General features: G+C 41.1%; 1 protein-coding gene and 1 pseudogene across 3 annotated transcripts; both read right to left on the bottom strand.

Moving 5' to 3' along the window:
• Nucleotides 1-31,688: 31,688 nt before the first annotated feature.
• On the bottom strand, nucleotides 31,689-61,736 carry LOC134478907 (zinc finger protein 431-like). 3 transcript variants are annotated; one of them, XM_063268204.1, is made up of 5 exons: nucleotides 60,943-61,691; nucleotides 59,593-59,760; nucleotides 40,645-40,771; nucleotides 40,393-40,453; nucleotides 31,689-39,281 (listed from the first exon to the last, which is right to left on the bottom strand). In XM_063268204.1, the coding sequence occupies exons 1-5, from the start codon at nucleotides 60,943-60,945 to the stop codon at nucleotides 37,304-37,306; spliced, it is 2,337 nt and encodes a 778-aa protein (XP_063124274.1). In that variant the 5' UTR covers nucleotides 60,946-61,691; the 3' UTR covers nucleotides 31,689-37,303. The 3 variants fall into 3 exon arrangements, with proteins under 3 accessions (XP_063124274.1, XP_063124275.1, XP_063124276.1); XM_063268205.1 differs by having other exon boundaries at nucleotides 59,626-59,760; XM_063268206.1 differs by lacking the exon at nucleotides 31,689-39,281 and having other exon boundaries at nucleotides 40,246-40,453; nucleotides 60,943-61,736.
• A 736-nt stretch (nucleotides 61,737-62,472) lies between these two features.
• Nucleotides 62,473-71,284, bottom strand: LOC134480276 (zinc finger protein 844-like; annotated as a pseudogene).
• Between the last annotated feature and the right edge of the window lie 805 nt (nucleotides 71,285-72,089).

The raw sequence follows: 72,089 nt of genomic DNA, 5'->3' as shown, positions 1-72,089 counted from the left end.
CTGCTCCAAACGACCTGACTGGTTGTGTCAGGACACACAAAGGCAAAATTCCACTAGGCCCAGACACTTTCAGTTTTTAGCTGGATTCAAAATTTCGCTGAGCCCTGCCCGCAGTTCACTGCTCCCGAACCCCGGGGGAGACAGAGCTCATCGCCCAGACAGGTGGGCACTCCTGAGACTGCAGAGCGGGAGAGACCACCAATACTGCCCACCCGTGCTCACATTCCTGGCCCAAGAGGAAACTGTATACACCCTCTGGGAAACGGTAGAGAGGTGCACTGGAGCTGCAGACCCCTTGTACCCGGGACACTGCTGGAACCTAAAAGGACTAGATTAACAGCTCTCTGCACCCAAATCCCGTAGTAGGGAGAGCTAAACCTTCAGAGAGGCAGACAAGCCTGAGAAGCCAGAAGAGATTATACTCGGCCCACATTCCTGACTCACAGGAACACACAGGAACTCTTCAGGCCCACAGGAACAGCTGAAGACCTGTAGACAGGAAAAACTACACACCCGAAAGCAGAACACTCTGTTCCCATAACTGGCTGAAAGAAAACAGGAAAACAGGTCTACAACACTCCTGTCACACAGGCTTATAGGACAGTCTAGCCACTATCAGAAATAGCAGAACAAAGTAACACCACAGATAATCTGATGGCGAGGGGCAAGTGCAGGAACCCAAGCAACAGAATCCAAGACTACACGGCATCATCGGAGTCCAATTCTCCCACCAAAGCAAACACTGAATATCCAAACACACCAGAAAAGCAAGATCTAGATTTAAAATCATATTTGATCATGATGCTGGAGGACTTCAAGAAAGACATGAAGAACTCCCTTAGAGAAATGCAGGAAAACATAAATAAACAGGTAGAAGCCTATAGAGAAGAATCAAAAAAATCCCTGAAAGAATTCCAGGAAAACATAAAGAAACAAGTAGAAGCCTATAGAGAGGAATCACAAAAATCCCTGAAAGAATTCCAGGAAAACACAATCAAACAATTGAAGGAATTAAAAATGGAAATAGAAGCAATCAAGAAAGAACACAGAGAAACAACCCTGGATATAGAAAACCAAAGGAAGAGACAAGGAGCCTTAGATACAAGCATCACCAACAGAATACAAGAGATAGAAGAGAGAATCTCAGGAGCAGAACGTTCCATAGAAATCATCAACACAACTGTCAAAGATAATTTAAAACAGAAAAGGCTACTGGTATATATCAAAACATATACGAAATCCAGGACTCAATGAGAAGATCAAACCTAAGGATAATAGGTATAGAAGAGAGTGAAGACCCCCAGCTCAAAGGATCAGTAAATATCTTCAACAAAATCATAGAAGAAAACTTCTCTAACCTAAAGGAAGAGATGCCCATAAGCATACAAGAAGCCTACAGAACTCCGAATAGATTGGACCAGAAAAGAAACTCCTCCCATCACATAATAGTCAAAACACCAAATGCACAAAATAAAGAAAGAATATTAAAAGCAGTAAGGGAAAAAGGTCAAGTACCATATAAAGGCAGACCTATCAGAACCACACCAGGCTTCTCTCCAGAGACTATGAAAGCCAGAAGATCCTGGACAGATGTCATACAGACCCTAAGAGAACACAAATGCCAGCCCAGGTTATTGTATCCTGCAAAACTCTCAATTACCATAGATGGAGAAACCAAGATATTCCATGACAAAACCAAATTTACACAATATCTTTCTACAAATCCAGCGCTACAAAGGATAATAAATGGTAAAGCCCAACATAAGGAGGCAAGCTACACCCTAGAAAAAGCAAGAAACTAATTGTCTTGGCAACAAAACAAGGACAAGAAAAGCACACAAACAGCCTCACATCCAAATATGAATGTAACAGGAAGCAATAAACACTATTCCTTAATATCTCTCAACATCAATGGTCTCAACTCCCCAATAAAAAGACATAGATTAACAAACTGAATACGCAATGAGGACCCTGCATTCTGCTGTGTACAGGAAACACACCTCAGAGACAAAGACAGACACTACCTCAGAGTGAAAGGTTGGAATACAACTCTCCAAGCAAATGGTCGGAAGAAGCAAGCTGGAGTAGCCATTCTAATATCAAATAAAATCAATTTTCAACTAAAAGTCATGAAAAAAGATAAGGAAGGACACTTCATATTCATCAAAGGAAAAATCTACTAAGATGAACTCTCACTCCTAAATATCTATGCTCCAAATACAAGGGCACCTACATACGTAAAAGAAACCTTACTAAAGCTCAAAGCACACACTGCTCCTCACACAATAATAGTAGGAGATTTCAACACCCCACTCTCATCAATGGACAGGTCATGGAAACAGAAATTAAACAGAGACGTAGACAGACTAAGAGAAGTCATAAACCAAATGGACTTAACAGATACTTATAGAACATTCTATCCTAAAGCAAAACGATACACATTCTTCTCACCACCTCATGGTACTTTCTCCAAAATTGACTATATAATTGGTCAAAAAAAGGCCTCAACAGATATAGAAAGATAGAAATAATCCAATGCGTCCTATCACACCACCACGGCCTAAAACTGGTCTTCAATAACAATAAGGGAAGAACGCCCACATATACGTGGAAGCTGAACAATGCTCTAATCAACGATAACCTGGTCAAGGAAGAAATAAAGAAAGAAATTAAAGACTTCTTAGAATTTAATGAAAATGAAGGTACAACATACCCAAACATATGGCACACAATGAAAGCTGTGCTAAGAGGAAAACTCATAGCTCTGAGTACCTGCAGAAAGAAACAGGAGAGAGCATATGTCAACAGCTTGACAGCACACCTAAAAGCTCTAGAACAAAAAGAAGCAAATACACCCAGGAGGAGTAGAAGGCAAGAAATAATCAAACTCAGAGCTGAAATCAACCAAGTAGAAACAAAAAGGACTATAGAATGAATCAACAGAACCGAAAGTCGGTTCTTTGTGAAAATCAACAAGATAGACAAACCCTTAGCCAGACTAACGAGAGGACACAGAGAGTGTGTCCAAATTAACAAAATCAGAAATGAAAAGGGATACATAACTACAGATTCAGAGGAAATTCAAAAAATCATCAGATCCTATTACAAAAACCTATATTCAATAAAACTGGAAAATCTGCAGGAAATGGACAATTTCCTGGACAGATACCAGGTACCGAAGCTAAATCAGGAACAGATACACCATTTAAACAACCCCATAACTCCTAACGAAATAGAAGCAGTCATTAAAGGTGTCCCAACCAAAAAGAGCCCAGGTCCAGATGGGTTTAGTGCAGAATTCTATCAGACCTTCATAGAAGACCTCATACCAATACTATGCAAACTATTCCACAAAATTGAAACAGATGGAGCACTACCGAATTCCTTCTATGAAGCCACAATTACTCTTATACCTAAACCACACAAAGACCCAACAAAGAAAGAGAACTTCAGACCAATTTCCCTTATGAATATTGACGCAAAAATACTCAATAAAATTCTGGCAAACTGAATCCAAGAACACATGAAAACAATCATCCACCATGATCAAGTAGAATTCATCCCAGGCATGCAGGGATGGTTTAATAAAAGAAAAACCATCAACGTGATCCATTATATAAACAAACTGAAAGAACAAAACCACATGATCATTTCATTAGATGCTGAGAAAGCATTTGACAAAATTCAACACCCCTTCATGATAAAAGTCCTGGAAAGAATAGGAATTCACGGCCCATACCTAAACATAGCAAAAGCCATATATAGCAAACCAGTCGCTAACATTAAACTAAATGGAGAAAAACTTGAAGCAATCCCACTAAAATCAGGGACTAGACAAGGCTGCCCACTCTCCCCCTACTTATTCAATATAGTTCTTGAAGTTCTAGCCAGAACAATCAGACAACAAAAGGAGGTCAAGGGGATACAGATTAGAAAAGAAGAAGTCAAAATATCACTATTTGCAGATGATATGATAGTATATTTAAGTGATCCCAAAAGTTCCACCAGAGAACTACTAAAGCTGATAAACAACTTCAGCAAAGTGGCTGGGTATAAAATTAACTCATATAAATCAGTAGCCTTCCTTTACACAAAAGAGAAACAAGCCGAGAAAGAAATTAGGGAAACGACACCCTTCATAATAGTCCCAAATAATATAAAGTACCTCAGAGTGACTTTAACCAAGCAAGTAAAAGATCTCTACAATAAGAACTTCAAGCCTCTGAAGAAAGAAATTGAAGAAGACCTCAGAAGATGGAAAGATCTCCCATGCTCATGGATTGGCAGGATTAATACAGTAAAAATGTCCAGTTTACCAAAAGCGATCTACAGATTCAATGCAATCTCCATCAAAATACCAATCCAATTCTTCAAAGAGTTAGACAGAACAATTTACAAATTAACTGGAATAACAAAAAACCCAGGATAGCTAAAAGTATCCTCAACAATAAAAAGAATTCAGGGGGAATCACTATCCCTGAACTCAAGCGGTATTACACAGCAATAGTGATAAAAACTGCCTGGTATTGGTACAGAGGCAGACAGATAGACCAATGGAAAAGAACTGAACACCCAGAAATGAACCCACACACCTATGGTCACTTGTTTTTTGACAAAGGAGCCAAAACCATCCAATGGAAAAAAGATAACATTTTCAGCAAATTGTGCTGGTTCAACTGGAGGTCAACATGTAGGAGAATGCAGATCGATCCATGCTTATCACCCTGTACAAAGCTTAAGTCCAAGTGGATCAGGGACCTCCACATCAAACTAGATACAATCAAACTAATAGAAGAAAAAGTGGGGAAGCACCTCGAACACATGGGCACTGGAGAAAATTTCCTGAACAAAACACAATTGGTTTATGCTCTAAGATCAAGAATCGACAAGTGGGATCTCATAAAACTGCAAAGCTTCTGTAAGGCAAAGGACACTGTGGTTAGGACAAAACGGCAACCAACAGATTGGGAAAAGATCTTTATCAATCCTACAACAGATAGAGGGCTCATATCCAAAATTTTCAAAGAACTCAAGAAGTTAGACCACAGGGAATCAAATATCCCTATTAAAAAATGGGGTTCAGAGCTAAACAAAGAATTCACAGCTGAGGAATGTCGAATGGCTGAGAAACACCTAAAGAAATGTTCAACATCTTTAGTCATAAGGGAAATGCAAATCAGAACAACCCTGAGATTTCACCTCACACCAGTGAGAATGGCTAATATCAAAACCTCAGGTGACAGCAAATGCTGGCGAGGATGTGGAGAAAGAGGAACACTCCTCCATTGTTGGTGGGGTTGCAGACTGGTACAACCATTCTGGAAATCAGTCTGGAGGTTCCTCAGAAAATTGGACATTGAACTGTCTGAGGATCCAGCTATACCTCTCTTTGGCATATACCCAAAAGATGCCCCAACATATAAAAAAGACACGTGCTCCACTATGTTCATTGCAGCCTTATTTATAATAGCCCGAAGCTGGAAAGAACCCAGATGCCCTTTAACAGAGGAATGGATACAGAAAATGTGGTACATCTACACAATGGAATATTACTCAGCTATCAAAAACAATGACTTTATGAAATTCATAGGCGAATGGATGGATCTGGAAAATATCATCCTGAGTGACGTAACCCAATCACAGAAAAACACACATGGCATGCACTCGTTGATAAGTGGCTATTAGCCCAAATGCTTGAATTGCACTAGATGCACAGAACACATGAAACTCAAGACGGATGATCAAAATGCGAATGCTTCACTCCTTCTTTAGAAGGGGAACAAGAATACCCTTGGCAGAGAATAGGGAGGCAAAGATTAAAACAGTGGCAGAAGGAACACCCATTCAGGACCTGTCCCACATGTGGCCCATACATATACAGACACCCAATTAGACAAGATGGATGAAGCAAAGAAGTGCAGGCCAACAGGAACTGGATGTAGATCTCTCCTGAGAGACACAGCAAGAATACAGCAAATACAGAGGTGAATGCCAGCAGTAAACCACTGAACTGAGAACAGGACCACCATTGAAGGAATCAGAGAAAGGACTGAAAGAGTGTGAAGGGGTTCAAGACCCCATATGAACAACAATGCCAAGCAACCAGAGCTTCCAGGGACTAAGCCACTACCCAAAGCCTACATGGACTGACCCTGGGCTCCAACCTCATAGGTAGCAATGAATGACCTACTAAGATCACCAGTGGAGTGGGAAGCCTTTGGTCCTGCCAAGACTGAACCCCGAGTGAACGTAATTGTTGGGGGAGGGCAGTAATGGGGGGAGGATGGGGAGGGGAACACCCATATAGAAGTGGAGGAGGAGGGGTTAGGGGGATGTTTGCCCGGAATCCGGGAAAGGGAAAAACATTTGAAATGTAAATAAGAAATACTCAAGTTAATAAAAAAAAACCATAAATAAATAAAGTAATACCAGGGGCCTGGAGAGATGGCTCAGTGGTTAAGAGCATTGACTGCTCTCCAAGAGGTCCTGAGTTCAAATCAGCAACCACTTTGTGGCTTGCAAACATCTGTAATAAGATCTGATGCCCTCTTTTCATGTGTCTGAAGACAGCCACAGTGTGTGTGTGTGTGTGTGTGTATGTATATATATATGTATAATAAATAAATAAATAAATAAATACATCTTTTTAAAAAAAGTAATACCATCAACTGACTTTTTAGAAAGATAAACAAAATTGAAAAACACATAGGTATACTGACTTTGAAAAAGAGTACACCACTCCCTGGTAGAGGGGATGGTATTAATAAGATAGTGTTCGACCTTGTCCCTGTATGCAATGCTAGCTTCAAAGATCTGTAATCTGACAAACACAGCTATAGTCAATGGTTTGTGTCTCACATTTCTGAGCTGACTTAACTATGTCAACAAAGATTGCATATCTCTTCATAGGACAGTCTCCTCATTGGTAAGTCAATAGTCACTGACTTACCTAATCTACCCAAATTATACACCCATCCCTGAGTCTAGTCTGTTTTCCTTCACATACATGAATTAATACATGCTGGGAAATTACAAAATTACTTACCCTGCTTGAATCAAGTCTTTCTTCATAGTGGTGGTTCTGCAGCTGACTCCCTTACATTTAGTCTGTGGTCTAGTTATTGCCTATCCTGTTTCACTGTGCAGGCTACACATAAACTGTTCCTCCCGTTCTAGTCTGAAGGCAGAAACCATGCTTCACGTGCAAATCTTTTTTCTGTTACTGCAATGAACAGTTCACACACAAATGAGTAATTTTAAAACTCTGTTGTGATACAGTCTTTAACTAAAGAATTTAAGATGTTTAATCAGGAAGAAAGCAAGGTCACTGCCCTGGGGAACAACAGACTGGGGTCAAGGTGTCTGAGTAAACAGCTTTTCTCAGAAACATTTTTATAAAAGGCCAAAGATGCAGCTCTCCTAGAATGAATATGCCTTCCCAGGGAGAAAGCACTGCACACACAAAAGACTACTTGAGAAAATCTCTTTAATGACAGCATACATTCAACTCTGGCTAATGCTCAAAGAAGAGCTGGCTGAGAATACATTTTATTTTCCACCTATGCTGTCACCCTTAAGTCCCAGGTTAAGTTTTAAACAATTTAAATATGGACTGCAAGTATAGTGCAAGTCTATCCACTTAGACATTTATACAGCAAAGATATTCCCAGAATTATTTCTTAAGTACACCAGTGCCTTGAAACATCAGTGACAGGTTACTAAGTAGAAGGTCCCAGAGAATGAAAAAGACAGGAAAAGTAAAAGGTAGAAAGTATAAATGTTGGAGTGAGGAGGCCTTGCAGAAGCTGTGTCTTATGCTAAGTAAACCTCTTCAGAATATTAGTTACTGAGACCTCACCGCCTGGTCAGGTGGGCACTCCTGAGGCTGCAGAGCAGAGGAGACCACCAACACTGCCCACCCCGCCCACATCCCTGGCCCAAGAGGCAACTGTATAAGGCCTCTGGGTTCCCGTAGGGGAGGGCCCAGGAGCGGCAGGACCCCTGCGCCTTAGACACTGCCGGAACCTGAAGGAAACAGACCGGATAAACAGTTCTCTGCACCCAAATCCCGTGGGAGGGAGAGCTAAACCTTCAGAGAGGCGGACACGCCTGGGAAACCAGAAGAGACTGCACTCTGTGCACATCCAGATGCCAGAGGAAAACACCAAACGTCATCTGGAACCCTGGTGCACCGAGGCTCCCGGAAAGAGTGGCACAGATCTTCCCGGTTGCTGCCACAGCGGAGAGGACTTAGGCAGTACCCCACGAGCAAACTTGAGCCTTGGAACCACAGGTAGGACCAACTTTTCCCCTGCAAGAAACCTGCCTGGTGAACTCAAGACACAGGCCCACAGGAACAGCTGAAGACCTGTAGACAGGAAAAACTACACTCCCGAACACAGAACACTATGTCCCCATAACTGGCTGAAAGAAAACAGGAAAACAGGTCTACAGCACTCCTGACACACAGGCTTATAGGACAGTCTAGCCACGGTCAGAAATAGCAGAACAAAGTAACACTAGAGATAATCTGATGGCGAGAGGCAAGCGCAGGAACCCAAGCAACAGAAACCAAGACTACATGGCATCATCGGAGCCCAATTCTCCCACCAAAATAAACATGGAATATCCAAACACACCAGAAAAGGAAGATCTAGTTTCAAAATCGTATTTGACCATGATGCTGGAGGACTTCAAGAAAGACGTGGAGAACTCCCTTAGAGAACAAGTAGAAGCCTACAGAGAGGAATTGCAAAAATGCCTGAAAGAATTCCAGGAAAACATAAATAGACAAGTAGAAACCCATAGAGAGGAGACACAAAAATCCCTGAAAGAATTCCAGGAAAACACAATCAAACAGTTGAAGGAATTAAAAATGGAAATAGAAGCAATCATAAAGAACACATGGAAACAACCCTGGACATAGAAAATCAAAAGAAAAACAAGGAGCTATAGATACAAGCTTCACCAACAGAATACAAGAGATGGAAGAGAGAATCTCGGGAGCAGAAGATTCCATAGAAATCATTGACTCAACTGTCAAAGATAATGTAAAGCAGAAAAAGCTACTGGTCCAAAACATACAGGAAATCCAGGACTCAATGAGAAGATCAAACCTAAGGATAATAGGTATAGAAGAGAGTGAAGACTCCCAGCTCAAAGGACCAGTAAATCTTCAACAAAATCATAGAAGAAAACTTCCCTAACCTAAAAAAAGAGATACCCATAGGCATACAAGAAGCCTACAGAATTCCAAATAGATTGGACCAGAAAAGAAACACCTCCCGTCACATAATAGTCAAAACACCAAACGCACAAAATAAAGAAAGAATATTAAAAGCAGTAAGGGAAAAAGGTCAAGTAACATATAAAGGGAGACCTATCAGAATCACACCAGACTTTTCGCCAGAAACTATGAAGGCCAGAAGATCCTGGACAGATGTCATACAGACCCTAAGAGAACACAAATGCCAGCCCAGGTTACTGTATCCTGCAAAACTCTCAATTAACATAGATGGAGAAACCAAGATATTCCATGACAAAACCAAATTTACACAATATCTTTCTACAAATCCAGCACTACAAAGGATAATAAAGGGTAAAGCCCAACATAAGGAGGCAAGCTATACCCTAGAAGAAGCAAGAAACTAATCATCTTGGCAACAAAACAAAGAGAAGAAAAGCACACAAACATAACCTCACATCCAAATATGAATATAACAGGAAGCAATAATCACTATTCCTTAATATCTCTCAACATCAATGGTCTCAACTCCCCAATAAAAAGACATAGATTAACAAACTGGATACGCAATGAGGACCCTGCATTCTGCTGCCTACAGGAAACACACCTCAGAGACAAAGACAGACACTACCTCAGAGTGAAAGGCTGGAAAACAACTTTCCAAGCAAATGGTCAGAAGAAGCAAGCTGGAGTAGCCATTCTAATATCAAATAAAATCAATTTTCAATTAAAAGTCATCAAAAAAGATAAGGAAGGACACTTCATATTCATCAAAGGAAAAATCCACCAAGATGAACTCTCAATCCTCATCTTCGGTTGGTTTATATACAAGTGTGCAATTTCTAGGCTTGAAAGTAAAATGATGCTATCTGGTGCTGGATAGAGGAGCCTTATTTTTTATTATGGCAGCTTGCTATTTTTGTAACATGGTGATTTGTTTGAACACAATAAAGTACAGTAGTAACTGATCTCCGCTTCTTCCTGGATGAGTGAGGAGATGATTAAATGTTGATGTCAGCATCCTTGAGCATATTCAGATGAGCTTCTGCTTCTGTTGAAAAGGATGCTGTGTTTGATTGTGGTCCGAAGCTTTGAAGCACTACTTGGCATCTCCTTCCTTGGAGGTCTCACTGCTTAAACATAACAGATTTGATAGCTTGTTGGTAAGGTGAGGTCCAGCTTGTCTCCACTAGGTCATCTTCATGTGAATCCGGTGGTTATACGGTTTTGTTTTAGGGATATTTCATTTTTTTAATAACGGTTTTAGCTGACATTCATGGAGAGAATGAATCCTTAGAACTGTGCCACTAGTGAAAGGAAATCCTGTCTAGAGTATGTTTCTTTACAAAGCTGTGTCACACCATCCTTTGGGCCCTCTGCTGGAAAAGTAGAATCAAGTCTCAAATAATGCCTTTTAAATTGTATCCTCTAGTATTATAGATGTAGGACAGTACTGTATCATACCTCTGTGGATGTAAAATAGCTTGTACCTGCTTCATGATACGTAGTAGTGACCGTGCTTTATCAGAGCTGTTTTTAATGATGTTGCTCAGATTGTTTTCTTTCCAGATGATGATTGAGAAGCTAATTTAAAAAAAAAATGGTGCCAGGTACCACAAGAGTAACAGAACTGTGCTGTTTTCTCGGGGTTTTTTTTTTTTTTTTTTTTTTTTGGTTCTTTTTTTCGGAGCTGGGGACCGAACCCAGGGCCTTGCGCTTCCTAGGCAAGCGCTCTACCACTGAGCTAAATCCCCAACCCCGGGTTTTGTTTTTTTACTTTTTTTTTTAATGGAGTGTGCTGGATGTCTCTACAGTTTTGTTCAGATGACTGCAGAACCTGTAAAAGCTGTTGCTGCTGTTGATGCATAACACACTGCTATTATTGGTCTTTTTATATAAATATAAATATATATATACAGATATATAATTTGAATTTTTTGAAACTTTAGCTGTGCTGTCAACTTTGGAAAAAAGTATCCCCGTTTACTGTGTTGAGTTGGCACTGTACAGAAACTAACAGCCATATTGGTCTAGAAATGTTGAACTTAAGTTTTTTCCATTTGTACAGGGGTAACACACTGTATTAAATATGTAAGGTCTTATCTACGTGGGTTTGATTACAAAAACTAATAAAGTATTCTCTAAATTAAAAAAAAAGAAAAAAGAAAAAGAAAGAAAAAAAGAATATTAGTTACAAGGAGAAAATGGAAAGAAATGGGAGGCTTCTATGAAGTCATCAGAAACAGAAACTGACACTGACTCTGAACCTGACCCTGATCCTGACCCTACCCTAACCCTAACCTTTAAGCTTAACCCTAACCCCTAACCCTAACCCTTAACCCTAACCCTAATCCATAACCCCTATCGCTAAACCCTGACTCCGTCCCTGACCCCGACCACGACCCTGACCATAACCATAACCTTGACCCTATCCGTAAATCCCCCTAACCCTAACCATGACCCTGACACTGACCCTGACCCCTTCTAACCATATACTTCACCCTGAGCCTGAACCTGACCCTAACCCTCTACCCCTGACCCCCTAACCCTAAACCCTGACCCCCAAACCCTAACCCGCACCCTTTGACCCCCAACCGTCACCCCCAACACACACCCCCACACTGACCCTAAGGAATTTGAAATGATGACTTACATTCTGTAGTCCAGCTCTAAATGTTGGTCAGCTGTGAGTTGGAAATCCAAGAATCTTGTACTTGGTCAGTCCCAGGAGGCTTGTTGTTTCCGGGGTATTCAGTAGAAGGAGCGGATGTGCTGTTATACTGTCCAAGCAGGTGAAAAGGGAATCTTTCTTCTTCCAATGTCCCGTGTCTGTCTACAGGTGAAGGTATAACCTGATTAAAGGTGTGTTTTCAAGCCACAAGGTCTGGATCACAGGTGAGCCCTGCAAGTCTAGATTGTCGTTAATTCAGATATAGTCAAGTTGACATCCAGGAATAGCCATTACATACACTAACAGTAATTGCCCACCTCTTCCATGTCTTTCGGTTGAAATGTAGATTATGCATAGAAAAGAAAAATGCAATATTTGTATTTCTGAGTCTGACTTAATTTCATTTAACATGATCTCAATTTGGCACCATTTTCCTGCATAGATCTTTCACAATTTCGCTCTTTTTATGGCTGAATAAACTTCCATTACATATGAAGCATAGTTTCTTTATCTGTGCATCTGTCGAGCATCTGGGCTGATTCCACTTCCTGACTATTGTGGAAATAAACACAGATGTGCAAACGTCTCTGTGGTGCCCCGACTTAGCCTTTGGGTCTATAATAGACTCAGGGGTGGTGTAGCCACGGTACAGTTACGTGGTCGTTTCTTTGTGTGGGTCCCATGCTGATGTCCATGAGGCCCAATAATTTACATTCAGTGATTTGTAGTCAACCCTTTGTTAGTAGGAGAGGTCGGGCTGTCAGGGTTTTAGGTTTTTGACAAACTGAATGCAGTGCCCTGGAAGGCAGTGTATGAAAGTCTGTGAAATGTCCTTAGAAACAGAGAAAAGCAGGACCGGATCCGCCAGAGACAGTGCCTTCCTCCATCTGCAATCCTCCTACTTAACCTCAATGAGGAAAGTTCCAGGCCTGATGGGGAAGAGGAGCTGTAGTGGAGCCTGAGCCGCTGCACTGGAAACTGAGGGGACGCACTGGAGACTGAGCAGCTGTACTGGAGTCTGAAGGGCTGCACTGGAGCGAACACAGAGAGCTTCACTGCACCCGGACCACAGTGCGGGGAAGGAACAGGTAGGGTTTTTCAGTCTTTTCCACACTTTTTATTCCATCCTCTAACACTTGTAATGTGCGTTTACCAACCTTAAAACACCTTAGAGCCAAAAACACTTCCTCAGAGCTTTCGTATCCTCAGACCTTGGATGAAATTTAAACTGTACCCTTTCCTCCTATCTGGCTGTTCACCGTGAGACGCGGATGGTGGATAACCGGGGTCCGTTATGGGAAAGTGAGTGTCTTTAGGTAAAGGAATAGAAGAAAGTTGTTTCTTTCACTCATCTGTCCTTAAACCCTTCAGACCTGAGAAGAGTGGATTTTACCTGACTGAGCAAGAGGATAATTCACAGGCCTACGTATCAATTAATGGAAGAGAGTGACCGGTTACCCTGATGCCTGCCCGACTGGGATGCTGTGGTGTCGATGGCTTCACTGGAGACCAAGGTCCCACCACAAGGTCAGCGTTGACTGCCAGGCCTGGCAACCCTGCTCTTCCTGGAGAAACTCGGGAGAACGACCTGACTCTATCATAAGCAACAGAAGGCCTGTCCTCTGCCCCATTTGTCCACGGTTTGGGCAGGGTCCTGGCAGTGGATGAGGCATTGGGGCAGTAATGCCCAGTCATCAGTGCACCCCAGTTCAGGTGGAGTCCTTGGTCACGATGCCCACATCCTCTTGGAGGCCTTGAAGGGGTCACTGCTAGGATTAGGGAGCCTCTGTCATGGTGAGTTAAAGCATTTCAAATGCCATTCTCAGCAGGTTCTCCGACAGCTTTGAGGTCTGCTACCTACCACGCATGTCTGAGCTAAACAACCTTTGTCTGTTTTTAGTTACCTGCTCTAAATTGTCCCTGTATGTTAAAAATAAATACCTTTTAAAGAGTACAGACAGAGCATAACCATAATTTTAGGAAGACAAAAACTAAGTTTTAACAAGAGAAAACTATGTAACTCCTTCACAATACCAAGTGGGTAACTATTACAGGACAAGGTTTGGCTGTCAGGGCCACCAAGCGTTCCTTTCTTTTTTTCCGACCCAGAACAGGGATGGCTGCCAGCCATGTGGCTGCCTTAAGTCAGTGGTGAAGCTATGACTCCTCCTTCTTTACCCCATAGTCAAGATGGCAACCAGCCATGTGTTGTTTAAACCATACCTCCTACCAGCCTGGACGTAGCTGTCCATGCAAAGTCTGAGACAAACCCAATTGGATAAATGTAACCTGGCAATCGAGGTTTAGACCCAAAAGTGTCCATTTTCTAGTCTTAGCTGGAACCCGAAGGCTCAGCTGCATATAAGCCTAGGGCTGTACAGTTGGGAATGAGGGTAGCCTGGGGTCAAACATCTAACCATCTTGCCTCTGACTCATGAATTCTGGGATTACAGACATGAAAAACCACCATGCACAGCTCAAAACTGGATTCCTGAATTTACATTTGTGCCTTTCCATGTTTTCTTCTGTTTTTTGTTTTAAGCTTGTTTGTTTGTTTGTTGTTTGTTTGTTGAGACATGGTTTCTCTGTGTAGTCCTTGCTGTCCTGGAACTCTCTCTGTAGACCAGGCTTGCCTAGAATTCACAGAGATCCTCTTCCCGCTGCCTCCCAAGTGCTAGGATTAAAGGCATAAGCCACTACCACCTCGACTCTTTTCGAGGCTTTACTCCACCTCCTTAGAAACTCTCACATTCCATGCACATACTTTTTGCATTGCTATATACTCTCAGTAATTAGCCTTTTCCTCCCAAGCAACACCATTCTTCATAATTTTATCTTCTGAGTTCGACTTGGTCCAACATTAGTATAGCGACTTCAGAATTCTATTAGTTAAGGTATCCACCATAAACATTCTTGTAGACAGTACAGAGTTTAATATTGCTTTTTAACCAGTTGAATACTCACTGTCTTTTAATTGGTGTGTTTAAACAATTCATGATTAATGTATTTTTATGTGTTGAATGTTAAAATCTGTGGCATTTCTAGTTATAAATTGCACATTTTTATTATTCACTTCATCGTTATGGTTGAATTATTACTCATTCCTCATTATTCTCTTTGAAAAGCATTTTGGTAACATTTAATGAATTTCCCTGAATTAGACTTCAAGCATCCAAGAACCATTGTCTTAGGGTTTCATTGCTGTGAAGCGATCCATGACCAAGGAAATTCTTACAAAGGTGAACATTTAACTGGGGCTGCCTTCAGTCTCAGTTAATGTTAAGTCCATCATCATATTAGCAGAAAACATGGCAGCCGCAGACACGGTGCTGGAGAAAGAGCTGAGAGTCCTTGATCCGAAGGCAGCCAGGAAGGGACGTCTTCCACCCTGGGTGGAGCTTAAGCATAAGACGTCACAGCTCAGCTCTACAGTGATTCACGTCCTCCAACAAGTCCAGACCTTCATCCCAAGGCAGCTCTACTCTGACTTCCCAGGAGGCTCCAGTGCTGTCCCTGCAGTAAAGGACCTCATGGTTCTAAAATCTCAGGTCTTCCTTGATCTGGAGGGCATGTTGTATTCACATAAAAGAGCATCACAATTATGTGCAATATTGTAGTTATCCCAGTGTTTACAGGGTACGCTTTTAATGAATCAGAGCCTAGATTCAAATTATCTGCACTATGAAGAACTTATCATACTAAACTCTCAATTTTCCTTCCTAACTTTGTGGTGTTGTTATCAGCATTACCACATATTTTACCTCTGTGTGTTCTGTAAACAAATAGACTACTGATACTATTTTTACCACTGCCAATATTCTTTTAGAGAATGTTAAAATAGAAGTTATTTATTTGATTCTTAGTATGTTTTCTGTACAGTATAGGTCCCGGTTCCTCTCTGGTGTCATAGTCTTTCCTGCCTGAAAAACATTTTATCATGAAATTGATCCACTGATTGAATTGAGTACACAGAAGATGTGTACTCAACATTTGTTTGCCTGCACAAGTCTTTATTCTGTTTAGTTTACTGTTTATGTCCAATTATGGATTAGTAGTTTCTTTCTTCCCATAGGCCATGGTAAAGATACCTTCAAGCTACTACAAGTTCTGGTATGACAATGACTATAATTTTTATCTACACTTGATGCATTAATGTTGCTATTGTTTCTCTGGTTGCCTTCAAAATCTTTTCTTCTCAGAAATTCAAGTGTGACACAATAATGTGTATAGATTTTTGACAGGCTTATTGTTTTGGGTATAGATGTAGCTGGTTGGAGATATGATGTCTAAGGCTTTATATTTTTAATTTCCAGACCTATTTATATTTTTAATATTTTATGAATTTTTCAGTTATGTTGCTGGTATCAATCAATTTCTAAAATTTATTAGCAATTGCTTCTTCAAATACTTCTTTTTTTATATCAAAGACAGGTTATTGGGAAGATGCTTTCTTGTGGGCAAGTTTACTGGCCCCAAGGACCAAGGCCAGGGAAATTGCCATCGGAAAAGGGGGTCAGTAGGAGAGAGGAAGGGGCACTGAGAGAGCAGAGGAGAAAAAGAGCTCTTTTTTCCCCAAATCTTAATTCTGTGCCTTTATGGTCTTTCAACACCTATGGGGTGGTAACAAACCACCACAGGTTATTTCCTAAAGTCTTTTTAAGAGTGGCTTTTTCTGTCATTCATGTATGTTGAAAGATCCCCGAAGGGAGACTCTCACTCAAGTCTGGGGAAGTCTAGGACCCCGACACACGAGAGACCAATCTTGATCCAATTAGCAGAGGCGAAGTTTATTCCGTTCGGAGCTCCCGGTCGACAAGTATCCCATGCAGGAGACAGAGGAGTTGAACCTCAGTGGCTGGGAGAAGGGCTCTTTAAAGGAAGAAATCACAAGCCCCAGGAGATGAGAGGACATCAAAATGAAATACCAAAAATGTCACAAGGGGAAACTCTCAAAGTCATAGGATTGTTCTTAAGACTCTAGGGTTTAAATCAGGGGAAAGGTCAAGCCCTCATTCTCCTGAAAACAGATCTTGATTCCTGTCTTTTAGTGTAAATGTTTGTCAGAGTTGACGAAGCATCTGCATCTGATACACATCTGGTTAGGCTTCGGCCCTGGTTTCCTGGAATACTATCTGCAGGACACTATGGCTGGAACATTATCTGTAGGGCAAATGGGGGCTTGAATAAGCATCACAGGGGCAGAACAGAACCCGTTACTCATTTACTCATGTCTGGTGACATCCAGAGGGTAAGTGAGTCTGCACCAGTCCTCCTGCATTTTCAACCATCTGTCTTCCTGAGTCAGATCCTGTTCTGAGTTTTGAGCTAGTTTAAAACTCTCTCATTCCCCTCTTCTTCTACTAAGTAATTCTAATCTTAGAATATTGGTATCAAGTCTCATATTCGGCTTCACCAGTTGTCCTGTTTGGTACTGTTGTCTCAGAACCATCAACTGAACATAATTCACCTGAAGTTTAACAAAACAATTAGCCTATTTGCCATGCATGGGCCAAAAACTAAAACCAAGCAAATTATCAGTAACAGCCCAGCTAGAGCAGAGAGTAATGAGTGGCAGCTGTCCTAGAACTAATTACTGTTTGGTTACACAAATGCTTATGGGAGGCTGGTGGTATTTCCAAACAGAGTCCCGATAGATGTCCTTGTACCTGTCAATCAGGACACTATCTGGACCTACACACCAAGGTCATGACTGTCTTTTAGAACTTTTAAACTTATACAGATTGTGATCCCTGCGGCACAGTCCCAAGAAGTGTTAGGAGTACTAACATATGTCCTACCCCCACACCTACGATTGGGGGACCTCTTTTGATGGAACCCAGGGCAAACATGAATTTCTTGTTTCTAAAACACACTTAGAGCAACCTCTCAGATACATCTCGGATGTATCTACTTACCTGATGTGCAAGTCTAGGGAGCTTTTTGAAGATCTGAGTGTCCCTCTAGGTCCCAGCTCTCAGCCCCAACAGCTAGTATGCTGCTGGTGAGGGCTGAGAATTGGCAGCTGTCAGGGTGGTCAGCAGCACCAAGTATGGTCCTTTCCAGCGATGCTCAAGTGTCTGGGCTCAGTGTCATCATATGTAGCTGAGTTTCCGACCTGGAACTGATGAGATGTCTCAGGGGTCTCTGGGGCATAGGCTGCTGCCCGTTGTGACCAGATTTTTTTTCTGTATCACTTGTAGGTTTTTTAGCCTGGCATACAAATCATTATTACTATGATATGTTGGTTCAGTAACATCATCTAATACAGTCAGAGGAGCCAAGGCCACATATAAGATCTCAAAAGGGGGTAAGGCTGAATCGGGAAGGGATATTTCTTGCTCTGAAGAGTGCAAGAGGGAAGGAGTGCCACCCAGTCTGCGCCAGCCTCCATGGTCAATTTGGTCAGGGTCTGTTTAGAGTTTTATTTGTTTTCTCTACCTGTCTTGAACTTTGAGGTCTGTAGATACAATGTAATTTCCAATCGACCTCTAAATACTTGGCCACACCCTGGCTTACCTTGGCAATGAAAGTAGGGTCATTGTCTGACCAGATTAACTTGGGCACTCCAGATCAGGGGAAGATTTCTTCCAATATCTCCTTGATGACTACCGAGGCTGTCTCTTGTTTGGTGAGGAAAGCTTCTATTTATTCCTAAAAAGGTATCTGCAAGCACTAGGAGATACTTGTAACCATATTTTTCTGGTTTTATCTCAGTGAGGTTCACTTTGACTTTTCAGTAAACTCTCTAGGTCTCTTTGCCCTGTTTGCTTGTTAAGCATTTACTTACTGGCATACCTTATACTTTTTTACTGCCTCTCTGGCTCAAATCTTAAAGTCTATTACATATGCCTTAACTACTTGGACAAGCTTCTTATCTCCTAAATGAGTCCATTTGTGTATTTGGCAAAGTGAGTCTTTTGTTTGTTCTCTGGGGAGTATAGCTTTCCCCGCAAGTGTGCCATTGTGCTTTTTCTTTTAAGCAATTTGGGACTTTTCTTCTGTTGTACATTCTAAGTGAGGCCATCCTTTAGTCCGATCCCAGTTCCCAGCGACTGTCTCTTGCAGGCCTGTAACCAGGATAGGCTCTTGCATAGCCATTATTGGAGCCACTCAATCTACTTTGTTATTGCCCCATGCCACTGAATCTCTTCACTCCTGATGTCCTGGGCAATGAATAATACTCACAGTTGCTGGCTTCATCAGGGCATCCAAGAGATGGCAAAGGCATCTGTGGTGCTGATGTGCTGGGGGGGGGGGGTAGAGGTTTGTCCATCCCAGATGACATTTGTTTGTCTACCATGGCAGCACCCACTCATCTCTGACCTTCATGAAGAGAACTGCTCCTGTCTGTAGAGAAGGTAGCCTCGGCTTTCAGCAGGGGTCAATCAGTCTGTCGCAGAGGTCTTTCCTCCACTCATGGGCTTCTGCCAGCGCTTGACACTCGTGCTGTGGTGGCTCCAGGTCAGGATTGGGCAGCAAGGTGACCACATTGCCCCCAACCAGTGGAGAATCTAGTCCATGTCAGCTGACCAGTGGTCCCATCCTCTGGGATATTCCATTCAAAGGTAAAAACATCAGCCACTCTACCACAGTTTTATGTCCTGGATTGGGTGATAATTGTTATTGCCCAGCTGGCAGGAATGGTATGTTCCAGGCAGAACGGCAGTAAGCCACACATCTCCCAGCATCAGGTACTGGTGCACTTAGACAGGTCTTAAGCTCCACATACATAGTCTATAGATATGTATACACATCGCCTCACCCACCATTTCAGCCCACGGTAGCCATTTTGGAGAGCAAATTTCTCATGAGCAAGGAATAGGGGCAGTCAGGGATGACCATGAACTGGTGGGTTACCCGGCCCACGCCAAGGTCCACTGTTCTTCAGGCAGTCCACAAGTGTTGTTTGTTGCCAGTAACCCCCTGTATTCAAGGTCTTTTGCTGGACACTAGCCCATTTGGGCGTAGGAGCACAGAGTGTTGCCACTCCCCCCCCCCCCCCCCGTATTCACAAAACAACTGGATGGGCTTACCCCTATCCTGGGGCAGTCCTTGACCCAGTGTCATTTTTCTTACAATAGGCACTCTGACCTTTAGCCAGGAATTATCTTCTGTTGCCATATACTTCTTCCTAGGTTCCCTAACTACTGTGGCTAGTATATGTTTCTCTCTTGTCTTTTATCTCTCTTTAGCTCTCTAGCTTCCTCTTCTTTTTGTTTCTTTTCTTCCCTAGCTTCCTGCTCTTTTTATCTTCTTTTTCCTTTCTCTTCCTCAGGCTCTCAGTTATATAACCTTACTTTTTCTGCAACTTACACTAACTCTCTCAGCAACTTATCTTAACACCTCAACTTTCTGTAAATTTTTCTTACCTTCGCCAGATGGTGTGGCCTTTTCCAGCCCCTCAGAGACCCACCATTGGTGTCTGGCGGTAGACATGGCACTCCCTACCTTCAGGCATATTGAAGTCAACAGGCAGAAGTGAGGGCCTTCCTTCCATGTGTGGAACATTTTTTCTGGCCTCTAGTAGGATTCTGTATTTCCTCATTAGTAAAGAGGACCGGTAACAGCTACTAACAAGCCTCCCAAGTGGGATGGTGAGAAAACAAGAAGAGAGTCCAGAAAATAGAGGTCCACTGAACAGGACAAATAGCATTTAGTCACACAGCTAAACCAGGAGGCCTTTTTGGGACAAAGAGGCCATTGTAAAAATAAGCCCAAGCACAAAGTGCCTGTGAAACAGAAAGGTGAGCAGAGAGTCAGCTGATCTGATAACGACTCTCTCTCTGGACTTAGATTTTTTTTTCTTAATGAATATCTCTTTTTGTGTCAGCTTGGTGGCTTTACCTCTCAAGAGAACCAACCTCTAAATGACACTAGGATTCTAGTAAGAATTAATAACAAAAGGATGAAGAGATGGTTAGGACCTGGGTGCTAGAAAACAAGTGGCTGAGGTAAGAATTGTAACCATTTCACCTGGGACTTTCAGGACCTCAGTAGCAGCCCTTAACCAAGCTGTATCAATGGGTTAAAGGCCCATGGAAAAGAAAACATTAATCCTGACCTTGTCCACAGCCACAGCCTGAATTCTAAATTTTGAGTGGCAAAAAAAAGTTCTTCACAGATTGTTGTTGATTCTTTTTGAACTATTTTAGGAACTTCCCTGCCCCCCAACCAGGGGCATTTAGAGCACAGGGGTAGGAACTGGCTCCTGAGGGGAGCTTGCCACTCTGGGGGTTCGTCAATCTTGGGATAGATCTGAGGACGGGAGGGCAGTTTCGAGGAAGGCAATTCGGGCTGCGCCTTCCCCAGCTTTTGCTCTGTTTTAGATTATTGCAGAGTCAGGGCTCTGGGGCCTGACTTCAGTGGAATCCAGGTTTGGACCCAACGACAGTGTTCCTGAGCCACATCTTGCCAGTCAGTGATGTACACCTGCTGGACTGGATGGGACTCTGGTTCTCTCGGAAAAAATAATGTCTTTAATGGCACAAATAACATCTAAATTAAAAGTCCCTATTGGCGGCCATCCAACATCGGCCACTCAGAGGAACAGAAAGTCTGCAATTTCTTTTTTCTTCCTTCAACAGTCCAGTGGTCGAGAGTTAGGGAAAAGGGGCTCGTCACAGTCTGTCCCATTCTGTCTACAAAGTAGCACAAATACCCAAATATAAGTCTAACAAAATGACAAGAGAGACAAGGATGTCTAAAACTACTTGCCCCGTGCGACTCTTTCAGAAGAAACTAAAAGCCAGATCACTAGGCAAAGTCCTCCGTGACTCTACCTCCAGGAATCTAAACTCCTCATTGTGAACCTGAAACCAGGCAACCAGTTCCTTCTGGGCCCCCTCCACCCTCGAGGCTTCCCCCAGGTTTGCAGCCTGCAGTGCCGGACATGTCTGTACCCTGCAGCTGCAGGGTCCTCATGGCCCTCCTGGACAGCTGCCCTAAAAGCAGATCCGCAACCCTCCTGCCAGGAGACGACTGAAAAGGAAAGTAAGGAACAGACAGACTGACAGATGCGGTGCCACTCACTCAGAAACACTCAGAAAAACATCCAATTCACCTCCAAGGGGTCTTTGGGGTCTGGGGTGGTCGAGAAATCCCGGACGAACCCCCAAATGAAACATCCTGGAAAGGATACACCCACTCAAGTCTCCGGAAGTCGCAGAACCCAGACACATGAGAGACCAATCTTGATGCAATAAGCAGAGGCAAGGTTTAATATGGAGCTCCCAGTCTACATGTATGCCACGCAGGAGACAGAGGCGTTGACCCTGAGTGGCTGGGAGAAGGGCTATTTAAAGGAAGAAGTCACAAGCCCCAGGAGATGAGGGGACATCAAAAGGAAATACCAAAAATGTCACAAGGGGAACTCTCAAAGTCACAGGATTGTTCTTAAGACTCTAGGGTTTAAATCAGGGGAAATATCAAGCCCTCATTCTCCTGAGAACAGATCTTGATTCCTGTCCTTTAGGGTAAATGTTTGTCAGAGTTGAGAAAGCATCTGCATCTGATACACATCTGGCTAGGCTTCAGCCCCGGTTTCCTGGAATACTATCTGCAGGACACAATGGGGGCTTGAACAAACATCACAGGGGCAGAACAGAACTCATTACTCATTTACTCACTTCCAGTGACATCCGGAGGGTCAGTGAGTCTGCACCAGCCCTCCTGCAATTTTAGCCATCTGTCTTCCTGCGTCAGATCCTATTGCTGAGTTTTGAGCTAGTTTAAAACCCTATCTCTCAGTAGCACTTATAAATTAATGATTGAAATTAATTGTAAACAGTGCCAAAGTCTACAGAAAGGGAAAGAACATGAATGCTAAATAAAGACTGTGGATTTGAACATTAAAAAAAAGTGATTTGACTTCTCTTTGACATCATGAACTTCTTGTAACAGGCTGGCTGTGTTGTATTTTATAAGTGCCACTAACTAGTGCTTGTAAAATACAGAATATGCTTTGGAAAACAAAATGCTGCTCTTTAATGCTTCCGACTCATAACATAATTCAAGGGAACACATAATTTGAGTGTTCTATTAGTTCCTTATTGGGGAAGGTGTTCTTTGTAATGAAAATGTATTTGTCTCATGCTAGTATCTTAAATTTATTTTTCTTTTTGAGTTCAGAATATATGGTTGAAGATAGAATGCTCTTTTAATTTAAATAGAAGATAGCTGACAGAAGATAGTAGTAAGAAAAATATAATTACAGAGACATAGCGTCTTCCACTTTATCAGGAAAGCTACGAGAAGGAATAGAACTAGAAATAAGAAATTGGATACAAAGGGTATTGCCCCACTTCTACAAGACCATGTGGGCATTGTTCTTTGCTCTCATAAAGCTGCCGTCTACACATCATTATACACTGTTGTGCAGATGGTGCATGGCACATGCATGTTTATACCTCAGGAACCCAACATAGATTGTCTGTCATTATAAAAAAAAAGTCACATAAATTTCCAGCACACAAACACTGGAAATACTAAGTCAGGGTGCCAGGTTAGGTGTTTGCTGAGGTCCACAGATGTCCATTCCCAGACTACAATCTTCTTGCTGTGTTCCCATGGCAGAAGGAACAGCGGAGCTCTCTGGTCTCTTTTCTGAGGACAGAGCCGCACTCATGAGTACTCCATGAGGGAAGCATACCTGTGACTTGGTTATCTGCCAAAGGCTCATAATCACATCACCATGTGGTCCCCGTTACCACACACATATTTCAGGAGGACGTAAACATTCACTCTACAGCACAGCTTATCTAGTATTTCAGTGGCTCAATCATTGTGAAAGAAATCTGAGTGTCTAGGTCTTTGGAGAAGGTTGGCTTAGGGGCTAATGATGACAATGTAGAAGCAGCAGATGGGTCCCTGGTCAAGCCTTAGGCTGGGCAGATTGTTCCATGTTTATTCCTAAAACTATACTTCTAGAAAGCTATGTGAGGGCTGGCAACATGGCTCAGACACACACACAGACACACACACACACACACACACACACACACACACACACACAAAAGCACTTAGCACATAAACCTAAAGACCTGAGTCTAAGTCCCTGAGCTCATACAAAGGTAAAAAGATCCAATTCCACAAAATTTTCTTGATCTTCAAACATATGCCATAATATGTATGTGCACACACATTCATCATACACTATACACACAATACAAATTAATAATTTTGTCAAAAACATTAAAAATAAATGTGATATGAATACCATATTTTAGTACATGGGATCTTATACAAATTGCACTACAGATAACAAATATTAGTGTGGCAATTGCTTTGCATGTTCTTTAGAGTAATGTACATATTGGCCAAAATGATGTGAGTAATATAATCCCTGTTGTTCGTATGAGAAAAGTGATGCTCTCAGAAGACAATGGAGGAGTGACATGCCAGCATCCGAGGAGCCGACAGAAGAGCCTGAGTTCCACCTCCTTGTGGTCCAGAGAAGAGGGGGTTATCAACATGAGAGATGAGTAGAAGAGTTAGTTGGCACCCAATGCACTGGAAGTGAGGGCTGCAGAAGCTCAGAGAGGAGGGACCAAGGTGGAGGTGGAAGGCAACATGATCAGTGCAGGTGTCCCCTGAAAAGCTGTATGAGTTCTGTGCCATGACTAGCTTAGGAACAGAAAAGCCCTCAGCACAGTTTTGTTCTGTCGTTCTTGGTTTCACACCTACAATGTAAACCATTTCTTTGTCTGTATACAGTCTGTATATATCACCCACTCATGTGTTGCTCCACCACCATCTCTGTCTCAAATCTACTGTCACTGCAGCTCTGTGTTTAGATAACCCTTCCATAGAAGCCCATTGCTACCACAGTGCTTTTGTTTTCTCACTACCTTTATCTTACTATAGAGTGGCATTGCCATCTCTCATCATCACAGGAAGAACAGTACACAAAATATTTTAAGGGCAAAACAGCTGGTTTGTGTTACTTTTACTGTAGCATACAGTTAAACATGGCTGCTAACCTGTTATTGTGTTTAATTTATAGGATAAAGTTTATCAACAACATTCATGTACAGAAAAACAGCATGCATAAGGCTCGATCTTATTCCACTGGAGTCTTGCCATGCATTTGCCATGGTTAAGGGACTACTACTACTACTGAAGGACAGAGAACAGTACATAAATACATACTGAATGCACTTTCCAGGATTAATGCAAACACACAGTCCAAAAGGAGACTATGGAAGCCATCATTTAACCAAAGCCTTCTTAGTAAATGTGTTTTCCACATATGTACAATTTTCAGCCAACTAAAGTTTAAGTACCTAAATATTTTTGGTTAAAGTTGTTTTATATGGGAATATTTCTACAATGAGATAATCCCAATAAAGCAAGGAACATGAGTCCTGGCACACAGCGTTCAGTAAGTGTTAGTAATTTTTAATGTTAATTAAGTGTATTATGTAAGTGCTTGCCTTAGGATTCAGAATGAACAGAGTATACTTACTCCTCTTGATGGCCCAAGGGCATCCTAATAAATATTAAATACTTAATGAGGCTACGAGCACAAGGACAGCTTGGAAGTTACCAGGAATTCTGGGGTTGTTGGTTCCTGCACAGCTCCAATGTGAGGTCTGGCTAATGGTGGGACTGGCAGTCAGCCAGCTACCACTAACTCTATCAAGCTGTCAGTTCTCATGGCTGTCAGAGTGCCCGCACTGACTATTTCTCAAAGTTTCCTACCACTAAACATCTTTTAGCTGAGACATTAAGCTGAGACATTAAATATTGTAAATCCATACAAACAAGGACTGGTCTATCTAACCTACCTGAACCTATTTCCTGATTGTTCAGAAACACTGAAGTTTCCAGAGTGGAGTCTGTGAGTCTATTCTGGTTCGATGCAACATACCTACAATAACAGCAATCAAGAGGCTGAGGCAGGAGGACTGCAAGCTTGAGGCTAGCCTGAGGTACATAGTGATACTCTGTCGCAAAAAATAAAATAAAGGAAAAGGTAAGAGGCCCACCTGCCCTGAGAATTTTCCTAAGCCCTCAGTTGGGATCCCAGGAAAACCTAACTAAGAAGGTCCCCCAAATCAAATGGGTAGTGTCTTAGTTGGGGTTTCTTCTGTTGTGAAGAGACACCATGGCCATAGCAACTCTTATAAAAGAAAACATTTAGTTAGGGCTGGCTTACAGTTCACAGGTTTAGTCCATTATCATCATGGTGGGAAGCACAGTGGCATGCAGGCAGGCATGGTACTGGAGAGGTACCTGAGACTTCTACATCTGGATTTGCAGAAATCGAGAAAGGGATCAACTAGGCCTGACTAGAGCATCTGAAATCTCAAAGCCCACCCCACAGTGACAAACTTCCTCCAAGAAGGCCACACCTCCTAATAGTGCCATTCCTTAAGAGCCTATGAGGGCCATTTTCAATCGGACTGTCACAGGTAGAAAGAAACTGCACACCTTTAAAATGTGTATGTGATCATTAGCTACTGTCTAGGTAGGGGAGGTGGAGGGAGGCACGGTGTGGAGAACGTGCAGAATGAATATTTCTAGGAAGCATGACTTCAAGACTAGAAATACTTTCTTAAGTAAATAGTTTGCTCAAATGTCCACACGTCTATTCCTTTGTCCCTACCTTTTAGAATGCAGAGTTGACATTTACTCAAGATTCTAGAGAAATTAAAGCCCCCATACTGCTGTGCTGGACTTGTGGTAGATGCTTCTCTAGCCTATTCTTTTTCTCTTATTCTTTCAACCACAACCTTTAATCGCATCTTCTGAGAAAAGACTTATGCATTTCATTCTTCTGATATCACAAAGGCCCAGGCAGGAAGAAGGAAGTGCCATGGTGGCTGGTAGTGGAGAACAGGCATGTTATTGACAGGAGTTGTGGGACTTGGTTATTTCTGTTGCTTCTGAGGATGATAGTTTAAAGAAAACTCTTCCTCGTGACTGAAGGAGATTTTCACACATAAGACATACACCAGCAGCCGGTGTATCAGTGACGTGTCATGGCTCCACTCTGGACATAGGCATAGGGGAGTTACAGGTTGTGGATGTGGAGAAGGGACTGTTGGTAGGTAGTGGTCATGAGAATCACAGTCTCTTGTTTCCATCAGGATCTCTATTTCTATTTTTCTTCCACAGCACTGAACAACTCATCCGCACTGTCATTTCCTTTGTTGAAGTTCATGTTTTTTCTTGTTGAACTAGTCTAATAGGGTGCAGCGTTCCTAGAGACTTCAATTTTCTAACATCACCTGGTGTCCAGGACACCATAAGTAGGACACATCTGGAAGACAGTGCTGAGGGTGCCCCCTGGTGACTTCTACTGAACCAATCTCATATAATGAGTTGATAAAAGTCTGAGCAAGGTGCTATACTGTGTACAGTGAATTTCCTTTACATAAATGTTCATGTGTGATGCTTATTTTATTAGAAAAATTTATAATAGTTTTCATAAATAATTAGTTGTATATTCTATATAAATACATTTAAAAATAAAAGATTTAAAGTAAAAATTAAATTTAAAAAGTTTTCATGATTTTTAGTTTTGAAAGAAAAATTCTGGGCTGGAGAGGTGGCTCAGTGGTTAAGAGCACCGACTGCTCTTCCAAAGGTCCTGAGTTCAAATCCCAGCAACCACATGGTGGCTCACAACCACCCGTAATGGAATCCGATGCCCTCTTCTGGTGTGTCTGAAGACAGCTACAGTGTACTCATATACAAAATAAATAAATAAATCTTTAAAAAAAAAAAAAGAAAGAAAAATTCTTTCTAGGTGAGTGAATCTTTGAAGCACACTCAGTAGCCTATTCCCAATGTGATCAGAACTCTAGCTGGAGGACAGGATGTGCAAAATTGCTCAACTACATGCATTTTACATGACTGTCCTCCTACACAAACGGGAATATTCTGATCTGTAGTTTAGGTGCTAATTAAAGCATCTAGTTAATACACCCTCTTCTTCAAATAGGCCATAGAGCCCTTTGCCATCTCAAATAAATTTCACCTACCTCCTTAAGGAGGGGAGACAAAAATTCTTCTCCCTTTTTTGGGAAGGGTTTTGTATTTTTATTCTTAATACAATTTCCCAGTACTATATCCATAATTTAGTTAATGTACTTAAATTTAATTTTCCAAGAATGAACAAATTTATAGTAGATCAAGATGACTAGATGGAAGAATATGCATCATACTTCACAGCAGTTTTCAAAAGCAGACTCTGTTAACTGTGAATGTGTGCATCTGAAAGCTGCTCTCCTAATTCGCTGATGTTGTTGTAAAAATATAAAAATAAAAAAGCATAGTTGTCTTTTATCCTGCTAGGTCCACACAGCGGTGCCCACGATGTCTGCTAGATATCTTGGTAGAAACACATCCCCACTCCTTGGCGACCCAGTGTCTCTTACTGCCACACTCTTTCCGATACTCAAACCCTCACATAAAAAAACACACAATACAATAATCTTTGACCCAATTGGTAAGATATAATTTCCCACTTAAACATACACAGCCCGGTACCATCCATCCCTTAGGAACTTTGATAACAACCTGTAAATACACAGAGCACAATCTTAACATCACCTGCCATGGCTTCTCCCCTCTGTCCTGTCTCTTCCTTTCTGTCCTGGTCTCCTCCTCCTCTTTCAAACATCTCTCCCGCCCATCCTTCCTTCTCCTCCAATGACAGGCCTCCTTCTATCCTGTACCTGCCCCTCACCTGTACTTTACAAATTCAATGGGGAGGTGGTTCTGGTGAAGTCACCTGAGTTCTGAGTAGGTGACTAGGCAGCTGTCCTTGAGGCAGTGGAATTAGCATCAAAATACAGATAACTTCAGGGAAAACCACAACTTTCCTGATTCAAAACTACTTGCTGAGCATACACCAGAGATATGACACTTTTTTAAAAAAAAGACTTTATTCATGTACACAATAGCTATCTTCAGACACACCAGAAGAGGGCATCAGATCTCACTACACATGGTTGTGAACCACCATGTCGTTGCTGGGCTTTGAACTCAGAACCTCAGGAAGAGCAGTCAGTGCTCTTAACCACTGAGCCATCTCTCCAGCCCTGAGAAATGACAGTTTTTAATGTAATGTTTGCTAGTGCAAATTTCATGAAATGACAGTATAATGTGCTTCTCGTGAGGTAGATGGTCAAGAAGCAATACTGAGCAGTCACAACAACACAGTTGACTTAATCTATGCTCAATCCATATAAAATTGTTTAGAAACAGCATAGAACCCAGACACATCTTTCTTACACTGTAAATCAGCTTAGATGTTTTACAATACTCGATAAAATGTTGATTGATGAGAACACATTGAATTACTAGGAAATGATCTCTGCATGCACATCAAGAACCAGAATTTGTTACCTGTTCATCATACAACATTACCAGAGAGAAGCGGCGTGAGACGTCAGAGACCAAGCACAGTTCATGCTTCGCATGATGTAAAAGAACACAGGAGGGAAAGCTTTAAGGGAAACCCGTAGGACTTTTCTTTCCCTGCCCATCACTAACATAGCCAAAGGCACTTGTGTATTCTTCCTATGAACCTTTCAAATTCTGAATACCTTGGAATTAAACATTTTGAAAACTAATAGTCACATAACAGGGATCTCTCTGGAACTGCTTCAATGTGTCAGCAGCAGATCCCATGTTCTGATGTTCTGTTGAATGGCAAGGAGGTGGACATGGAGGTTGGTCTGGAAAGACTGCCATGTGAATCATAAAGATACTCATCTCTACCCTGTCCAATACATGTCTGCGTTTAAATAAATACTAGTGTTTAAATAAAATAAACACTGTGAGAAGACAGAAGGAAGCACCTTGGAACCCTCTCTTACAGCTTTTCCTCTCTGGGCAAGAATCATTGAATCTGTTAGAGCATCTCCTGGTGTCCTTGTCTGGCTTGAGAGGGCCTTTATGGTGCTTTAAGCTCTAGTCCCTCTTGGTCATTTTGGTGCTTCTTATTGTCTCAAGTGAAATAGACTGCTTTAGAACTAATTCCTAGGATTATTCTATATCCCTACAGTAATGTGCTTCCAGGAGCTAACAGAAGTGGAGGCACGGCTGTACCCTCTGAGTATACTCCTCAATATTGTCATCACCTTACCAATTTCCCAAAGATTAGACAGTTAATTTGTAGCTCAGAGTTCCACATACATGGATTTCTGCTTGAAAAACTTATGCACGACATACACACCTATAACTCAGCCTTCAAGAAGTAGATGTAAGAGGATTTTCAATTCAAGACAACCCTGAGCTACATATGAGATTCTATCTTAATACATCACTGTCCTCATGGGGAATAAAGAAATTGAAAGGAAAAGTAGATATAGAAGGATATAAATGAGACAAAATGAAAGGAGAGAGGAGAAGGAAGAAGAGACTATTTAAAAGATGTTATTTCTGTACCAAACACGCAGAGTCTATCTGCCTGTCACAATTTCCTAATAATTCAAGATGTTTTCTTAGAAGCAACATTGTATTGAATATTGTAAAATATCTAAATTGATTTATGGTGTAAGGAGGGGGTGTCTGGGTCTTATGCTATTACTACACAATTTTACATAAGAGAACTGGCCCTTCCTAGATGTAGTATTGATGAGATGACCTTGAACAAATCCCAAGTATACTGAAAACTGACTGTAACGACACCTTATGGAAATTGTTGAGGTGATAATCAGAATCTAAGGGGAGAGTCATTAATACAGACGAGTCTGGGCCATGTGTGGTTAGACAGGGTCAGTGTGAGGGAGATGGCACGGAGTCAAACAGTGATCACCAAGAGGCTTGTCTCTTCAGTAGCCTGCTCTATGACAAGAATTGTCCAGAGAGAAAAAGGATGCAGAATCCAGAATAATAACCTTCATTGCTCTCTGCTTTTTTTTTTTTTCAGAGCTGGGAACCGAACTCAGGGCCTTTCGTTTGCTAGGCAAGTGCTCTACCACTAAGCTAAATCCCCAACCCAGCTCTCTGCTTTTTAACTTCTCTCTGAAGATATCTGTTGGGAGGCCACCTAGAGGAAGTACATTAAACACCATCTACCATAAACTTGACTGATCCCCTTCACTTCTGTGCACAGCAAGTGCCCATTACTCACAGGCACAATAGTACTTTTCAAAGGAAGACACAGGGAGAAAGGTGGGATCCACTTCTCAGTTTGTCATGGGCCAGCCTATTTCTGGTTTGATGAAGCAAGATTTCTTCTTTTCAAAGCAATAAAACATTTTTTGCTGTGTGCTTAGAAGCAGAACTTTTCCTCACTGTCTTTATTAACTGGAGTTTAGATACGACCACGAATAGAATCCCCATGATGGCACAGTGGCTGTATAAGGACAAGTAGAGAAACCTCACTATCACATCTGCCCTGTCTCACTAGTGATGCCCTCATCATGTTATGATGTAGCAAGAAGGCCCTAATCAGACACTGTTGCTGTGTTCTTTAAACCCCCAGTCTCCACAGTCAAGAGCCCAACAAATCTATTTTCTTTTTAAAAAAATTGACCAGGCTTTGGTCAGAAAGTGAACTAAGATAGTAGTATCTTTTGTTTTGTTTTCTTGTCAACTTGAGTATAGAAACTTTAAGGGATGTAAATATAGATTTAAAGGGTTTATTTAGGGCCAGTGAGATATCTCAGTGGGTTGATGATCTGAGTTTTAGACCCAGAATAGATATGGAGGAAGGAGAGAACTAACTTCTGAACGTTGTCCTCTAGTCTCTGCATGTGCACTGTGGCACTCACATGTGTGCAAGTAGGTACATGCACCCACACGAGTCAATACATATTTTAAAGTTATTTTATTTTGCAATATTTAACTCAAATAAATTAATAAATATATTTATTGATTTCTATACTGTATCAAAAACACATGTAATACTGTATTCATTCAGTAATATTTAATTATTCTACTTCGGTTTCCAGTTTTGTATTAGCTTTTCATGTGACTATTGGCTATACATATTTTTATAATTTCTACTGTCAATGTTGAGCCCCTTACAAGCATTCTAAAGTACATGGCTTTTGGTTCTGAACTATTGAAGGCTGTGACCATACCAACTAGAAAACAAGTTCAAACCACAAGCTTCCATTGACTGGGAAATGAGTCAAATCATAAACTTCTCCCTTATGATTGACTAAGAAATACATTTCTTCATTGATCCTATCATAACCTTCAAAATTTGAACAATTACCACTTTCTTAATTGATGTTTAAAGTCGGTGTGCACTGACTTTCAACAGTTCCAACGTATGTTCCTTATACCTACTTATTAACCCTTTCTTAAGTGGATTTCCGTGTTTTGGTTTAAAATGATTTCTGAGGTGGCCTGCTTCTGTTAGCACCCTAAACTGACATTATTGAAGGTGTTTCCAGAAAGACCTATTCTCAAAGCTATTTGGTGTCTACTAATGGACTTAGTGCAGTTCTTTCTGTTTAGAAACACTGTACCCCTGATCTTAAAGAAAAAAACAAAACAAAACAAAACAAAAACAAACCTGCATTAAAACTTAGCCATTGGTAAGCCACTGAGCTGATGTGCAGCAGGGCAGGGCAGAATATGATAGGGGTGAATGGAATTTCCCCTCTGCCCTCTGAAGGTTTGCTGGAATAAAATGATTAAAATAAATTACATGGGAGAAAAATGTGTTAATGCATTACTGTCCTTAAGTACAGCCCAACATGGTTCAGAAGCTTTGGGCCCCGGTCTTTCTAGGGGAAATGAAATACAGAAAATGTCAGGAAAAAGCATGCTGGAGCTTTTCTTGTTGTTGTTGAGCTTTTTTGTTTTTTAGAACAAATAGTAAAAATGATTTATGGCAAGTTGGAAGTTTGAAAGCTATACAATAGTTTGGGATAACATGTATTTACTCTGCAAACTTGGTGGGTAATAAATATTGTGTCCAATGTTGGAGAACCACTCACCCGAGGCTCCATTACTACATCTGATGCAAATCTGACAGAGGCTGAGGTCAGTTAGAGAGACACCGGTTGCACTGTGCCTGTCTTCTAGCTCTTAATTGCTAAATCACAACCTGTATTTTTTTTAAACAGCATTTGTTGTTTGTGATAGTCCTTACCAGGTAATGTGATACAATTTTAAAACATGTGTTCCTTTCTTCAAGAGAAGCATTTTTGGGGCTGGAGAGATGGCTCAGTGGCTAAGAGCACAGACTACCATTGAAGAGGACCAAGGCCTGGTTCCCAGCATCCAGATTGGAAGGTTCACAGCTGCTTCTAACTCCAGCTCCAGGGGACCAGACGCTTCTAGTCTCTGAGGGTGCCCTCACCCTCCCACACATACTAAAAATAAATATTAAAAAAAAGAAAAATCGGGCTGGAGAGATGGCTCAGCGGCTAAGAGCACCTGACTACTCTTCCAGAGATCCTGAGTTCAAATCCCAGCAACCACATGGTGGCTCACAACCATCTGTAAAGAGATTGATGCCCTCTTCTGGTGTATCTGAAGACAGCTACAGTGTACTTACATATAATAAAATAAATAAATCTTTAAAAAGTTTTTTAAAAAAAGAACAGGAAAAGCAGTTGTCAGCTTGCCTTAATAGTCCATTTAATGTAATTTTGTTTTTAAAAACAGATAAAAAGGTGGGTTGGATATTAGCAATGCTCAGAGTTAGCAAGATCAAGTGAAAAGCGTGTCATTGAAACAACCCAAAATGTTAACTGCTAGAGTTGTCTTAGTCTCAATCTCTCATCATTCCTAATTCTGTGTGTGTGTGTGTGGCGGGGGGATCGTGTTTACCGGTGCACACTTATTGTTGTCCCCTATCCTGCATAGGCTCTCTAATAACACTAACACCAGTGACACAAATAGTAACTAATGTTTATTTGGTGTCCATTAGGTGACAGGGCCTGCACAGTCTCACACACTTCACCCCTAGTTTTACAGTAATCCCGAATGGTATGTGCTATTTAGTCGGTTTTACAGTTGAAGGTTCTAAGATGCTGTCTAGCACTCCATTGGTCTGGGACTTAGAGCTGTTATCTGTGTCGCTCAATATTGAATGCTAAGTATTGTGTTGTTTACTGCTTATTCTGTCTCAAGTTGGCTCGCCATCCTAGGGGTAATAAACTGATATTTGTTACACAAAACAGTCTAAATATCTAAAGAAGCATTGAGCATATATTCTTATGCCAGCATGAATTTAAACATCTCTCGACAGCCAAAGAAAACACAAACATTTAGTGAAGAAAAAAAATCCTTGCATGTTGCAGGCTGCCACCACTGCAGGCATGTGTGTGTGTGTGTGTGTGTGTGTGTGTGTGTGTGTGTGTGTGTGTGTGTGTGTGTGTGTGTTCATGTAATATGTACCCTAGCCTCAGGGACATACCTTAAAAAAAGAAGACATTTGAGGACAAAGGAAGCATCTAATGCTGACTTCTTGTGAAAGTACATGTGGTTAATCAACCAGATAGGCTTAAAATTTAATTCTGTAAAGTTTTATAAAGGAAAGTACACTAAGTACTGCCTGGGAGTTAGTGTTGTGCAGAGCACTCAGGCTTCTCTGATTCCGCCTTCTTCTCAGCACCTCACAGCCAACAGCTGCCTCCATTACTCCAAGTCACTCAAAGGAGTTTCCTTTGAGATTTCAAGATACCTCAGAAAAGACCTTAGTAGACATTTTAAGGTTACTTTATTTTCAAGATACAGGTATCTAAATGCATTGAGACCGTTAGGAAACTCACCAAAGTAGATTAACATTGCTGTTACTGAGTTGCAGCTATACAGGGCCCAAACTCCTTATCACTTTATGGCGATGGAGGACTTTTATTATTCTTGTAAAATATACATAATATGAAAGCTATCATTTTTATCTAAGTTGATAGTTGAGTGGCATGAAGTACATTCACTGGATTGTGGGATTATGATTCCCATGCATCACAATTCTTTTACCATTTCAAACTGGAATTCTATATTCAATAAATACCAGCTCTTCACTTCTCCCTCTCAAAGCCCTTGGCAACCACCATGCTGCTTTCCAGTGCTTCCAATTTGTTGTCTCTAGGTTCCTTGTACAAATAACATCATATAGTATTTGTCTCTTGGCAACTGGGTTATTTCTTTTTGTGTAAATTCCTTGGGGCATCTATGTTCTGGCATGTGCCACAGCTTTTAGTCTTAATTATGTTCCATTTGTATACAGTGTGTTCATATATGTTCATGCATCTCTTGAACAATTGTTGACCTCAGGTAATATCTACCTTGTTTTTGAAGCTGGGTCTCTCACTTGAGATAAATAATTTAGGCTAAGCTGTCTTGACAATGAATCCCAGGGCACCAGCTCACCAGAGCTGGGTTTACTGGTAGAACATCATATGCCTGACTGGTGTTTAGCAGTTTTGTCATGTGCATGTGTGTGACTGTGCGTGTTCCTAAAACCAGTATGGATCTAAAGCTTTCAAAAATGTCTTATCACTTAACACTTATTATACAGAATAATGGGATTATAGGGTTTTCATGCATTAAGTAATGGACTTTGATACTATTTCCCCCTTAATTTCTCTTGGGATTGCATTGAATCTGTAGATTGATTTTGGAAGTAGGGCCATCCCATGAGCATGCAAGGTCTTTCCATCTTCTACTGTCCTCTTTAATTTTATTGAGTATCTACAGAATTTTCATTACACAGGTCTTTCACTTCCTTGGTCAGGTTTAATTCAAGAAATTTTTGGGGGGGAGGATATTTGACATGATTGATGTTGGCTTTGTCAAAAGCCTTACATGTCTATTGATTGATATGATTTCTATTCTATCAAAAACAGGAGATTTGTGAAATTTATAAAATTTATTGACATATTGAGCCAGCACTACATCTCTGGAATAAACCAGTTTGATCATAGTAATTTTGTGATTTATTATTGAAGAGTTTGCAGGCATTTTTAAAGAAATTTTGCATGTATTTATGTTGGAGATTGGTCTGTGTTTTTCTGGTTTTAGTACTAGGCTAATACTAACTTCATAAAGAGTTTGGTAATGTAACCTTCCTTTGCTATTTAATAGCATAGTTTGAGAAGCATTTGTGTATTTCATTGAAGGTCTGGTAATTTTTTTTATTTGGTAAATATTTGATCACTACTTCACTTGTACTGCTTTCTACAAAGCTGCTCCATTTTTTGTTTTAGATCTTCATGATTTACTTTTGGTAGGTTATATAAGTCCAGAAATCTACATACTTTATTTTAGAGTTTTCCACTTTATTGAAATAAGTGATTTCTAAAATAAGACCTAATGATTTTTCTGAATTTCATTAATGTATATAGTAACAACTCTCCTTACCACCCAATCTATTTACGTTGAAGCTGTTCAACTTGATTATTTTTGTATTTGAGGATTTTATGAATACTATATATCATTTTAATCCCTCCCTGTCCCACAACCAACCTCCTCCCATTTCCTTCCCCAAAATCACACTTTTTCCTAACCCCCTAACCCTAAACACCCCCAACCTAACCCTACCCGCCCACTCCCTAACCCACACCGCCCCCCACAACACTTTAACCCTAAACCCTAACTTTCTGGAACTAAGTGCACACCCAACCACACTATTCATAATCCCTACCCTTCTAACCCAGCTTGTTTCCAATAGACTCCTGGCATTTACTTTGACCATGTTTTTGAATTGTTAAGTATTTATGCAGATTTCAAAACACAAACACTTTACCACATTGAGCCCATTCATAAGGCTTTTCTCAAGAATGTTATTTTCTGCATTCACAGGGTTTCAGTGAACGCAAGTGAATACTTTTATTATAGTGAGAACTATAGAAATGTGCAAAGGCTTCACCATATTCAGTACATTCACAGTTTCTCTCTAGTGTGCTTTTATTCTGTTTGTGTTAATTTGGGTATTAATGCTGTGAAAAGATACCATGACCAAGGCAACAAAGGACATTTAATTGGGGGGAGGGGAGGTATACAGATTCAGAGGTTCAGTCTATGATCAAGGTGGAAGAAATGTCAGTGTCCAAGCAGATATGGTGCTGGAGGAGAGAGTTCTACATCTTGATCAGAAGGCAGCCAGAAGACTCTTCTGCCCTGGGCAGAGTTTAAGCATGGGGTCTGAAAGCCCATCCCCCCTCCACAGTGACATACTTCCTCAAAGGCCACATCTACTCCAAAAAGGCCATACCTCCTAACACTGCCACTTGCCATGGGCCAAGTATATTTAAACCACCATACCTTTGAAGATCACAGTAAAGGCTTTACTATATTGGTTACATTCATAGGGTTACTCTTTAGTATGTATGTTTTCTTTTATGTAGTTGGAGGTGGCTTGATTGTGAAACTGCTTTACCATATTGACTACATTCGTAAGGTTTCTTTCCGGTATGAATTCTTTCATGTTGTCAAAGTTGATCATGAGAGGCAAAGAATTTACTAAATTACTTACATTCACAAGGTTTCACTGTAGTATGTGTTGCTTTATGTTTTCGGAGATAAGCGTTACATACAAAGGCTTTACCACATTCATTACATTTGTAAGGTTTCTCTCCAGTATGAATTCTTTCATGCCTTTTAAGTTTACTCTGACCTACAAAGGCTTTACCACATTGATTACATTCATAGGGCTTCTCTCCAGTATGTATTCTTTTATGTACTCGGAGAGAACTATGAGATGCAAAGGCTTTACCACATTGATCACATTCATAGAGATTCTCTCCATTATGTATTCTTTCATGTACTTGGAGATAACTATGATATGCAAAGGCTTTATCACACCGATCACATACATAGGGCTTCTCTTCACTATGTATTCTTTTATGTACTTGGAGATAACTATGATATGCAAAGTCTTTACCACATTGATCACATACATAGGGCTTCTCTCCAGTATGTATTCTTTGATGTACTTGGAGATAACTATGAGATGTAAAGGCTTTACCGCATTGTTCACATTCATAAGGTTTCTCTCCAGTATGTGTTATTCCATGCCTTTTGAGATGACTGGGTCGTGCAAAGGCTTTACCACATTGATTGCATTTGTAGGGTTTCTCTCCAGTATGAATTCTTTTATGTCTCTTAAGAGCACTGTGAAGTACAAAGGCTTTACCACATTGATTACATTCATAGGGCTTCTCTCCAGTATGTTCTCTTTTATGTACTTGGAGAGAACTATGAGATGCAAAGGCTTTACCACATTGATCACATTCATAGAGATTCTCTCCAGTATGTATTCTTTTATGTACTTGGAGATAACTATGATATGCAAAGGCTTTATCACACCGATCACATACATAGGGCTTCTCTCCACTATGTATTCTTTTATGTACTTGGAGATAACTATGATATGCAAAGGCTTTATCACACCGATCACATACATAGGGCTTCTCTCCAGTATGTATTCTTTGATGTACTTGGAGATAACTATGAGATGTAAAGGCTTTACCACATTGTTCACATTCATAAGGTTTCTCTCCAGTATGTGTTATTCCATGCCTTTTGAGATGACTGGGTCGTGCAAAGGCTTTACCACATTGATTGCATTTGTAGGGTTTCTCTCCAGTATGAATTCTTTTATGTCTCTTAAGATCACTGTGAAGTACAAAGGCTTTACCACATTGATTACATTCATAGGGCTTCTCTCCAGTATGTTCTCTTTTATGTACTTGGAGATGACTACAACGTATAAAGGCTTTACCACATTGATCACATTCATAGGGCTTCTCTCCAGTATGTATTCTTTTATGTACTTGGAGATAACTACAACTTATGAAGGCTTTACCACATTGTTCACATTCATAAGGTTTCTCTCCAGTATGTGTTATTCCATGCCTTTTGAGATGACTGGGTCTTGCAAAGGCTTTACCACATTGATTGCATTTGTAGGGTTTCTCTCCAGTATGAATTCTTTCATGTGTTTTAAGAGCACTGTGAAGTACAAAGGCTTTTCCACATTGATTACATTCATAGGGCTTCTCTCCAGTATGTTCTCTTTTATGTACTTGGAGATAACTATGAGATGCAAAGGCTTTACCACATTGATCACATTTGTAAGGTTTCTCTCCAGTATGTGTTATTCCATGCGTTTTCAGATGACTGAGTCGTGCAAAGGCTTTACCACACTGATTGTATTTGTAGGATTTTCTTCCAGAATGTATTAGTTTATGCCTTCTAAAATTACAACGACGTTCAAAGGCTTTACCACATTGAGTACATTTGTAGGTTTTTTCTCCAGTATGAATTCTTTCAAGAGTTTGAAGCTGAGAATCGTATGTAAAGGCTTTATCACGTGGCTTACATTCACAGAGTTTCTCTCCAGTATGTGTGCTCTTATGTCTTTGGAGATGACTATGTTGTGCAAAGGCTTTACCACACTGAGTATTTTCAGAGGGTTTCTCTCCAGTATGACATCTTTCATGCCTGCAAAGATAGATAGCACTTGGGAAAGCTTTACCACATTCACTAAACTAATGAATCTAATAAATGGAAATTAATTCTATAATTTGATCTAATTGTAAAGAAGAATCACATCTTAAGGTTGTATCACTTTGTTTACACTCATGGTTTCCCATTCACTATGGGTTGGTAAAAGTGTTATTACATGGCTCAAATTTGTACCATCCTCTATCTCTATGAGATTTCTCATATATTTAAAAAGAAATGGAAGAGCTCAGAGCTTTACCACATTGAGTACATTCATATGCTTTCCTTTATTGTCAAATACACTACATTTGCATACCTCATCAGCAAAGTGAACCAGGACAAACAGAAAGGAATTTCCATAATCCTAGTATTCATAGGGATTTTCTGCTAGGTGACTTTATGGATATATTCCCAATGAAGTTGGGAAACCAACTAATTATAAACTTGTATCACACTGAGAAAGTCTGCTCAAAGTGGAGTACTACATATATCTTAATTGTTCTGGGGGTGGGGGGGACATTGCTTCTTTCAATATCCTTGTGCTCACATGGCTTGTATCCATTGTGACACAGGATATAGCTGTTAAAATAACAAATGAAATGTTTCCACATTGCATTCACACAGTTTGACTTTTTGTTCATCATAGTCATATGGTATAAGAATTAAGGTTTCTCTTGAACAACATTCTTGACTCTCATAAACTGTCCCTCTCAAACTTAACAATGTTACTACATGAGTAATCAGCTTTACTATGATATATTTGCCTGTTAGAAACATAAACTTATCACCTACTCTATCTGTGTGTGTGTGTTGTGAGACTAAACAGATTGACAGGTTTACAGAGTAGCTGTAATGTGGCTATGATTCAAAATGGTAAGGCTAAGGCTTTGTTTCTTTGTCTTCTTTCATAGAGGAAGGCCTTGCAAAAAACAAGTCAGACACCTGACATTGAGGTACATGAATTTGTGAGAATTTAGTAATCAATACACTTAAGGAAGTGCTTTTTTTTTTTTTTTTTTTTAACCACTGTTGCTTTTCTTTAAAAGTTACAGGACATACTAACATTTCTTCAGAGGCATATTCATACCAACTTGCACATGAAAATTACCTTCCATGTCTTCTGAAACTTTGACAATGTTCTTCAATAGTATGGTCTTCCCAATTGTAACCTAAAATACAATACCAGAAAATGTATGATATATTATTGGAAATTAGGCAACATTTAAGTTACTATCTTCAGTGAACCTGACCTTTTCACCTCATTCTTCTTTATTCTCAATTGAAGTTACAGAAAAGCAACAGTAAAAAAGTAACAATTGTTTCCTTATTTTAAAAACTGAAAGAAAATTCACTGTCTTACCTATAGCAGTGAGGTTCCTGTAGGTCTCCTGCATCACATCTTTGTAGAGACTCTTCTGTGAAGGATCCAGCAAAGCCCATTCTTCTCGAGTGAAGTTCACATGTACATCATCATAGGTTAATGCATCCTGAAATATCCCATACATGAGTACAACAGAAACCATGATACCGATATCACTGTAAATGTATGCTTCTGATACTTCCCCCACTTATTTCTTGACCCAGATGTTCTAATGTTAATTACCAAGTCATCTTAGAAGAAAACTGAGTAATAAGGTTCACCTCTGTCATTTCTTTGCTCATTGAGTAGGACATAGCCTTGCAAAAGAAATGCTAATTAATGGAGAGAGAGAGAGAGAGAGAGAGAGAGAGAGAGGAGCAGTACTAAGCACACAGAGAAATTGTATGAACAATTACTAACTGCAAAAAATATCAAGTGAGCATATAGGTTCATGTCTTTAATCCAAGCACTGAGGAGGCAGAGGTAGGTATATCTGAGGTCTATCCAGGACAGCCAGAGGTACATATTAAGACCCTGTCTCCCCTATGAAAAATTAATCAAACAAACAAGAAAGATAGAAAGGACTCAGAGGTTTTTACTAGAGTTCCTACAAATTAAATTCACTGCAGTTCTGTATTCTTCTTCCAGAATCTTGAGGTGGCCCAGTTTAAACTGTAACAATAATGAGATCTTACTAAAAGGGAATGAATGTTTAAACAGATACAAACAGATAGCTCAAAATATTGGCAATGTAAATGTTGATCCTAAATAAGCAACATAGGACAGGAGCTGGCTCATCAGTGAAGAGCTCTTGCTGGTCTTAAAAATAATTGGCCTCAATTGCCAGTAGTTAGAAGGGAGCTTCGCAACTATTGATTACTCCAAGTTCAGGAATTCTGAAGCCATTTTCTGGCTACTATGGGGATTAGGAATACATGATGTGCATATTCATTCATACAGGCAAAATATACATATTCATTAAAAAAATCAACACAAATGCAACAGGTAGGAAAAATGTCATATACCTGCAATCCAATGACTCAGAAAGCTCAGGCAATATAGCCAGGCAGTATGAATGTCATGAATACATGCCATCCTGAGAAACAGAATATGCTCTCTGTCAAATTTCAAAGTTCATAACGTAGATGAAGATCAACACAGCACCATATGCTTGACATGTGCCAAAACCCACAGTCCAACCCATCAGCCAATAATATAAAAACGAACAAATAACAAAGAAACAAAGAAAAACCTGGGCATGATGGCCCACATTTAATCCTGGGACTCTGGAGCCAGAGGCAGGTGGACCATTTACGTTTGAGGCCGTATGTTCTAAACAGCTCCTTTCAGGACAGCCAGGGCTACATAGAGAAACTTTGTCCTCAAAAACAAAAACAAAATTAAAATTATAAAAAACACCAGGCTTGCCTGGTTGCTGCCGCTGCAGAGAGCCCCTGGGCAGCACCCCACGAGCGAACCTGAGCCTCGGGACCACAGGTAAGACCAAATTTTCTGCTGCAAGAAAGCTGCCTGGTGAGCTTGGGACACACGGAAGCAGAATTTCTCTAGGACCGGGCACGTTCTGTGTTTACCGGAAGTCCCACACCCGCGGATCCCCGCCCGGAGCAGCTCTCTGCTCCCAGACCCGGTGAGAGAGAGACCCAACCGCCTGGTCAGGTGGGCACTCCTGAGGCTGCAGAGCGGAAGAGACCACCAACACTGCTCACCCCTGCCCACATCCCTGGCCCAAGAGGAAACTGTATAAGGCCTCTGGGCTCCCGTGGGGGAGGGCCCAGGAGCAGCAGGACCCCTGCCAGAGACACCGCCGGACCCTGAAGGAAACAGACCGGATAAACAGTTCTCTGCACCCAAATCCCGTGGGAGGGAGAGCTAAACCTTCAGAGAGGCAGACAAGCCTGGGAAACCAGAAGAGACTGCTCCCTGCACACACATCTCGGACGCCAGAGGAAAAAGCCAAAGACCATCTGGAACCCTGGTGCACTGAAGCTCCCGGAAGGGGCGGCACAGGTCTTCCTGGTTGCTGCCGCTGCAGAGAGCCCCTGGGCAGCACCCCACGAGCAATCCTGAGCCTCGGGACCACAGGTAAGACCAAATTTTCTGCTGCAAGAAAGCTGCCTGGTGAACTCAAGACATAGGCCCACAGGAACAGCTGAAGACCTGTAGAGAGGAAAAACTACACGCCCGAAAGCAGAACACTCTGTCCCCATAACTGACTGAAAGAGAGGAAAACAGGTCTACAGCACTCCTGACACACAGGCTTATAGGACAGTCTAGCCACTGTCAGAAATAGCAGAACAAAGTAACACTAGAGATAATCTGATGGCGAGAGGCAAGCGCAGGAACCCAAGCAACAGAAACCAAGACTACATGCCATCATCGGAGCCCAATTCTCCCACCAAAACAAACATGGAATATCCAAACACACCAGAAAAGCAAGATCTAGTTTCAAAATCATATTTGATCATGATGCTGGAGGACTTCAAGAAAGACATGAACACACTTAGGGAAACACAGGAAAACATTAATAAACAAGTAGAAGCCTACAGAGAGGAATCGCAAAAATCCCTGAAAGAATTCCAGGAAAACACAATCAAACAGTTGAAGGAATTAAAAATGGAAATAGAAGCAATCAAGAAAGAACACATGGAAACAACCTTGGATATAGAAAACCAAAAGAAGAGACAAGGAGCTATAGATACAAGCTTCACCAACAGAATACAAGAGATGGAAGAGAGAATCTCAGGAGCAGAAGATTCCATAGAAATCATTGACTCAACTGTCAGAGATAATGTAAAGCGGAAAAAGCTACTGGTCCAAAACATACAGGAAATCCAGGACTCAATGAGAAGATCAAACCTAAGGATAATAGGTATAGAAGAGAGTGAAGACTCCCAGCTCAAAGGACCAGTAAATATCTTCAACAAAATCATAGAAGAAAACTTCCCTAACCTAAAAAAAGAGATACCCATAGACATACAAGAAGCCTACAGAACTCCAAATAGATTGGACCAGAAAAGAAACACCTCCCGTCACATAATTGTCAAAACACCAAACGCACAAAATAAAGAAAGAATATTAAAAGCAGTAAGGGAAAAAGGTCAAGTAACATATAAAGGGAGACCTATCAGAATCACACCAGACTTCTCGCCAGAAACTATGAAGGCCAGAAGATCCTGGACTGATGTTATACAGACCCTAAGAGAACACAAATGCCAGCCCAGGTTACTGTATCCAGCAAAACTCTCAATTAACATTGATGGAGAAACCAAGATATTCCATGACAAAACCAAATTTACACAATATCTTTCTACAAATCCAGCACTACAAAGGATAATAAATGGTAAAGCCCAACATAAGGAGGCAAGCTATACCCTAGAAGAAGCAAGAAACTAATCGTCTTGGCAACAAAACAAAGAGAATGAAAGCACACAAACATAACCTCACATCCAAATATGAATATAACGGGAAGCAATAATCACTATTCCTTAATATCTCTCAATATCAATGGCCTCAACTCCCCAATAAAAAGACATAGATTAACAAACTGGATACGCAATGAGGACCCTGCATTCTGCTGCCTACAGGAAACACACCTCAGAGACAAAGACAGACACTACCTCAGAGTGAAAGGCTGGAAAACAACTTTCCAAGCAAATGGTCAGAAGAAGCAAGCTGGAGTAGCCATTCTAATATCAAATAAAATCAATTTTCAATTAAAAGTCATCAAAAAAGATAAGGAAGGACACTTCATATTCATCAAAGGAAAAATCCACCAAGATGAACTCTCAATCCTAAATATCTATGCCCCAAATACAAGGGCACCTACATACGTAAAAGAAACCTTACTAAAGCTCAAAACGCACATTGCACCTCACACAATAATAGTGGGAGATTTCAACACCCCACTCTCATCAATGGACAGATCATGGAAACAGAAATTAAACAGTGATGTCGACAGACTAAGAGAAGTCATGAGCCAAATGGACTTAACGGATATTTATAGAACATTCTATCCTAAAGCAAAAGGATATACCTTCTTCTCAGCTCCTCATGGCACTTTCTCCAAAATTGACCATATAATTGGTCAAAAAATGGGCCTCAACAGGTACAGAAAGATAGAAATAATCCCATGCATGCTATCGGACCACCACGGCCTAAAACTGGTCTTCAATAACAATAAGGGAAGAATGCCCACATATACGTGGAAATTGAACAATGCTCTACTCAATGATAACCTGGTCAAGGAAGAAATAAAGAAAGAAATTAAAAACTTTTTAGAATTTAATGAAAATGAAGATACAACATACTCAAACTTATGGGACACAATGAAAGCTGTGCTAAGAGGAAAACTCATAGCGCTGAGTGCCTGCAGAAAGAAACAGGAAAGAGCATATGTCAGCAGCTTGACAGCACACCTAAAAGCTCTAGAACAAAAAGAAGCAAATACACCCAGGAGGAGTAGAAGGCAGGAAATAATCAAACTCAGAGCTGAAATCAACCAAGTAGAAACAAAAAGGACCATAGAAAGAATCAACAGAACCAAAAGTTGGTTCTTTGAGAAAATCAACAAGATAAACCCTTAGCCAGACTAACGAGAGGACACAGAGAGTGCGTCCAAATTAACAAAATCAGAAATGAAAAGGGAGACATAACTACAGATTCGGAGGAAATTCAAAAAATCATCAGATCTTACTATAAAAACCTATATTCAACAAAATTTGAAAATCTTCAGGAAATGGACAATTTCCTAGACAGATACCAGGTATCGAAGTTAAATCAGGAACAGATAAACCAGTTAAACAACCCCATAACTCCTAAGGAAATAGAAGCAGTCATTACAGGTCTCCCAACCAAAAAGAGCCCAGGTTCAGACGGGTTTAGTGCAGAATTCTATCAAACCTTCATAGAAGACCTCATACCAATATTATCCAAACTATTCCACAAAATTGAAACAGATGGAGCCCTACCGAATTCCTTCTACGAAGCCACAATTACTCTTATACCTAAACCACACAAAGACACAACAAAGAAAGAGAACTTCAGATCAATTTCCCTTATGAATATTGACGCAAAAATACTCAATAAAATTCTGGCAAACCGAATTCAAGAGCACATCAAAACAATCATCCACCATGATCAAGTAGGCTTCATCCCAGGCATGCAGGGATGGTTTAATATACGGAAAACCATCAACGTGATCCATTATATAAACAAACTGAAAGAACAGAACCACATGATCATTTCCTTAGATACTGAGAAAGCATTTGACAAAATTCAACACCCCTTCATGATAAAAGTCCTGGAAAGAATAGGAATTCAAGGCCCATACCTAAACATAGTAAAAGCCATATACAGCAAACCAGTTGCTAACATTAAACTAAATGGAGAGAAACTTGAAGCAATCCCACTAAAATCAGGGACTAGACAAGGCTGCCCACTCTCTCCCTACTTATTCAATATAGTTCTTGAAGTTCTAGCCAGAGCAATCAGACAACAAAAGGAGATCAAAGGGTACAGATCGGAAAAGAAGAGGTCAAAATATCACTATTTGCAGATGACATGATAGTATATTTAAGTGATCCCAAAAGTTCCACCAGAGAACTACTAAAGCTGATAAACAACTTCAGCAAAGTGGCTGGGTATAAAATTAACTCAAATAAATCAGTTGCCTTCCTCTATACAAAAGAGAAACAAGCCGAGAAAGAAATTAGGGAAACGACACCCTTCATAATAGACCCAAATAATATAAAGTACCTCGGTGTGACTTTAACCAAGCAAGTAAAAGATCTGTACAATAAGAACTTCAAGACACTGAGGAAAGAAATTGAAGAAGACCTCAGAAGATGGAAAGATCTCCCATGCTCATGGATTGGCAGGATTAATATAGTAAAAATGGCCATTTTACCAAAAGCAATCTACAGATTCAATGCAATCCCCATCAAAATACCAATCCAATTCTTCAAAGAGTTAGACAGAACAATTTGCAAATTCATCTGGAATAACAAAAAACCCAGGATAGCTAAAGCTATCCTCAACAATAAAAGGACTTCAGGGGGAATCAGTATCCCTGAACTCAAGCAGTATTACAGAGCAATAGTGATAAAAACTGCATGGTATTGGTACAGAGACAGACAGATAGACCAATGGAATAGAATTGAAGACCCAGAAATGAACCCACACACCTATGGGCACTTGATTTTCGACAAAGGAGCCAAAACCATCCAATGGAAAAAAGATAGTATTTTCAGCAAATGGTGCTGGTTCAACTGGAGGTCAACATGTAGAAGAATGCAGATCGATCCATGCTTATTACCCTGTACAAAGCTTAAGTGCAAGTGGATCAAGGACCTCCACATCAAACCAGACACACTCAAACTAATAGAAGAAAAACTAGGGAAGCATCTGGAACACATAGGCACTGGAAAAAATTTCCTGAACAAAACACCAATGGCTTATGCTCTAAGATCAAGAATCGACAAATGGGATCTCATAAAACTGCAAAGCTTCTGTAAGGCAAAGGACACTGTGTTTAGGACAAAACGGCAACCAACAGATTGGGAAAAGATCTTTACCAATCCTACAACAGATAGAGGGCTCATATCCAAAATTTTCAAAGAACTCAAGAAGTTAGACCACAGGGAATCAAATATCCCTATTAAAAAATGGGGTTCAGAGCTAAACAAAGAATTCACAGCTGAGGAATGTCGAATGGCTGAGAAACACCTAAAGAAATGTTCAACATCTTTAGTCATAAGGGAAATGCAAATCAGAACAACCCTGAGATTTCACCTCACACCAGTGAGAATGGCTAATATCAAAACCTCAGGTGACAGCAAATGCTGGCGAGGATGTGGAGAAAGAGGAACACTCCTCCATTGTTGGTGGGGTTGCAGACTGGTAAAACCATTCTGGAAATCAGTCTGGAGGTTCCTCAGAAAATTGGACATTGAACTGCCTGAGGATCCAGCTATACCTCTCTTGGGCATATACCCAAAAGATGCCTCAACATATAAAAGAGACACGTGCTCCACTATGTTCATCGCAGCCTTATTTATAATAGCCAGAAGCTGGAAAGAACCCAGATGCCCTTCAACAGAGGAATGGATACAGAAAATGTGGTACATCTACACAATGGAATATTACTCAGCTATCAAAAACAACGAGTTTATGAAATTCGTAGGCAAATGGTTGGAACTGGAAAATATCATCCTGAGTAAGCTAACCCAATCACAGAAAGACATACATGGTATGCACTCACTGATAAGTGGCTATTAGCCCAAATGCTTGAATTACCCTAGATCCCTAGAATAAACGAATCTCAAGACGGATGATCAAAATGTGAATGCTTCACTCCTTCTTTAAATGAGGAAAAAGAATACCCTTGGCAGGGAAGGGAGAGGCAAAGATTAAAACAGAGACTGAAGGAACACCCATTCAGAGCCTGCCCCACATGTGGCCCATACATATACAGCCACCCAATTAGACAAGATGGATGAAGCAAAGAAGTGCAGACCGACAGGAGCCGGATGTAGATCGCTCCTGAGAGACACAGCCAGAATACAGCAAATACAGAGGCGAATGCCAGCAGCAAACCACTGAACTGAGAATAGGTCCCCTATTGAAGGAATCAGAGAAAGAACTGGAAGAGCTTGAAGGGGCTCGAGAACCCAAAAGTACAACAATGCCAAGCAACCAGAGCTTCCAGGGACTAAGCCACTACCTAAAGACTATACATGGAGTGACCCTGGACTCTGACCCCATAGGTAGCAATGAATATCCTGGTAAGAGCACCAGTGGAAGGGGAAGCCCTGGGTCCTGCTAAGACTGAACCCCCAGTGAACTAGTCTATGGGGGGAGGGCGGCAATGGGGGGAGGGTTGGGAGGGGAACACCCATAAGGAAGGGGAGGGGGGAGGGGGATGTTTGCCCAGGAACCGGGAAAGGGAATAACACTCGAAATGTATATAAGAAATACTCAAGTTAATAAAAAAAAAAAAAAAAAAAAAAAAAAAAAAAAACACCAGGCTTGCAAAATACCTTAGCACTGAATAGCAATTGCTTCAACTGCATCTTATGTGATTTAGGGTTAGAGTCTATAATGCTGAAGGGAAGACAACATAAGAAAGAGCCTGACTAATCAGGTACAACCACTATACAATACACACACACACACACACACACACACACACACACACACACACACACACACCCAACACAGGAAATGGGTTGAGTCTATAGACATCCAAATGTCATCCCCAATAACTAATCATCTAGAAAGATCCTCCTACAAAAGTTTCTATTGAGAGAACTGAGTTGGCCAGAGCAAGGCTGATTCCTCCATGACAGGTTGTAAACTGACAGACTGGGAAGCTAGGCATAAGTTTCTGTTTCCCAGAACTGGAAAAGCTCAAACAAGTCAATTCTAGGAAAACCATCCCTCACAGGCAGCTAATCAGGAGCTTCCAATGACCCTAATAGCCTGCAGTCCATACACTCTTCAAATGCCCCAAATCACTTCTGACACTCTTGATTGCCACATCTTGTAAAATCAGAAAGCAAGTTATATCTTTCCAACATACAAAGGCACAGAATGGCCCTTCCCATTCCAGAAGAGAGGAATGTGTACATAGTGAGGGAAGATTGGACCAAAGCAAGAAACCCAGCAGGACGAACACCAAATCCTGCAGCTCTGTCTCAGACACAAGGAGCTTCAGATTCAAAAGGCTTAGATGGCTATATCCCTGCAACTTCTCAAACATCTCTCGCCTTTGTTACCTCCACTTGCTATATGCAGCTCTCCATGACAGGTGTCTCATAACTTGGATATCTCTCTATCTTGTGGTCTCAAATGCAACTCAGGCTTCATCCTCAGATTCATCCCATGCACTCTCACAGTGTCCTCCCTCACTGGGGATCTCACTCTGCAAAACACAGATGGCTGGAACACTGCTGAACTGAAACCACGGGGGAAGAAGCCATAACCTTACATTTTCCATCTTTCTTATTTCCAGAACTTGGGTGCCACGCTTGGACCAGTAGCAGCAGGTTTTATATGAAGTTCCTTCCTGGGTCTAGGAATGACTTTGCCAACTCCCCCTTCCATTAAGTGAAGGCTTAGCAGGAGGGACTGTTTCCCTTAATTCACCTTCTTAGGCTTCCAATCCTGAGCAAAGTCCTTCTCTTTAATGGTGATAATCTCTTTGAAAATTCATGCCTCTCTCTCAGCATTTGGCTGCCATGTGTAACTTCCCAGGGCTGCTTTTCTCTACAAACTACAGACTTTGCATTTATTTCTGCTCAACTTGTTTTTTTCTTGTAGTCCACAATGAGTTACTAGTAATAATCATCTAACAGATTCAATATTTCACCTGAGAAATATAGCTAATGGTTTTTTAATTCTGCCTTCCTCAATTTATCAGAGCATGGGTGGAATAAGAAAGACTTGGGGTCAAAATACCACATAAATGACCTCTAGCTAAATTTTTCATGGAGTCTATTTTCCTCTGAAATCCTATGACCTCAACTTCTGACTGCATTACTTGCATTGACTCCAGCCTTCCAGGTACTACAACAACAGCTGTTTAAGCTCTGAATATAGCTTTCTATGCTTTTTGCCATCTCAAGCCCTGATATTGACCACTTTCCTCCAAAGGAGAACATTTCTAGTTTCCCTAGTTTCTGTCCAGCAACAAAATAACCTTTTTTTTTTTGTTCCCACTTGCTACTTTCCTACTTTGATTCAATTCTCTAACCAAAAGCATCTCAGGAAATAAACAGGTTCACTTGTTTGGTCCAGTCACATGACAGCCATCAGTTCTGGAGCTTAGGATAGAAACTCAAGCTTCAAGAAAAGGAAAAAACCATGAACAATTATTGTTTCCTGCTTGGTCACTGTCTCATACTTACCCAGCTCTCTTACCCAGCCCTGGCCCACTTGCTCAGGGATCCTGCCACCCTCAGTGTTGAGCCTTCCCACATCAATCATCACAATACAATCTCTCACTGATACAGCATCCAGGCATTTTGATGAGGGCATGCCCTCAAGTGAGAGACCCTCAGATGATTGTAGGCTCTAAAATGTTCACAACTGAAGCTAACTAGGACAAAAAGGCAATAATATTTCAGAAAGTTTAAAAAACCCAAATCAAATGTGTTAACAATATCATTTAAGTAGCAAAAACCAACAAACAAACCATACACACACACACACACACACACACACACACACACACACACAGTCAAAATTAATGATTACGAAAACTGGAAAACACAGATTTGCCAAGAAATGAGGAGAGGCAAGCCTTTAGAAGAGGACACTAAAACTGTTTCCCAAACTATCACAACTTCAAGAAACTCATAACACAGTAAATTTTCAGAAGATAAAGGAGACAGAAAGACAGACAAAAAGTGTTTTAAACATGAACTACAAGAGTGTAATGACAAATTTACGAAATTACAGGCCAATACTCATCCTGTGTATTCTGTTTCTCATCTTTGCAAATAAGCAAATAAATAAATAAATAAATAAATAAATAAATAAATAAATAAATAAATGGGATTAGCTGTGGCAAAATCCTAGTGAATTGTGCATAGTGGCAGCCTGAGGAATGGGAAAATATTTTCTTTTAAAGAAATCCATATCTTATACAGGCCTAATATATAAAATACATAAAGACCTCAAAAAATTAAACTTTCAAAGTAAAAAATTCAATTAAAAAATGGGGTAAAGGGGCTGGAGAGATGACTCAACAGTTAATAGGACTGACTGCTCTTCCAGAGGTCCTGAGTTCAGCCACATGGTGGCTCACAACCATCTGTAATGGGATCTGATGCCCTCTTTTGGCTTGTCTGAAGACAGCTCCAGTGTACTCACACATATTAAATAAATAAATCTTTAAAAAAACAGGGGGGGTATGAATCTTTACAGAGAATTCTCAAAAGAGGAATCTCAAAAAGCTGAGAAATACTTAAAGAAATCATTATCATCTCAGCCATCAAGGAAATGCAAATCCAAACTACTTTGAGAATCTATCTTGCACATGTCAGAAGGGCTAAGATCAATACAAGTGACAAGTCATGCTGGTAAGGATGTGGAGAATGGGTAACAACTCTCCATGCTTGTAGGGTGCAAACTAATACTGCCACTATGGAAATGAGCATTTCCTCAGAGTCCTGGTGCCTCAGAACCCTGAGAATCCATCTATCTCAAATCACAGCTATAAAGCTCTTGGCATCCATCTAAAAGGTGCTCCACCCTACCACAAGGCCATTTGCTCAACTATGTTCATAGCATATTTATTCACACTTGCCAGAACCTAGAAACAACCGAAAAGTACCTCAACTGAAGAATGGGTTGAAGACCCTAGTTTTACTGAAGCCTAAGAGCTATCAGGAGGTTTGGCCTGGTGGAAAGTAGGTAGGTTATGGGGACCCTAAGGGCTTTTGCCAGCTTTACATCAACTGCCTCTGGTGAAGATTAGGGCACGACCCAACTTCACGCCTTGGGCCAAGGCTAGGACAAGTTCCATTCTCCACCCAGAGTTCTTGGGAAAAGCCTGGACATTCTTGAAAATCCTGCAGAATGTACTGAGAGTAGCCTGACCCTCTGGTCCCAGATAAGAGCTCAAAGGCATGCCATATAAGTTTGAACTGTAAACCTGCTAATGTAACCTGTACCCCTGAAAGTATAAAAACTGCTTGTCACAGCCATTGGGGTCACCTTCCAGTCCCTCGCTACGAGGGGCTGATTGAAGGTTGACCCCGACACACCCGAAAATAAACTCTTGCCTTTGCATTAAACTCCATTCTCATGCCTCACTTGGGGGATCTCCTTGTAGTTAAGACTCACTTTGAGCCCTATGGGTTACACCAAAAATGTGGTACATTTATCACTCAGCTGTTTAAAAAGATGCCATCATGAATTTATAGGCAAGTAAATGCAACTAAAGAAATCACACCCAGAATGACAAACATGGCATGCATTTACTTACAAGTGGATATTACCTATCAGGTAAATAGTAATCAAACCCAGAGGGGTTAAAGAGGTGGACCCTAGGGAGGAAGCACAGATCTCTTTCTACAGGGAAAATAGAATAATTTCTGTGAGTAGACCAGAGTTTGATGGGAACAGGAGTAGGGAGGATCAGTTGAGGGGGATGCAGGGGAAAGTACAATGCAGGAAGAAACAGCTGGAATTAGGGGTTATTTGGGAGTTAGTATAGAAATCCAGTACAATGACAACTTCCTGGATGACCAGGGTGACCCTAATGAAAACTCCTAGTAATGGAGGATATGGAGTCTGAACTGACCATCCATTGACACCAGGCAGGGCTTGGATGTTGGTAATAAGTTACATTCGGTTGAGCTGTTGGCCAAGGAGGTCCCTTGAGACCCTTCAACAATCCATGCTGATGCAAGGACAAACTTTGCTCTCAGATAACTGACAGCAGGGCCTGATCATTAAGGACAAATTCCACACAGTTCACTGAATGGAGAGGTCAACTGAGTACAAGCTCAGAGCCTTCACTCCTGTGTAAGAGTCTCTTTGAGGAGAGAAGGTACTCTACAGGCTAAAACCTGTAGAGAAGCCTGGAAACACTCTCCGCCCCCAACACCCACATATACCTACAATTGGTCCTTCCTAAGATGTGCTGGGGCATGATGGTAACAAACGTGTTTGAGTGGCCAACCAATGTTTGGTTTAACTTGAGACCTTGACATCAGAGGGAACCCATGACTAACACTGACTGGATTTCTCGGAATCTTACAGAAACTTAAATGGCAAGCATAGAGACAGCATGGGTCTATGCCAGGTCCTCTGCTGATATGTTATGGCTGTTAGCTTGGTGTCTTTGAGGGACTCCGAACTGTGGAAGCAGGTGTAACTCTGATTCTTTGGCTTGATCTTGAGATTTTTCCTATCAGGTTGCCTTGTCCAACATGAAGGCTTTCACCTTGTCTTTTTCTCTCTTGTTTTGTCTGTTAGGTCTGCTCCTTTTTGAAGAGGACATGGGTGGTGTGGTGGACCTTGGGGAAAGGATAGAAGTGACGGGTAGTTGGGAGTGCAGGTTGGGGAAACAGTGGTCAGGATATATTATATGAGAATCTACCCTCATATAAAAACTTAATTCAATATTGTTTAGATGAAAGGCAAAGAAGGGAAGCTATAGTGAACAAAGAAAAGCAAAATCGTAAAGATAGGGACAGCAAGATTGTGATACATACACTACTTGCTCTATTTTTGTAGACAGTGACTATCACATAGGAATGTAAAAATACCTGAAAGGCTTACTTCCTCCTTCTGATAATCTAGGCCTAGTCATGGAAGCTTATAGCTTCTGTACAATCTTATCTAGGTCTAGAATGGCCTGTGGGATTTAACAAAAGACACAGACTAGTGTCATTTGTGCTAAGAAAATGCCAAAGCTTTACTGAGGTTCACAGAATATACACCCCAAGTTCACTGGGTGGAGAATTCCAGGAAGCACAGTGGAAAAATAGGTTATGCCCTCAGGACAAAAACAGGAACAAAAATCAGGAACTGGGTGTTACTGCCCAGGTGCCAAACAGAAAGATCAAGATGTTCCTTTGTTAGGAACTAAAGCTTCCACATGCATCAGCAAGGCTCAGCACGCAGCAAACACTGAGGGGGTTCAGTAGAGTTGGGCACTTGAGTGTTTGGGGCATCAGAGACTTAACTGTTAAATAATCACCCTTTCTTCTTCTTTTTGAACTCTGGCTGGTCAACTCTGCTCTTCTAGCTCTTACTCTTCACTCTAACCAATTCAAATTGCTTCTTTCACTTCTGACTGAATTGCTGTGCTTGGCCTCAAATGAACTCTAGTAAACTGCTCTCTTCTCATTCTCTCGCTCATTTTCTCTTTTTCTGTCTTTAGCCTGCCTGTCTCTGTAAAATTCTCCAGGTAAAACTGACTCCTCCTCTTACCCTCTGTGCTGCTTCCTCTTATATTGCCTCTTTTCCCTCTTCTCTTGAGAGTTGGGCATATCCTATTCTGTCAGATCTTTCCCTGATCCATCATTTTTTCACCCACTCAATTATACATTACTTACGAACATGAGCGCTTCCTTCAAAAAACGATGTTTACCTTCATCGTTTGAGAGCAAAGGTGTGTACTAAGGGCTGAGCCATACCAGTTAGAAACAGCTCCCCCACCCCCAACCCTGCCACCAGCAAATTGGACAGTCTCTGGGTTCACAATATGATCAAATACTCTGCAACACAGGAGTTCATGACAAGCTCATCTTGGGGCCAGTCTATATCTGTGAAATCAGAAGTTTTGTTCTCAGCAATGTGAAATATATATCACACAGGAAACAAAAGCAATCACTTTCTTGTGTTAGCTTTCACTAGTTTGGAGTGCGGGATTACAATGCTTTTCATTTCATTCCAATGGAATACTCATAATTGTTCTTAAGAAAAAATAATGTTTCAATAACTATTCAAACAGAAATAAATGAGATGTTGCACAAAATCGCTACATGAACTATATTATGCATTAAGCCTAAATAAACCAATGTATAAAAATATTAAATGTTTAAACGCTTTCTCCAAAGCAAAAATGAAAGTGTTACCATCTAAGTTACTGAAGGCAGAGAAAACAAAGAGCCAAGTCAGTTATCTAAGACTTTTACATGTTTGTTCAACTCTAATTTATCGTTACTATTTAAACTCAACCAAAACAGTCAATGTGGTTCTTTTTTTCTTTTTTTTTTTTTTTCTTTTCATTTTTTCAGAGCTGGGGACCAAACCCAGGGCCTTGCGCTTGCTAGGCAAGCACTCTACCACTGAGCTAAATCTCCAACACCTTCAATCTGTTTCTTAACCTCGTTTTTACTTCTTCATGCAGTATGACTCATTGGCAGAGGGCTCTCATGCCATCCAAATAAAGCCACTTTCTGCATTTTTATAGCATACTACAATAGCACATTTGCTTCTCATCTATAACAACTCTTGCTACAGAAAGCTTGATATTTCATTTCTCTTCTCCACCTAATGTTCTAAATAAACATTAGGAAAAAAAAACATTTGAAGGAGATTGTTTCAGCTGGATTCTCTGCTTTCTGCCCTTCTATAGGAATTTGGCAGGAATTTGACCATGGACTAGGACTTAGGAAATAGGTTCAGGTAAGAATATTTTCATTTGGGCTAGTAACATTCCTTTTCTCTTGTTAAACTAATGAGCCCCTAGAAACAATGATCACAGGTCTTTGTGCCTTGTTTGTTCCTTGACCTAGAATTGACCTTATCATTTGCTTGTACTAAAAATGGTAGAAAAGCAGACTGGGAAAAATAGACCCGCTTCAGCCTCAGCACTGGCTAGAATCATGCTATATATTGTCTAATTTTCTTTTTCCTTTCAATCCTCACTCCCTCCCTTGAGACCCTGTTGACTGAGTGAGCTGGCTTGGTCACCCTTCATTTTCAAGTGCTACCTACAATGTTGACATCATGGTTCAAGCTCCAATATCCATCTGATAATAAGAGTGCATTAAAGGTTAAAATTATATGGGAGAAAGAAATGGGTTGATAATGCTTGAGCTATAATTACATGTTGTTTTATGACCAATAAAGCACTGACTGTGAGAGTCTTTACAAGTGCATAATCCTTTATCCACTCCTTTAACCCAAGGCACCCTAGGTCGCCTAGAGGCACCTAGCTTGTCCTCAACAAATGAGCATTGATGTTATTTTCATATTTAGGCAAGTATGAATACAACTGCAAGAAACATGAGCATTCTGGTACTTTTTAAAACCAATTTCAAGTGCATGGAAACTATACTGAGAAGACTGCTGGGATCCATGGCAATTCTGTCATTTTTATGAGAAGTAAGTGTTGGTATGAGGAATCGGCTTTATGGTTGCAGGTTGTCTCCAAACCCAGCGATAGCAGTGACGTCACCCAGAGGTGAAAAGGGACCTGTGCATCCATTGTCATATATTTCCAGTGTCCTCCTAGTCTATCTCCCACCCTTGTCTGCAAGAAGTTATGTCCCTACCCAAATAAAAAGCCAACCCTTCCTGACCTTCACCCCTTCTTTCTCTTTTCCTCCTTTGTCTCCTCCCCTCCTTTGTGCATCCCCCATCCCCAGCACCAATGAAAGTCTCTCACATGGAACCGTACTGGCCAGGTGTGGTCTGTCTGGGCACGAGCCTCGATTCCTATACAACACTCCATAGGATGGGGATTGCTTGGGTGTAAGTATTATGTACACATGTATCAGAATACATATGTTAAACATGCACAATTTTATATCAACTATAGAAACACAGTATTAACTAGTTTTAGTAGGTATCTATGGAAAATTCCAACGTACTGCTATCAGACTTTAGTGCTAAGACACAATCCTGTGTCACATCCAGATTTATTGTCCAATTCTGGACCATGCTTTATTTTCACTCTTTTTGCTTTCTCAATTAAGTCATACTTATAAAGACCTTGTCTACGTGACCCTAAGGATGAATTCTGTGTCACTAAAGTCTACACTAAAGTCCTCTTTCTATGGCTTTGGACATTATTTCATATCAGTTTCAGTTTCGCACACATACTATATAGCTTGCTAAATGAATTATTATGTAGAATATCTTTTACCAAGTTATATAACTGTAAACAACAACATTATAGTGATGTTAAAAAAGGAATGTTGGGTATGTTCAATTTGCAGCAAAATTCAAAATATAAAGAAAACATCTAATAATATATAATAGGACACCTGATTTCAAAGCTATTTGCCATGTGAAAAAAACCTCAGAATCATCAACAGGATTACGAAGAAATAGTACACATTTTGGCACAATGGAGATTCCATCTGTACTTATCAAAGAGCTACAACGATCAAAAGTTTTAGCACATTTGTGAAAAAAGGAGATGTAGAGAAAAAAAGGCAAGAACATAAGCCCCAAATTATAGTCAAGTTTTAATCAAAAGACCTAAGGAAACTCAGCCAGGAAAAATGAACTTGATCAATATTACCTATGATTGCATGTGTATTCAAATGGAAAAAACACAGACGGCCCAACTCCCACAAGAATAACTCAAACTGACCCCTAAACTGCTATATTTCTGACTCTCCGGCCACTACTGACCCCACGCTCTCGAGCTCTCTGTGTGAAGGTCGTAAGAAAGGAGGGTTATGGCTCTGGGGCTCCCAATGCCCCTGTGTGATCTCACACAAACCCAGCCCCCCGAACCCACACACAAACGAAGGTTGAAGAATAACTTAATGTCTGCTTCCACATGATGCCATGTGGATTTTAGTAATGATGTAGAATCTGCCCTGCCCACCTACACCCCACCCTGCACACCTGAGAAACCTCTGCATCTCAGAAACTCCTTTTGGACTCTGGAACTGAATTTCCCTGAATCACTCCATTCACTGTGACTGCTGATAGTGGAAAGGTAAAAGGATTTTAACCAAGTATTGCCAAAGGATGATTCTCATAACCTCATCCCTATATTCTGTGCATATTTTGGAGAATTGTTTGTTAACTTGTAGCTTTGCTTTCTATGGCACTCTGGGGCATAAAAATTATGAAAAACAAACTCGAGGCAGCTGTATTAACCAGCAGTCCCCCCAAATCTAACTCTTGGCTTTTCATCTAAACTACCCCCAGCAGAGACTGTTTGACTCATGCTGCTGAGTCGAGTACAAGGAACTAGATTCAAGGATCTTTTTCTCCTCCATCCTTGTTTCTCTCCTATCTGGTGTTAGGGGGTGAAACGAGGGTGGGGGGGAAGGGAGGCTGAGGAGGGGGATTAAAAGTGGAGAAAAAGAAACCACAAAGTAGCAAAGACCAGCAAAGATCCAGTTAGCTGGGTCTAAAATGCTAAAAGAGGATCTAGCCTAGGTAGATTTTACAGTCCATGTATGCTGTCACCCTTAAGTTTGTTTTAGGTTCAGGTTCCAGGTTGTATTTTTTTTTTCTTTTTTTCTTTTTTTTTTTTTTTTCGGAGCTGGGGACCGAACCCAGAGCCTTGTGCTTGCTAGGCAAGCGCTCTACCACTGAGCTAAATCCCCAACCCCCAAGTTTTTTTTTTCTTAAGATGTATTTATTTTATTTATATGTTAGTACACCGTGGTTCCCTTCAGACACTTCAGAAGAGAGCATCCCATTACAGATGGTTGTGAGTCACCATGTTGTTCTGAGAATAGGATCTCTGGAAGAGCAGTCAGTGCTCTCAACTGCTGAGCCATCTCCGCAGCCCATTTTTTTTTCCAGGATAAGTTTTGAACACTTTAAATATAAACTGGAGGCTACAAGTCTGGCCTCTTAGATAGGCCATTTACACAGCAAACATTTCCGGGATGTTTCTTAAGTACACCAGTGCCCTAAAACAGTAGGTTAATGACAGTGTCCTAAGTGGAAGGTCTCAGATGAAGAAAAACATAGGAAAAGGAGAAGCTAGAAAGTATGAAAGCTGGGGTGGGGGTGAGGGTGTCTTAAGCTAAGACATTAAGAAGAATGTCACCTTGTATATGGTTTACATGAGGGAAATGGAAAGAAAGGGGAGACATCTATGAAGTCAGCAGAAAGATTAAACTATGAAGTTAGCAGTAACATCATATAATGGGACACGCTCAGGAAAAGTCTAATCAAACAGTACTGCACAAGGAACTCAGCGTATTTAAAAAATATTCCTTACCAAGCCTATAGTGGCCTTGGCACCCATAGCCCCACATGGTGGGAAGTGTTGTTGTAAAATTGTAAATATAAAGAGGGTATTGTTGGTCTTTTATCCCGATAGGTATCTTGGGAGAAACACATCCCAGCCGCACACTTTCCTACACTCAAACCCCCACATATAGAACACACAACACAATAATCTTAGATCCAATTGGTAAGGTATAATTGCCGACTTAAACATACACAGCCCGGTACCATCCATCCCTTAGGAACATTGATAACAACCTGTAAATACACAGAGCAGACTCTTAACATCACCTGCCATGGCTTCTCCAGCTTTCCTCTCTCCTCCTCTCTGTCCTGGTCTCCTCCTCTTCTTTCAAACTTCTCTCCCGCCCATCCTTCCTTCTCCTCCAATGACAGGCCTCCTTCTATCCTGTACCTGCCCCTCACCTGTAATTGACAGATTCAATGGGGAAGTGGTTGTGGTGAAGTCACCTGAGTTCTGAGTGTACCACTAGGCAGCTGTCCTAGGGGCAGTGGAATTAGCATCAAAATACGAAAACTTCAGGGCAAACCACAACTGGCAAGAGTTGTTTTCTCAGAATCTTAAGCAACCCCTCCCAAATGCCCTGGCCCCAAGCATATTCCTGGGTTTAGGGGAGCTGTTTGATCTCCATATCCAGGGACCCAGAGAAACCTCCCAAGGACTAGGTCCTAGATGGTTACTGGTTCTGCCAAACATGTCCCTGAGTCTCAGAAGAAGCTCAAACACGGGGACCTCAGGAAAAGGAGGGAAAGCGTAGCTTGATCAGGGCAGCACTCAATAAAACAGTGTTTTGTTGTTGTTTTACCTTTTCTAATGGTTGTCACCGGGTGTCATCTGGCCCGTGTGGCGAACTATGCTTTTCTCAAGAAGAAAACTAAACCTTTAGGGCACACCAGGCCTTACTGTTGATTGTGATCCTGTAATGCCCCACTGATCAGCTTGTTAGAGGCCTGCTCTTTGATATGGAGAGGGGCCTAGTGGCTGGTTGCAAATCAGGGTCTGGTGCCATATTTCTGGACAATCCTGGTGAACAAACTTGTGTATCCTAGCATCCTAATCTCTAACAGGCTTGGTTAGCTTACTACTTACACGTGGGGTGTTTTGCAGGCAGTCCTCTCTCAGCTAAGTAATTCTACTTGGTGTGCCTTGCTATCTCCTAACCTTTAGCAAATCCTTTACATCATCAATTCTACTCTTACATTACAGCTTGATATTGGATTGCTACCCAGCACATGAGATGCCTTCCACAACCTCCACAAAATAACTCCAAATGGATCTTACACCTTAATGTTAAATGCTAACAACAGAACTTGTAGAAACTAGGCTTCTGAGTTTGGGATCACGCCAAGGATCTTGCTATACACAAGCCAAATGCTCTGCACAGTTGCAGCCCCTACAGGGAAGTTATTCAGAAACTGCCGCTGGGTCTAGTGAGTGGCTAAGACCTCACGGGAGCCGCCCATTCCCACTCAGCCCCGGGAAAGACACACCACACCAGCTCCCACTGCTCATCCCCTGCCTTCTGCCCGCCCGCCCGCCCGCCCCCCACCCCGCTGCCCCTTTGTGTGCAGTGACCCTGTGCTCACCATGTCGCAACTTCGGAGCTTGCCTGAACATGCCTCACAGAATCCAAACACAGGACACAGAGCACAGCAGCCAGGACCATTTAAGAAGGCTTAGCTACTACGCGAATACTACACCAAGGCACCCGGAAAAGCCCGCCTTCCCTTCTGATTGGCAGGTCCAGGTAAGACTCTGATTGGCCAGTCGTCTTGAGTGACTTGAGCACTTCCTTAAGGGTTAGAGTGAGCTGAAGGTACAGTGAGGATTCACAGTTCCAGACCCAAGCATCAAGCCCAGGGCCAGACCTTTTCCAGATCTACAGGGATTTGCATTTCAGTAGCACTTGTGCCTGTCCTCCAATAGCCTACTCATCTGTCTCCCCGCCCAGCCCTAGGAAGGACCCACCTCGCCAACTACCACTGCCCAGCTGCTTGCTCCTCCCTTTCGTGGGCGGTGACCCTGTGCTCACCCGGTCCTCACTTCAACCTGCACTCAGCTCACAACATTCAGTAGTCTCTTTCCCTTCCTCTTCCTGGAATCAAGGTATACAGCTTGCATAATCCCTGGTACTCAACTTGCAGTGGTGTTATTAATCTGTCCCACAAGTGGAAGGGTGCCCAAGATATTAACACTTAAAGGGAGATTTGAGAAAACAAGAGTTTTCTTTGTGGCTGTTGGGATTCAGACCTGACAATCAGCTGACCTTCATATATTTAACACACCAAAGCTGTCTGGGCCTCCAGGTTCTCCCAGCACTCCTCAGTCCCCACCTGTAACAGGGCCTGTCTGGCATACCCCACCTTGTACCTTGAACTTTCCAGCGCAGGGGCAGAGTTTTCCCTTCCCCAGAAGCTCTTCCTATATAATCCAGAAATTTTGTACTCTTTGTCTTTCTGTTTCTCCGCTTCTCTCTCCCTCCCCCTCCCCTTTCCATCCTTCCTTCTCTTCCCTCCACTTTCCCTCTCACCACCCCCCCATTACTGCATTTTTCTCTCCTTCCTTGCCTTGCTCACTCTTTCTCTCTTTCTCCCCACCCTTCATTATCCTTACTCCCCATATCGACTTCTCTGACCTCTTTGGGACTAGTGAACTCTTATCCTTGGGATCAGTGAGCCCACTAGAGAATTGCCCCCAATAAATCTGAAAACACTCTAATTTGGCATGGGTTGAATCCTTCGTGCTGGGCTTAGGTAAACTGCAGCTAGTTTTCACTGGTAGGTACTGGAACCCTGGGAGACAAACCTTGAGGAACACTACTGTTAGCCAGCACATCCTCTTCAGTGGGAAGATAAGCACACATTCACACACAGAACTGTTTTAGTAAAGGTTCTCTAGATGAACAGACCTGATAGGATGAATCTCTGCAGGTTGAAAGCAGATTTATTAGAATTTTCACATCGTTAGTCCAACGATGGCTAACGTGGCATGTACAGGGACAGGGAAACCTATACGTGAACATAGCCAGACTCCTTCAGTAAAATCCCACGGCTTATTTTCTTGAAGGAAATCATTCCTTTGGAAACGACTCCTGTTCTCTACTTGCTTGCAATGGATGGGGCGGGGGGATGTCTTTCTCAGTTCTTCTGTCTTGTCTTACATATTGGCTATTCTTTGTATTCAAACTGACTACATGTAGAATTTACTAAAACTGAAAGAGATTGGGTACAGTGTGGGGATTTCTCTTAATTATAGCTTTTAAAATGTGAAAACCCGTTTTTAATCTAGATTTTTTTGAGTTGTTAAGATCCACCTTTACTCTAGCCCACAGCTTCTAGTGACAGCCTACATATATAAAGAAAGATGTTAGCTCATTCTCTTTGTCTACTTACCTTACCTCTGGCTAGCAAGTTCTTTCTTGCCTTTTCTTCTTTCTTTCTTCTTTCCTTTTCTTTCTTTTTTTCTTTCTTTCTTTTTTTTTTTTTTTTTTTTGGACCTGGGGACCGAACCCAGGGCCTTATGCTTCCTAGGCAAGCGCTCTACCACTGAGCTAAATCCCCAACCCCTCTTCTTTCCTTTTCTTTTTCTGGCATTAAAAAGCCTACTTCTGGGTTGGGGATTTAGCTCAGTGGTAGAGCGCTTGCCTAGGAAGCGCAAGGCCCTGGGTTCCATCCCCAGCTCCGAAAAAAAAAAAAAAAAAAAGAACCAAAAAAAAAAAAAAAAGCCTACTTCTTTGAAACTCTGGTATATACTGAAGATAGACAGACATCCAGCCACATAGACTGAACCACACTGGATTCTTCAACTTTCCTTTGGTAGACAGCCACTGTTAGTGAGACATTCTAGTAAATCCGCTTTCAACATGCATACAGAGATTCATTCTATCAGTTCTGTTCATTAATAGATCTTTAGTATTATAGCCGTGTGTGCATGCGTGGTTTTTGTTTTGTTTTTCCACCTTTCCACTGAGGACGATGTCCCAGCTAACAACTGTGCTCCACAGTGTTTGTCCTCTGTTTCCTGCTTTTCTCCCAGGCTTGTCTCAGACCTACCAGGTGAGAGGTAGCTGCAGTTTACCTGAACCCAGATGAAGTCTCAAGGCTCAGGGAAATTGCAATGCTAGAGTAGATAGGTTGTGTAAAACCTAATCCTCCACAATGGGAAGGCCCAGAAGATATGCCCTTCACGAATCCTATAAGACGCAAACTGGTGAGAGGGGCACCACACATTTGAAAAGTGTTGTTCTTGCCCTTTTCTGTGTGCCAGACCTTAGGGTTGGAGATGTTGCTCAATTAGATGAATTGAATTCAATGCTGCCACGGGCCAGGTGGCAGCATTGAATGGCAAGAGACAAGGCGAACGTAGTTATTATACTAGTCAGAGTAGACAAAACAACGTTTATAATGACATAGCCTATAATGATCAGCACAGGAGAGGTGAAATTTACAATGGCATGACTCGTTCGGACCTTTGGTAGTGCCTAATCAGACATGGTGTTTCCAGGCAGGAAATAGATAAGAAGCTTACTGCTTCTGTTTACTGTTCTCATATCTGTTTTATCTCTATAAGCAGACAAATTCTCAAACAAATCAAAGAGAGGCTACATTGGATCCTGGCAAAAGGCAATCTTGGCCAGTAAATCCACTTCCAGACTTGAGTAGGTTTGCAGACCCAGAATCCCTTGAATGAAGGGGTGGCCAGGTTCCCCAGAGGAAGGATCTTGATAAAACACCTAAAAATTTTGCTATTAGCCTCTTTCCAGTTCTTCCCCAGAGAGACCTACAGCCCTTTACAAGGGTAACTGTACACTGGGGAAAGGAAATAATCAGGCTTTCCAGGGTCTATCAGATACTGGTTCTGATCCCAGGAGATCCCAAGAAATGCTATGGCCCTCCAGTTAAAGTAGGGGCTTATGGAGGACAGGGGTTGAATGGAGTTTTGACTGATGCCTGACTCACAGTAGGTCCAGTAGGTGCCTGAACACATCCTGTGGTCATATCCCCAGTTCCAGAATGTATAATTGCGATAGATATACTTAGAAATTGGCATTCACAGTCACAGACCATATGAAGGTCAAGAAGGAAGACTGAAATGTGGATGCTTCAGTCCTTCTTAAAAAGGGGAACAAAATACTCACAGGAGGAAATACAGGGAAAAAGAGTGGAGCAGGGACTGAAGGAAAGGTCATCCAGAGATTGCCCCACCTGGGGATCCATCCCTAGGAAGACATCAAACCCAGTCACTATTGTTGTTGCCAAGAAGTGCTTGCTGACAAGAGCCTGATATGGGTGTCTCTGAGAGGCTCTGCTAAAGCCCAACTGATATATGAGGATGACGGCAGCTAACCATTGGACTGAGCATGGGGACCCCAATGGAGGAGTGAGAGAAAAGACTGAAGGAGGTGAAGGGGTTTGTAACCCCATAGGAAGAACAACAATATTGACAAACCAGACCTCAGAGTTCTCAGGCAGTAAACCACCAATCAAAGAATACAAATGGAGGGACCTTTGATTCCAGCCACATGTGTAGCAGAGGATTACATTGTCTGGCATCAATAGGAGGAGAAGCACATTTAGTGGGTCTATTTAGATTCTGGACATAGCACATTCCTCACTTGGGTGTGTTACTCAGGCACATTTACCAAGTGACTAGGAAAGCCACTGGCCTTTTGTGGGACCTGGAACAGAAGGCTTTTCAACAGGTCCAGGCTGCTGTGCAGGCTGCCCTACTACTTGGACCATATGATCCAGCAAACCCTATGGTACTCGAGGTTTTTGTGGTAGATAGAGTTGCCCTTTGGAACCTCTGGCTGGCCTCTGTAGATGGATCACAGACGATACATTTGGTATTTTGGAGCAAAGCTATACCATCATCTGCGGACAACTGTTTTCCCTTTGAAAAACAGCGGTGGGCCTGCTATTAGGCACTAGTAGGAACTGAACATTTGGAAATGGGACACCAAGTTACCATGTTACCTGAACTGCCCATCATGAGCTGGGTGTTATCAGACTCTCCAAGTGAGAAAGTAGGACATGGACTGCAGCGGTCTGTTATCACATAGAAGTGGTGTATATGTGATTGGGCCTGAGCAGGTCTTTAAGGCACAAGCAAATTACACGAAGAAGTTGCCCAAAAGCCTATGGTTTCTACTCTTGTTACAATACCATCTGCTGCTAAGCATGCACCTATAGCCTTATGGGGGTGTTCTCTATGATTGGCTGACTGAAGAAGACTAGGACCTGGTTTGCTGCCGCCTCTGCATGTTATGCAGGCACCATCTGGAAGTGGACAACTGCAGCATTACAACCCCGTTCCGGGACAAGCCTGAAAGATACAGGTGAAGGAAGATCTTCACAGTGGGCAGAACTTTGGGCAGTACACCTGGTATTACAGTTTGTGCCAAAAAAGAAATGGCCAAATGTACATGATTGTTCACTTACACATGGGCTGTAGCCAATGGTTTGGCTGGATGGTCAGGGACTTGGAAAGATCAAATTTGGAAAGTTGGTGAGAAAGACATCTGGGAAAGTATGTGGATGGATCTCTCCAAATGGGCAAAGATATTTGTGTCCCATGTAAATGCTCGCCAAAGGGTGATTTCGGCTGAGGAGGAATTCAATAATCAAGTAGATAAGATGACATGTTCTGTGGACAGTCAGACTCTTTTACCCGCCAATCCTATCATTGGTCAATGGGGACAGGAACCAAGTGGACATGGTGGCCAAGATGGAGGTTATGCTTGGACTCAACAACACGGACTTCCACTCACCAAGGCTGACCTGGCTGCAGCTGCTGCTGAATGCCAGATCTGCCAAAGCAGAGACCAACACTGAGCCCCAGATATGACACCATTCCTCGAGGTGACCAGCCATGAACCTGGTGGCTGGTTGAATACATTGGACCACTTCCTTCATGGAAAAGACAATGTTTTCTTCCTACTGGAGTAGATACTTATTCTGGTTATGAATTTGCCTTTCCTGCACATAATGCTTCTGCCAAAACCACTATCCATGGACTTCTAGAATGGCTTATTTAGTGGCATGGTATTCCACACGGTATTGCTTTTGACCAAAGAAATCTTTTCAAGGCACTGGTGTACTTAAGAAATAAAGTATTTGCTGTGTAAATGTTTATCTAAGTGGCTACACTTGTGGTCCCTAGTCCATATTTAAATTGTTCAAAACGTAACCTGGGGCCTGAACTTAAAAGAGACTTAAGGGTGACAGCATAGGTGGAAAATAAAATCTACTCTCAGCCAGCTCTTATTTGAGTATTTGCCAGAGCTGAATGTATGCTGTCATTAAAGAGATTTCTCTTAATCTTTTAATAGTGTGTGCAGTGATTTAAAAGATCTTACCAAATATTTTATAGTCATAGATTCCCCTCTGTATGAGTTCTTTCAGGACTTCAAAGACTACTGAGATATACAAAGGCTTTAACAGACTGATCATACACTAAAGGTTTTACCCCTGTATGAAGATCCTAGGAAACGTTACCACATTGACTGTCTTTATGGAATTTCTCTGCAGTTTGATTTTTCTCCTATTTTGTAAGACTACTGCTACATGCAAAGGCTTTACTACATTGTTGACATTTATTTATTGTCTCTCTGGATGTATTAGTTTATGTATTTGTAGATAATTGTGCTGTGAGAAGTGCTGGAGTCCATCTCTGGTGGGGTTCTGGAACCTGAGGATGGATGTATGGTCTTGGCAAAAGTGATGACTCTTGACTGCCTGTTGACTTTCAACCAAGTGGCACTGAATAGCTCGACCCACTTTTCTTTATACACTCACAAGCCTGTTCCCATGAGCAGTGATATCATTGGTTGTTCTGCTTAAATGAAATCATAACATCAGCATCATAAAAACCCCATCACTGTAAAAGCCCCAGTAGATTTTCTTCCCTCTTCCCATCTCCTGCTAGGTCAATTACTCCCTAACCTCATTTTGCACTACAAAGCACAATTAAAGCAAGCCAAAAATAAATATCCAGCCAGAAATATCCTGTGGACATGAGCACATACCCAGCTGGCACCTGGTTATTGAGTTAAGCAAGGTGAGACAGATTAAACAGTTGTGAGTATAAGTCCATTCATCAAATAGCATCCCTTTGTCATAATACTTTCTTAATTGCACATAGAGATGTGCTCATTTTACCAAGCAATGTTTCCTAATAAGCATCTATCAATTGGATACCATCTTTGTAAGAACCATTTTTAAGTTTCTATTGATCAGCCATAGCTTCCAAATTTTAAGTCTCTGTTTATTGGCCATAGCGTCCTCAGAACACTTATGCAAGCAGGACCCACTGCTCTCTACAACTGCCACAGGCTTACTCAGTGTGACTGTAGCTATTTTTCTAGGGACATGATTATGTGTCCCCAAATACTCAGGATTAATGGTCGCATCTGGAGGATCAACAGAGACAAAGAGAAGAGAGGAGGCCTTTACTCCTTGAAAGAGTATTGAGAAAAACACAGAATCATTCATAGAGCTTTCAGCCTACATGAACCCAGCCTCACCCATGATTGAAAGGTGAAAACAAACATTTTTGAGTATTAATAGCATAGTAAAAGCAAGGAGAGCTTGTAGCACACATGATCTAGATTATAAGCAAAGAGGCTACTGAATTCACCCCAGGTCTTTGTTAAGTGGGAAGAGATTTCTATGGGCCTTGCCACAGGAGAATCCTATCAGTGAAACACACGCATACTCTGGTCCCTGCATGGCCACTGCCAGAAAAGGCTTTATCACACTGCTTATATTCATAGGGTCTCTCTCCAGGATGTGTTCTTTCATGTATTTGTAGAGAACTATGATATACAAATTTTGGGAACAAGCAAAAGAAATGTGTTTAAGTACTGCATTTTTGTTGTTGGACTCTATTTAATCATGGAATGAAACTATGTTAAAGTTCCTAGGTTCTAGGGGAGCTGGAGAATTACCAATAGCTGAACAGCTTCTGTCATTCATCTTTTCTTTCACAAAACATGACTATTCCTAATGGCAAAAGAACAAATGGATATGATTGGTTAGATGGTAAAACCTATATTCTATATCCATTGATATTGTGCAATTATTTAAAGAAAGCCCCTATCCCTAAATGCTGAGTGGTGGAAAAAAGTATCTGTAACTTGTCACATATGTTTGTGGTTTTCGAAATTAAAAGATTCATAACATGGGTTGCAGGTGAGCTCCTGAGTATATTCCACAATCCTGATTGATCAGATTGATTACATAAGTTCTTGTCATCTGCATTAACTAGGTATTGGAGTTGTAGTGGTCCTAAGTAGACTCATAACACAGAGGTTCTACCACATTGCTTATATGCATAGAATCTCTCCAGTATGGACACTTTTATGATCATGAAGACTATATAAAAGGGCAATGGCTTCACCATATTAAATACATTCATGAGGTTTCTCTTCAGTATGAATTTTTTCATGCCTTTGAAGATGACTTTGATATGCAAAGGCTGTAACACATTGGTGACATTCATAGGGATTCTCTCCAGTGTGTGCCCTTTTATTTACTTGGAAACTAATATGTCGTACGAAGGCTTGTCACATTGGTTACATTCATAGAGTTTCTCTCCAGTATGTGTTCTTTTATGTATTTGGAGATGACTATGACGTGCAAAGGCTTTACCACATTGATTGCAACCCTATGGTTTCTCTCCTTTATGTGTCCTTTTATGCATTTGGAGACTATTGTGATATGAGAAGGCTTTATCACATTGATTACATTTGTAAGGTTTCTCTCCAGTATGTGATCTTTTATGTATTTGGAGATGACTGTAACATACAAAGGCTTTAACACATTGATTATATTCATAATGTTTCTCTCCAGTATGTGTTCTCTTATGTACTTGGAGACTATTGTAATATGAAAAGGCTTTATCACATTGACCACATTCATAAGGTTTCTCTCCAGTATGCGTTCTTTTATGTATTGGGAGATGATTGTGATTAAAAGGCTTTACCACACTGGCTACATTCAAAGGGTTTCTCCTCGGTATGTGTTCTTTTATGTATTTGAAGATGACTGTATCGTGCATAGGCTTTACCATGTTGGTTGCATTCATAGGGTTTCTCTCCAGTTTGTGTTCTGTTATGTATTCAGAGATGACTGTAATGTGCAAAGGTTTGACCACATTGATTACATTTATAGGGTTTCTCTCCAGTATGAATTTTTTCATTCCTTTAAGGGTGACTCTGATATGCAAAGGCTTTACGACATGGAGTATATTCAAAGGTTTTCTCTCCAGAATGACTTCTTTTTTTTTTTTTTTTTTTTTGGTTCTTTCTTTCGGAGCTGGGGACCGAACCCAGGGCCTTGTGCTTCCTAGGTAAGCGCTCTACCACTGAGCTAAATCCCGAGCCCCCAGAATGACTTCTTTTATGCCTGAAAAGATAATTGGCACATGTGAAAGCTTTACCACATTCATTACACTGATGAATCTGTTTATCTGTATGAATTAATTTACAATTTGGTTTAATGGTAAAGAGGAATCAGATGTTAATGTTTTATCACTTTTTTGCATTCATGGTTCCCCCCTTTTGGGTTGTTTTGTGTCTTTGAAGATACCTGTGATGGTAAAGCATTTATTACATAGCTTACATTTATAGCATCCTTTTTCTATTAAGTTCATCACATATTTGCAAAAGGAATAACTCAAAGCTTTGCCACACTAATTGAATTCATAAATTTTCCTTTAGTATGAACCATACTACATTTCGAAAGTGGACCAGTGCAAATAGAATAATTTCCAGATTCCTAGTACCCACAGGGATTTTTCGCAGTGTGAATTTATGGGTGAATTCCCAATTAGGTTGGAAAACTAACCAGTTGTAAACTTGTATCATACTCAGAAAGTCTACTAAATGTAGGGGCTACTATATATCTTCTAATTTTTCTAGGAGAGAAAGAGAGGTACTTTGTTTCTTTCAATATCCCTATACTCATAAGGCTTGAATCCATTGTGACGTAATATATATCTGTTTTAAAAAGAGGAATAACAAATAAAATACAAATTGGGAAAACACATTGCATTCAGACTATGTTCCTCATACACACGTGGTATAGGGATTAAGTTTTCTCGACATCAACATTCTTGATACTCATAAACTGCCCCTCTCACTAAGCTTAGCAATGTTACTACAAGTATATGAGGAACCCTAGGTTTACCATGGACTGTTCAGATACTATAAGATTTAGACATATATTTATCACCTACTCAGTGTGACTAACCTTTTGCCATATGAGTGGTATGAGACTAAACAGATTGGCAGTTCTTCAGCATAGCTCTAAAGGGACTATGATACCCAAGGTGATATCTGTTAAGACAGTTTCTTTCTTAAAAGAATGCCTTGCAAACGAAAATCAGATACCTGACATTGAGGTACATGGTTTTGTGTGAATTTAATAATCACTGATATACTTAAAGCAGAACTTTTTTACACTGTTGCTTTTCTTTTAAACTTCCAGAACGCATTAAAATTTCTTCAGAGGCATATTCATATCAACTTGCACATGAAAATTACCTTCCATGTCCTCTGGAACATTGACAATGTTCTTCAGTAGTATGGTCTTCCCAATTGTAACCTAAAATACAGTACCAGAAAATGTATGATATATTATTGGAAATTAGGCAAAATTTAAGTTAGTATCTTCAGTGAATCTTAGAACAATGTCTAACTTATTCACTTTATTCTTCATTCTCAATTGATATTACAGAAAAACATCAATACCAAAGAAACAGTAGTGCCCTTATTTTAAAGAGTGAAAGAAAATTCACTGTCATACCTATAGCAGTGAGGTTCCTGTAGGTCTCCAACATCACATCTTTGTAGAGACTCTTCTGAAAAGGATCCAGCAAAGCCCACTCTTCCTGAGTGAAGTTCACACGCACATCCTCATAGGTCATTGCATTCTAAAATATCCCATCCAAGTGTACAAGAGAAAGCATAATACTGCCAACACAATAAATGTATACTTCAATAACAATATAGTCAATTTACTTCTGATGTATCCACCACTTATTTCCTAAGCAGAAGTCTTATGTAATTGCCAGGTCATTTTAGAAGAAAACTAAATGATGTTCATCTCTGTCATTCCCTTGTTCTTTGAGTAGGATATAGCCTTGCAAAAGAAATGCCAGTTAATACACACACGTGCACACACACACACACACACACACACACACACACACACACACACAGAGAGAGAGAGAGAGAGAGAGAGAGAGAGAGAGAGAGAGAAGCAAACAGATCAACAGTACTAGGTACACATTAGGGAAATTGTATGAACAAATACTAATTACATAAATGATGGGTAATCTGGGTGTATTGACTCATGACTCATGACTTTAATTCCAACACTCAGGAGGCAGAAGCAGGTGTATCTCATTGATTTGGATGCCAGCATGGTCTGTGCAATGAGTCAGCAGTCGTGGATTGGTGCACTGTGACCCATCTCACAATGCCACCTGCCTCCTAAGAGGTCTTCTCTAACCTGAGACACACACATAGGACATCCCCCAATCTCCACCTGCTGGAACCCTAGCAAGCCCACTAGTCATGGGCTCTGCCCTGCCCTATGGGAGCTCCATCCTCCTTCTGGTCTGTACCTAGACCTGAAGTGAGGATAGGTGCACTGCACTGCACCCCACTGTATGGCTCTGCCTGCCTCCCAGGAGGCCTGCTCCAACCCAGATAACCAGGCCAGTCAAC

This window comes from Rattus norvegicus, chromosome 9 (genome assembly GCF_036323735.1).
Source record: "Rattus norvegicus strain BN/NHsdMcwi chromosome 9, GRCr8, whole genome shotgun sequence".
NCBI classification, from domain to species: domain Eukaryota; kingdom Metazoa; phylum Chordata; class Mammalia; order Rodentia; family Muridae; genus Rattus; species Rattus norvegicus.
This window is presented reverse-complemented; position numbering and strand designations above follow the sequence as displayed.

What these genes read in the sequence shown, in the direction of transcription:
- LOC134478907 (XM_063268204.1), bottom strand. An exon ending in TCTGCTCTGTGTATTTACAG is followed by an intron (nt 40,772 to 59,592) that starts GTTGTTATCAAT and finishes GGGATATTTCAG; the next exon opens with GATGCATTAACCTATGATGA. An exon ending in CAGGAACCTCACTGCTATAG is followed by an intron (nt 40,454 to 40,644) that starts GTAAGACAGTGA and finishes ATTGTATTTTAG; the next exon opens with GTTACAATTGGGAAGACCAT.